The sequence below is a fragment of the Zingiber officinale genome, chromosome 7B (assembly GCF_018446385.1).
Source record: "Zingiber officinale cultivar Zhangliang chromosome 7B, Zo_v1.1, whole genome shotgun sequence".
NCBI lineage: Eukaryota > Viridiplantae > Streptophyta > Magnoliopsida > Zingiberales > Zingiberaceae > Zingiber > Zingiber officinale.
Genome location: NC_055999.1, coordinates 107,514,549 through 107,583,578, shown reverse-complemented (window position 1 = coordinate 107,583,578; position 69,030 = coordinate 107,514,549). Strand labels below are relative to the sequence as shown.

Here is a 69,030-nt window from a genome sequence, read left to right as displayed (position 1 = left end):
AAGGATACAAGAAATACAAGCTTACAAGCTTACAATGAGTACAAACCCTAACCCTAGCTTCTCTTCTTGGCTTTGATCCGCCTCTTGACTTGGAAACCTTCCAAGATCCTTCAAGAACTGGCGATATGAGCTTTGTGAGTGCTGTGGAGAAGCTGGCGAGAGATCTGAGATGAATCTGCGAAGAGATCCCGAAGGAATCGTGCGCCTGCGACCTTTATCGACGCCAACGGTCGGATCCCGATCGATTCGAATGTTCCCAATCGATCCACGGATCGATCCAGAGCGCCTCTGTGCTCTGGAAAAACGCCTGGATCGATCCACGGATCGATCCAGCGCTTATCGCGCGAAGCAGCAGCGTCCCAATCGATTCACTGATCGATTGGGACATCTGGATCGATCCACTGATCAATCCAGAGGCTTTCTGTTCGCTGGGAAAGGTCTGGATCGATCCACTGATCGATCCAGCACTTGGTATTTGCCCAAAACCAAGTCCCAAACCTCCCAAACCAACATCCGGTCAACCTTAACCTGTTGGTACGTCATGCCTAGCATCTAGTCATTCCCTTGACCTGCTAGGACTCCTCACCAAGTGTCCGGTAAATCCCTTTGACCCACTTGGACTTTTATCTTCGTGCCAAGTATCTGGTCACTCCCTTGACCTACTTGGACTTCCACCAGATGTCTGACCCATCTGAATTTCCTCGTGCCAAGTATCCAGTCAATCCTTTGACTTACTTGGACTTCCCAACACCAGATGTCCGATCATCCTTGATCCATCTGGATTTTCCCTTGCCTGGCTTCACTCACCAGGGTTTTCCTTCTGCCTGGCTTCACTCACCAGGACTTTCACAGTCAAGTATCCAGTCAACCTTGACCTACTTGACTCTTCTGCAATCAATATCTTATTGTCAAACATCGAAATCCAAACCAAGACTCAAACTTGATCAACCAGGTCAACCTTGACCTAAGGGATATTGCACCAACAATCTCCCCCTTTTTGATGTTTGACAATACCTTTAAGTTTGGTCCATTCTGAGTTAAGCTAATCCCATAGCCTTAACTCCATTCATGCCAAAGTATGAATGTTGGTTCCCTTCATTTTCCCCCTATGACCTCCCCCATAGGTAATGAAGGCCTAACTTAAACCACACATTCTCCCCCTATTGGCACACATCAACCCATTTTGAGCTCACATTAACCCGTGCCTCAATTTTGGGCACACTTCAACAAATGCCCCATTTTTGGGTACACATCAACAAATCCATTTGTTGACGACTCTCCCCCTGAAGAGTTGCTCATCGTTGTTCACAACATCACTCGTTGTGATCAACACGATAATGAAGGTCCCATACCCTTCATTTATCCTTAACTTCTCCCTCAATGTAGACAAATACCCAACCTTGAGCATTTTCTAACCACTTGAGTTCCCACTTGAAATAATGAGGATATCCACTCCCCATTTCAAGTTCAAAAGCTCATACATGAGCATTTTCTTTAAAGAAGGTTAACCACCTTCCAAGGTTCATGAAAAATAATTTTTCATTTCTTTAAAGAGCCCCTCCCCCTAAATACATGGTGGTGACTTCTGTCATTGCACCAACAATGACTTGGAATCCCTAAACCTTTAGGAAACCCAAATTTAGAAGTTTTGAGGTTCAAATACCCAAAATTTGGAACAAACCTCAACCTAAACTTCAATGAAGCCTTCCTTAACCAATCCATCCTTGTTTTCACATGAAAACACCCTTTGTATGTATACAAATGTATTTTAGGGGTTTTGGAATGGTTACCTAGACTCAAAGAGGTTCAAAGATGCTGAAATCAGGCCTTCCCAGCCAAAATCAGCAACTTGGATCGATTGGAGTTGGGTTCCAATCGATTGAACCTTTCTGAATCGATCCACTGATCGATTCAGACTACCTGGATCGATCGGCTGATTGATCCAGCGAGCTTCTGCTCTCGGGAGACTTGCCTTCTGAATCGATCCACGGATCGATTCAGGCACTCCAATCGATCCATGGATCGATCGGAGCTCTAATAGTTGCTGAAATTCCATTTCAGTCAACTTCAGAGACCCCTAGAAAATTCTACAAAAATCCAAAAATCATGAAATTTTGTGTAGACATTATTTAGAGCATACTTAATCATGGAAAAATAGTTTTCTATGAAAATACATCATATTTTCAAAGATTTGACACAAGCTTGAAAACTTGCTAAAACTTTAGCGTTTTCTACAAGTTTGTGTTTAACTATTCAATGGTGATTACTATCAAAAGATAGCCTTCACCATGGTTTTCCAAAAGCATTTTTTAAAAACATTTTCAAAACCAATATCCCATCATGTTCCTTGGGCATAATGCACATGACTTGTACATTAGCTTTCCCAATGATGGGAAAACACATAACTATGTGTTTTGATGAACCTAAAAGCTCAAAAGAATGCACTGAATCAACATCTTGAGGTTTGTTCATCATCCTAACATCTCACTTGTATCTAATGTGCACTAAAACACATACAAGTCACCTTATAGTCTTTGTGAGATGTAGATTTTGGTTTTGCCCTAATCTAGGGATCATGCATATCTATCTAGGCATTTTAGAGATATTAGACATCCACCTACGATGTCACTTGTTAATAAGTGTTGTTAAATGTCATTTGTCCTTAATGACAAGGAATTAAACTAATGCATGATAATGTTATGGCATACATCAAAATAAAATAACTTTCAAAAGAAAGATTCCCATAACTACATGATGTATGAATATCATGACATGATATTTTTGGATTTTTCATAATAAAACATGAATGCAAAAATAGACATGATGTCATGGCATATGATGGGCAAACAATCATGGCAAGATTTAGCATAAATAAAATATACCTAGATTAACTATCTAAGTATCCTTAAAATCTTAGCTAAACTTACAACTTAAACCTAGATTGCCCTAAAGTGCTTCAAGAAAATGTCAAAGCCTAAATTGGCATTTCTAATTCCCTTAATTAATGTATGCCAATTGAAAATAAGCATATCCTCAAATGTTGGCATATTTCATTTTTCCACAAGAGTAGCACCTTTAAATTAAGGCCCGGATCGCCTTAAATTTCCTAAGAACATACCAAAATCCCAACTTGGTAGTTCTTATGAATTTCCCAATATGTGCCATTTAAGATTAAAATCAATTCTTCCATCATTAGGCACATTTTACTCTTTCAATGAGTAAATAATAATTCCATTTCATTTTCAAAGGTTAACAAAACCTTGAAAATGCTCCTTGAGTATCAATTTCCTCAAAGTTGGGTTAACTACCCTTCTAATCGGAGTTGACACTCTCTAACCCATTTATGGGGTAGAGAAAATGCTTCTAGGAACCCAACACTTATTGGTGCTCCTTGGATGCTCTAGGTACTCACTGGGGATAACTTCCCTAGATACCTTCCTAGTGACCTTGTTGGGCTTCTTAGAAGCCTTGGTCACATTTTCTAGGTCAACTCTAGGGATAGCCTCCCTTGTGACCTTGTTAGTGACTTTCTTAGACTTCTTAGAAGTCTTAGTCACTTTGGTTACAAAGATACTTCTAGGGATATCTTCCCTTGTATCTTTGACTTGACCTCTAGACTTAGGGTTTGTTCCATAGCTATATGGAACCCTATGATAACTAGGCACATCTCTTTTAGCTTTGGGTTTGTATCCCAAACCTCTATGGCCATTGGATGGCTTTTGTGCTCCTAGACCTAGGCTATGCTCGTTTTGCCCTTTTAGGATATTTTCCATTCGTTTTAGGGTCTTTTCTAATTTGTCAAGTCTTGACCTCAAGACTTGATTTTCCATCACTAAGTCCTTAGTTTTTGTTTTTCCATTTGATCCATGAGCATTTTTGTTTCTAGGCTTGTAACTAGAATCCTTAGAGTTCTTGCCTAGACTTTTACCCACATTCCTAGCCCTAGGTGTAGTGCTTTTAGCATGAAAAGCTATATGTTTTTCCTTAACGCTATCATGCTTCCTATTTTCATGGTAAATAGCATTAAAATGATATAAGTTAGAACTATCATGCTTTTTACCATAATTTAAAGGGGTAGACTCAATGAAAGTTACCTTTCTTTTTACCTTGGAGGCTCCCCCTTGAATTGAGCTTCCTCCATGAGCCTTAACCACCTTCTTCCCCTTAGGGCATTGACTTCGGTAATGTCCCTTTTGGTTGCACAAGAAGCACACAATGTGCTCCTTGCTCTTCTTTGTTCCGGGGATGGTCTCCTTGAGCTTCTCCTTGCCTTTTTGTGCCATTTGACCCTTTTTCTTGGCCAATTTGGGGCACTTGCTCTTGTAGTGCCCATATTCCCTACATTCAAAGCATATAATATGATTTTTATTATTAATTGAAATATTTATACTTTTGCTTGTAGGGGTGGCATCTTTTCCTTTGGATCCGGAGGTGGAAGCTTCCTCTTGATCGGACCTTGATTTCCCTCCATTTGATTTTTCTTGACTTGTGGAGGTAGAATCTTCTTCCTCCTCTTCGTCTCTTGACCCGGATGTAGAGGCTTCTCCTTCTTCTTGATCCGGCGTTACCAAAGATCGCTCCCCCTCAATCCTAGAGGTGGAGGCTTCATCATCTTGAATATGAAACAAGGAGTATGCTCCCTCCTTGTTCCCTTCGATGCATTCCCTTGAGGATGAAGCTTCTTCTTGGACTTCTTCTTCGGAGGTTGAGCATCTCTCAACCTTGGAGTCCTTCTCTTGGTCTTGCTCCAAAGAGTCACCCTCTCTGGATACTTCTTGCTCTTGTACAGTGGAGGGGATCTCTTCATGAAGCTTGGCCAATTTGCTCCATAATTCATTTGCATCTTCAAATTCTCCAATTTTGCAAAGGATGGTGCTTGGCAATAAATTGACCAAAAGCTTGGTCACTTTGTCATTTGCCTCGCACCTTTGGACTTGCTCCGAGCTCCATTTGCTTTTCTTGAGAAGCTTGCCCTTGGAGTTTGTTGGAGCTTTGAAGCCTTCCATTAGAGCAAACCATTGCTCTATCTCCATCATAAGAAAATTTTTGATTCTTGATCTCCAAGAATCGAAGCTTGCCGATGTGTATGGTGGAGCCACCCTTGTGTCAAATCCAAGCCCATCTTGGAATTGCATCTTGAAGTTGAGCTTCTTGAATTTCTTTGACTTTGACAATTTTGCTTCAACTTCTTCACCCTCTAGCTCTTCTTGTTTTGCTTGACCCTTCCGGCGATGATTCCGGTGAAGAGCGGCCTCGCTCTGATACCACTTGTTAGGACCGAAAGTAGCTAGAGGGGGGGGTGAATAGCTCGTCGCGTTCGCTCGTTGCTCGGCGTTGCTTGTTTCTTCAAAGATGTGCAGCGGAAATACAAAGAAACAATCACACAACGCTAACACGGTTGGTTTACTTGGTATCCACCTCACAAGAGGTGACTAATCCAAGGATCCACACCAACACACACACCCTCCACTAAGTAAAACTCTCCTTTATGGTAACTACCAAGGGCGGAGAAGCTCTACAAGACTCAACACAAGAAGAGAGGGAAAGGATACAAGAAATACAAGCTTACAAGCTTACAATGAGTACAAACCCTAACCCTAGCTTCTCTTCTTGGCTTTGATCCGCCTCTTGACTTGGAAACCTTCCAAGATCCTTCAAGAACTGGCGATATGAGCTTTGTGAGTGTTGTGGAGAAGCTGGCGAGAGATCTGAGATGAATCTGCGAAGAGATCCCGAAGGAATCGTGCGCCTGCGACCTTTATCGACGCCAACGGTCGGATCCCGATCGATTCGAATGTTCCCAATCGATCGGGGAGGCTTTGGATCGATCCACGGATCGATCCAGGCGCCTAACGCCTGGATCGATCCACGGATCGATCCAGCTCTTATCGCGCGAAGCAGCAGCGTCCCAATCGATTCACTGATCGATTGGGACATCTGGATCGATCCACTGATCAATCCAGAGGCTTTCTGTTCGCTGGGAAAGGTCTGGATCGATCCACTGATCGATCCAGAGCCTGGATCGATCCACTGATCGATCCAGCACTTGGTATTTGCCCAAAACCAAGTCCCAAACCTCCCAAACCAACATCCGGTCAACCTTAACCTGTTGGTACGTCATGCCTAGCATCTAGTCATTCCCTTGACCTGCTAGGACTCCTCACCAAGTGTCCGGTTAATCCCTTTGACCCACTTGGACTTTTATCTTCGTGCCAAGTATCTGGTCACTCCCTTGACCTACTTGGACTTCCACCAGATGTCTGACCCATCTGAATTTCCTCGTGCCAAGTATCCAGTCAATCCTTTGACTTACTTGGACTTCCCAACACCAGATGTCCGATCATCCTTGATCCATCTGGATTTTCCCTTGCCTGGCTTCACTCACCAGGACTTTCACCTGGCTTCACTCACCAGGATTTTCCTTCTGCCTGGCTTCACTCACCAGGACTTTCACAGTCAAGTATCCAGTCAACCTTGACCTACTTGACTCTTCTGCAATCAATATCTTATTGTCAAACATCGAAATCCAAACCAAGACTCAAGCTTGATCAACCAGGTCAACTTTGACCTAAGGGATATTGCACCAACACCATTGAGCTTCTCACTGAAGTAGGCAATTGACCTCTTTTCTTGCATAAGAACAGCACCTATACCAATACCAGAAGCATCACATTCGATTTCAAAAACCTTAGAAAAATCTGGTAGAAGTAGTAAAGGAGCAGTACTTAGCTTTTCTTTTAATGTGTTGAAGGGTTTCTCTTGTGCCTCTCCCCACTTAAATCCAATATTCTTCTTGATGATTTCCGTTAAAGGGGCAGCGATGGTGCTGAAATTTGGCACAAACCTCCTATAGAACCCGGCTAAACCATGAAAACTCCTTACTTCAGTGATGGTGCTAGGGGTAGGTCATTCCCTGATAGCTTTCACCTTCTCCTCATCAACTTCCACGCCTCTGGAACTAACAACAAATCCAAGGAAAACAACCCTATCTACTCAAAAGCTGCATTTCTTAAGGTTAGCAAATAATTTTTCACGCCTCAAAGCTTCAAGCACACATTTCAAATTATCAATATGGTCATGCAAACTCTTGCTATAGATCAGAATGTCATCAAAATAAACAACAACAAATTTTCCAATAAATGCACGTAGGACATGGTTCATGAGACGCATAAATGTGCTAGGAGCATTCGTCAATCCAAATGACATCACTAACCATTTATATAGCCCCTGTTTTGTCTTAAAAGCTATTTTCCACTCATCTCCTTCCTTAATTCAAATTTGATGATACCCACTCTTCAAATCAATCTTAAAAAATATAGTGGATCCATGTAATTCATCAAGCATGTCATCTAAGCGAGGAATAGGGTGACGACACTTTACCATTATCTTGTTTACAGCTCTACAATCCACGCACATCCTCCAAGTCCCGTCTTTCTTTGGAACCAGCAGCATAGGCACAGCACAGGGACTCATGCTTTCACGAACATGTCCTTTGGTCATAAGTTCTTCGACTTGCCTTTGAAGCTCTTTGGTCTCTTCCGGACTACTTCGATAAGCTGGTCGGTTTGGAATGGAAGCTCTCGGAATGAGATGAATCTGATACTCGATTCCTCTTTTGGGTGGTAACCCAGGTGGCGTATCCTCAGAAAAGACATCCTTAAAATCCTGCAAAATAGACATCACAACACTAGACAAAGAAACATTATGGTCAGCCAAAGAAAGATAGGCCTCCTTGTATAAAAACAAGATCATCGGTCTATCGGAGTTAAAAGCACTTTTGATCTCTCTTTCTTTTGCATAGAAGCTCATTTTTCTTTCTTCTTTCTTTTTCAAGGCCGAACTCTCAATCTTTTCTTTTTTCCACTCTTTTTTTTTATTCTTAGTCCACCATCTTTTTTTTTTCATTTTCAATATCATTTTCTTTTTCTATCTCAGCCACACTTTTTCCTCTTGTTACAACGGACTTTTTGATCTGGAGTTGGTCCTCAAATACTTGACGAGGTGTCAAAGGTGCAAGTGTAATGTTCCTACCATCCTTGCTGAAGCTGTAGCAGTTCTTATACCCATCATGTGTGGTCCGTCTGTCAAATTGCCACGGTCTTCCAAGAAGTAAATGACTAGCTTGCATGGGTACAACATCACACAGAACCTCATCCGTGTACCTTCCAATCGTAAATGAAATAAGGACATGTTTGGTTACCTTCATTTCTCCACTGTCATTGAGTCATTGGAGTTTTTATGGCTTTGGATGCTTCAAGGTAGGTAGACCAAGCTTGTCCACCATTAACTTGCTTGCCACATTAACACAGCTGCCACCATCAATAATCAAACCGCATACCCGATCTTTCACATGACAGCGGGTGTAGAAGATGTTCTCCCTTTGCAGCCCGTCATCGTCTTCTTTGGCTTGCATATGGAGAGCTCTTAGCACAACAAGAGCTTGGTCATCAACAGCAAGCTCAACATCACTAGTATCTTCAACTGATGGAGTGGACTCATTTCCTTCATCTTCCTCTTCAGTTTCGATCTCCCCATTATCCAATATGATCATTGATCGCTTGTTTGGGCATTGAGAAGCAATATGACTTGATCCTAAACAACGAAAACATTTGATGTCACGATTTCTTTGAGGTTGGGAAGATGAGTTACCCCTATCCTTGTTGCTAGGTTGTGTCTTGGCCACATTCGTCTCTCCCTTTGATTTTGAAACTGCTTTCTCAGTTGATTTTGATGATTCCCACTTCTGCTTCCAAGGGGATGAACTCGCAGCCTCATACTTGGAAGATGATCGCACTCCTTTCTTGAGTTGTCTTTCAACTTTCATTGCCATGTGTACCACATCGTCAAGCTCCACGTAGTGATGCAGCTCAACAATATTGGTGACCATTCTTGCAAAGAGCATAGTGTGCTTCCCAATCGATCAGCCGATCGATTGGGCTACTCCAACCAATCAGGCAATCGATTAGAACTAGTTTTCTCGTGCTGGTTTGCTCACAATAGCGCGAGGAAGCCAGAATCGATTGGTCAATCGATTTCAAGGCCTTCTATGAGAACACAGAAGCGCACTGGATCGATCAGCCGATCGATCCAGATGCTCCCAATCGATCAGTCGATCGATTGGGAGATGATCGTTACACAGGTTGCGTTTTTTGGATGGCTAGGATTGCTCAAATCTTACATGACAATCAATTGGGAGTAAATCGATTGGGAACCCTAGATCACGGAGTATAAAGACGATGATAAGGTTCAAACGTAACAGCACTTACACGATTCTCTTCACCACTTCTTGGATGATTCAAGGTGAAATGTTGCTGCACTTCCGAATCAACAAGGAGCGACTCCAAGCAACAAGAAGATAGCAAGCTAAGCAAAAATTTCATTATAAAGTGTTTTTACTTTCATTTGTGTTTGTATGCTTGTTATATTTCTCCATGTGAGATTGTACGAGATTTCCCCACCTCCGGTTGTTTCTAGAAGGAGTATTTTGGTAGTGGATGTGTGTGAGAGTGTAGATCCTGAGATTAGTCACATCTTCTTAAGGTGGATACTAAGTAAATCTTTGTGTTAGCATTGGGAGGGTTGCTTCGAGTTTTTTCGCTGGATCATTATCATCAAAGTGAAGCGAGCGAGCCCCCCTAGCTCTGAAGTATCCCAACATTTCACATGGCTTGACCGTGTATTTTTCACATGATCGTGCCATATCTACCAGAGTTCCCAGAATTCCACATGACCTGGCCATGTGTTTTCATACGGTCGTGTACCGTCTTCTGCCGAAGCCCAAATTTACACAACTCAGCTATGTGTTTTTCACACTACTGTGTCGCCCCACCGCAGATTTTTAGTATTTTTGGAAGTTTCTTCCTTTTCTGAATGCTAGGGAGGTTTTAAAAGGATCCCCAAGGCCCATGGGAGAGGGAGAAGAGTTTCTTGGTAATGAATATATTTTGTGAACATTGTTTATGAATGTTGTTCACGAACATTGTTCACGAATGTTAACGAGCTGAACACATATGTGTTTAAGCTTATTTATTTAGCTTAATGAGTTGTTCAAACTTGTTTGTTTAATTAATCTTATGTATATTGAACGAACATAAATAAACTCTTATCAAGCCGAACACCAAATTTATTCATAAACGCTTGATTCATTTATAACCCTAAATGAACGAGCATAATTTCTCTTATATTTTTAACTTATTTTAATTAACATATATCTTTGCTGAGTAATCAGAGAAAAGAGTGCTTAACTTACAGGTATGCTATTCACCCTTTCCTAAGGGATCCAATTGCTTCCGCAGCCCCTACAATTTATGTAACTTATTAATCATTCCCTCCCAACTTAATTGTATACGAGTTTCTTAATAAAAACATTCTAAAACTAGATTTCTTAATTTCAAATATCTTAAAAATAACTCTCAACTCGGAGTCATAATTAACTAATCATCATTGCATTACTTTTTTTCTATCCCATAAAATGATTTCGATCTAGATAAAGACGAGACAACCATAATATGAACCCCTTGCTTCATAAATAATCCTTCCTATCATAAATACTTATTAATTAAGCATCATACTTCATTAAACAAACAAAAAAAAAAGTGAAGAGAAAATTGATTAAACATGAAGAGTATACATCAAGAAGCAAAGAATTGCAACTGGTTCTCAAAATTAACTAATATGAACACTGATTAACTTCGGATTTATCTTCATATTAACTATAAATTAATTAATTAATTAATCTCCTTTCATTATTTACAGGCAGGACTGCCACATGGCTCCTTCCAAGGAGATGATGATGATGGAAACATCATCATGGTATTTTCTCCTGTCTCCTTGTGGCACGTCAAGCAATTGATCGAGCTCCATCCCTGAAAACTATCACTATTTTTTGAGAAATTAATTATCACAAAAAACTAAGAAATTAAGTTTAATTATGATTTAAGGTTTATTAAATTCTAATTGAGCATGTTTTAGAATACCGGCTTTGTCGGCGGCCCGATACAACGCTTCTTGGGCCAAATACTGGGCCGGATCACCGTCTGGATTCGCCGCAAGGAACGTTTCAAGTTGGGCTACCACTTCCTTGTTGGTGAAGTACTGGTAGAGGCCGTCGGAGGAGAGGATGAGGTACTTATCCTTGGGCCCCACTTTGTGGTAGCAGAGGAAGGGATTGCAAGTGATGTAAGGCGAGTTGCCTTTGTAGTCGATCCTGAATGGCTCCAGCAGCGCAATGTTCCATTTTGGCTGGGTTAATTAATAATGATGACAATTATTTTTCTTCTCCAATAATAAAATAAAATTAGTTTGCTAAAAAAAAGATATTTTAAGAATAATTTTCATTTCGATGATAATAAAAATGACGGAGGATCTTTTAATTTTTGTGGAAATTATATACAACCTGTTTGAGATATCCTGCTCCAAAAGCCCGGGTAACCTTCAACGATCCCTTCACTCTGCCGTTGAAAATGGCGGCTGGGTCATCAGGGTGCTCACTTCTGATTCTTCTCAGTTCCTGGTTTACATCGAGAAGCGAGAGATAGGTCGATATATCCGTCGAATTGTTAGTAGTTTGGTGAAATTAAGTTCGATCTCGATGCTTACTTCGGCGTTGGAGGTGCTGTGATCCGTGGTGAGCTGCAGCGCCACCAGCTCCTCGTCGTCGTAGGACTCGAGGTACTTCAGCGTCTCCTCCCTCAGTCCCTGCGTGGCCTTCCCGACCAAGCTCCAGAGGTCGGGGTCCGCCCGCCGGGCGAGCACGGCGCGGCTGTCGCCGACGTTCATCAGGTACACGCCCTCGCCCTTCATCAGCATCACCAGCGCGCAGGAGCCCATCAGTGCCAGCTCCGGGTTGGTTGCCGCTCTCTCGTCGGCCATCTGCAGGAACGCCTCTTCCGTCCTCCTCAGCCCCCGCGAGAGCGCCTTCAGCACCGCCCTGTGGTCCACCGCGCCACCGCGGGAGGTGGGCTTGTTGTTTGGATGCGAAATTTCTGGGTCGGGCATTTCGTCGAGCACCTGGTGGGCGCCGGCGGTTTGGGGCTTGTCGTCCCAGAGCAGCCCCTTGAGCTCCTTCTGGATGGATCTGTAGAGGTTGGCGAGCAGGTATTCAGTAGCGTCGGGGCCGTTGAAGCCGTCGTAGATGCCGACGAACACCCACCCGTGCTGCTCCGACACGATCACGTGCGTCCTGTCCTCGCCGGCCTTCCCCTGCGCCCAATGCGCGTGGGCGTTCGCGCCGTCGTACGAGTCGGATTCGTCGCCAATGGAGTCGAAGTTGATGTGCTCGTTGCCGCTGCTGCGGATGGTGGTCGAATTGCTGCTGAGTTCGGTGGTGGAGTCCGGATAGGCCGCTCCTTTGGCGGCGATTGTGGTCCGAGGCGGTTCCTTCGAGGGACTATAACCGGGATTGGCTTCGGGCGTTTGTGCGATGCAGATGAACTTGGAGGCGGCGCGGGCTATGCGTTCGGTGATGCAGCGGAGGAAATTGCGCCGCTGGAGGTCGGCGACGCGCTGGGACAGAGTGCGGTAGTTGTGGCCAGAGGAGGAGGAGGTAGAGGGACGGCGATCGAGGTGGCCGGAGTGGAAATCGCGATCGAGGGGCCCGGAGTTGAAGTTGTGGATAGCGCCGGAGAACGATCCCGACAACCGTGGCTGCAGGGGAATCGAGGCGAACGAGGAGGAGCTCTCGAAGGAAGCGGAGGAGGGGCAAGCGAGGTCGCTGCGTTGGAAGGGCTGCGCCGTCGATAGCGGCGTGGTCACGTTGGCGCTGACCGCTGCGCCGGATATCAACCGGATGGAAGCGCTTCCCCCGCCATCGTCGCTGTGGTTGATTCGGAAGGAGTCGGAGACGGGCCGGGAAAGCTGGGGCACGTCGGAGCCAACGAAGACGAAAGAGTGGCCGAGCCCCTCGTAGAAGGCCTCAGATGCGACGGCGGCCGCGCCACCTCCATCTGGGCGACCACTGCCGAATTCTTCCTTGCGTTTACCCATCGAAGTGGAAAGAGAGATCACGGCGGCCGGCGGGAGGAGCATCGGACTCTGGAGAGAGCGGCAGAGAAAAATGGAGATGGAGAAGAATGGAGAGTTGACATTAAAATAGTTTAATGAAAACTCTCCTTCCTGTCGTTGACATTAAGATGGCTATCTCCATAGCTTTTATCATTAAAATTAATATTAATTTATAGAGGAAAAACTAATTTATTAATCTAAGCCACACGATAATTGATTTTTATTTATTTTTTAAATAGTTTAATTATCAAGGTCAAACCGCATTCGATGCGATTGCGAGGGTGGTGCAAAATCCAGGGCTATTGGGACGCGTATCGCGGTGGGACCCACAGGCCGGAGGGTGTGTTGCGGTTGGGATTGCACAGGGGATCGAAGCCTGCTTCCAGTGGGTTAAGGGGATCTTGATTGGATGGAATGGGAATAGAAAATGTGAAAGAAATGAAAAGTTGGTACTTTGATGGTGGATCCTATATATTCAAATTCTTTAAATATTAAAATAAGTTATTACTCAGCCTATTAGGGTATGAAAGTTTTTCTATTTTCATTCCCTATTTTTATCATTTTCATTCTCATTCTTATCTAGTCATTCTATCATTTACCTCACTAAGCTTGTCTTATCTATCTAATTATGTTTGATATGGGTATGACAGTATGTCTGAAGTCAACCTAGCTCATTCCAATTGCTTGACTTTACTGTGTTGCCTAGTTCAATTAGTGTTTTTTTTCCTCATTTGATCCTTTGGTTGACCTAATCCACCTATTTCATTTGGCATATTCAAATTTATTCCCTCGTCTTTATCTGATTTGCTATATTTTTATTTGATTTACACTCAAAGTTCATTCACATCAATCACAATGATTTTATTGTTTGCTTGTTTAGCAACGCATCCGAACCTACTTATGCCTAATTACAACCAAAATCTCTAAACCGTAAATTTTAAATCATAACTTAAGACTATTACAAACCATCGAATTGTTGCGTCTCCCATCAAACCGAAAACCTTTAACACCCTAAAACTTCAAACCTATTATAGCGATGGTAGATTGGAAGCATGATCACTGCACGAAACAAAATTTGAATCACACGAAATTGATGGTTGAAGGGCAACACTTTTATTCAACAATGTCTTGATGTCACTTGAAACATAATGGGCCATCGGCCCATCATGGAGGCCTACCCTCTTACGAGACCATTTTGAATGGGCGGGTACAATTGTCGGGTGAGTGAACTAGGGGACGTAAAAGGACGCGACGAATTCCGGTTTTGAAGATCTGCCGAGTCAGATCTCAAGAGTCGTGCAGATGTTCTGATCGGATCGGTCGACCGAAAAATAAGGGGCAAAATCGTAATTTAGTTACTCGGTTTTGCCCTTTATAGATCAGCATTCGCTGCTAGCGCGAGTGTTGACAAATATCTCGATTAGGTTTCATCGTCAAAGCTTCTGGTTGCGGAAAATGGCCCGGAAGTTCTTCGTCGGCGGCAACTGGAAATGCGTAATCCTCGAAATTTTCATGCTCTTTTGTCCTTCTAGTTGATGGATCGGGATCGAATCCTTCCCGCACTTGTATCTCAGTTTTGATTTTGGCTAATAGTTTCTGAGTCCCGAAACGTGGTACGATTTTTATGGCCCTTATCGATCTCCATGTCCTTCTCGGCGGAACCTAGAAATGCAATTTTCATGCACTTTTGTCCTTCTAGTTGATGGATCGGGATCGAATCCTTCACGCACTTATATCTCAGTTTTGATTTTGGCTAATAGTTTCTGAGTTCCGAAGCGTGGTACGATTTTTATGGCCCTTATCGATCTCCATGTCCTTCTCGGCGGAAACTAGAAATGCGTAATCCTCAGAATTTTTCCGCTCTTTGTTATTATTTTTGATAGATCGGGATCGTATCTTTGCTGCACTTGTATCTCTGTTTTGATTTGGGCTAATAGTTTGTGAATTTTGTGGTACGATCTGTATGTTCCATGCTCTTCGTTGGCAGGAACTGGAAATGCGAAAGCTCTGAATTTTGCCTCTCCTTGTTCTTATTTTTAATAGGTCGGGATCGTATCTTTGCTGCACTGGTACCTCAGTTTTGATTCTGGCTAATAGTTTGTGGATTCGGTGCACGGTCCAAAATTTGTGTTTATTATCAATCTCCTTATATAATCTGTTTGGTTTATTGACTGGTTGATTTTGTTTGAATCTATCTCGATTTTAGTTAGTTTTGTCTCTCGATCCTCTAACCCCGTGTGCTCTTTACTGCACGATTTGAAAAAAAAAAAACTTTTTTGACGGGATAATGTGAAAATTTGTGGTGTTTGACCTTTTTGTCTGCAGAATGGGACGGGTGAGGAAGTGACGAAACTTGTCACCACACTGAACGATGGCAAAGTTACATCACCTGATGCTGTTGGTATGATTATGAATCTTTCTGTCGATCTTAGAGTTTGTTTGGAAACAACACCATACTTGTTCGCTATTTGGATGGTAATGGAGTGCATGCGTTCCTGATTTGATTTACTAAAGGAAGAGAGGCTGTCTTGTTGACAATTAAATTTGACCATTGTAACCATAGATTGGACCTATTTCGTGGTTGTGGTGGTATTGACGATGAAAATCAAGTGTGCAATTAGTCTGTAAGCAACATTGCATGTATAATTTACTGTATATTCAACGTTGTAGTTCCCCTAAGTTTACATGCTATTACAATCGTTATCTTCAATTGACTGTATATTCTGAAGCCAAAGCATCTCCATTCTTAGACAAATATAATGACTTGGTGTTGTTGTAGAATGTTCGTCTTGATGCTTTCTATTTTGTAAGTGAATATAGTATACAGACAACCTTTATAAATATATGAAACCTTGTATTTTTATCACGTATGCAGAGGTTGTGGTCAGCCCACCATTTGTATTTCTTCCTCTTGTGAAAAGTTCATTGCGATCTGATTTTCATGTTGCGGCACAAAATTGTTGGGTGAAGAAAGGTGGTGCTTACACTGGTGAGATCAGGTAAGATTATGTTTTTCTTTGTTGAGTACAATTGTTAATCTCACTGTTTGAAGGAAGAGATAAACTGTTGTTTGTTATTCATGATCTATGATTGGAAAAATAAAACAAGGTTCCTTATTTTGTGAGACAAGTCCTTTCTGATTTCTATTTCTAAATTTGTTTGGATTTCCTTGTGCAGTGCTGAGATGCTTGTAAATCTTGACATTCCTTGGGTCATTCTTGGACATTCTGAACGAAGGGCTTTGTTGGGTGAATCAAATGAGGTAATTTTCCTTTGGAGTGTGGACTAGTGGAGAGTATCTATATCATAAAAGAGCTGTGAAATACTTCAAATGCTGGATTAAATTTTATTTGTAAGTTCAATTTATGACTTACGAATTGGTTTTCTTGACATCAACATATAGAGTCATTTGACTGAATACTGTTGAAGATTTTGATTTGCAATGCCAGAATTGGAACTGATATAGAAGGATTATGTTTCTTGTAATCTTTTTTCTTATTACTATCATCACTTAGATGCAATTGGTTCAACTCTTAGGAAGTCTATAAATTTGATACAGTAGTTTTCTGCTAATGTGATTCATTGTTTTCTTGGCTTAGTTTGTTGGAGACAAGGTTGCATACGCAGTCTCTAAAGGTTTAAAGGTCATTGCTTGTGTTGGTGAGACACTTGAGCAGCGTGAGTCAGGAGCCACCACGGAGGTTGTTTCTGCACAAACGAAAGCTATTGCAGGTACTCTGCATGAGCTATTCAGACTTGCTGGTTGTGTTTTTAGTAAATGTCCAAACTAAGATAGTTATACTATTTTTAATAAAAAATTTTGCATAGTTGTTCTCATTGGGTAGTGTGATTTATCCCTTAGCTATTTTAAAACAAGTTTCCATATTTTCTCTGTGGCGGTCATTCACCAGTTTTGTGACACTACTTGACAAAGGTTAGACAGATATAGGTTGAAAAGCCCCTTACCCTTTGTCTACATTTTTTTCTTTACAACATGTTTGATCAGTTCAAACTCAACGACCCTGATGAGTCCTATCAAGAAGAGGATATGTTAAGTTTATTTGAAACAGTATTGTGTTAGGTCTTGTTTTTCAAGTATGACTTGTTGATTACTGATGGAGAAGAAAGGTCTTCAATTAAGTTATGGACATGAACCAAGACCATAAAAGGATTATAGAACTGCAGAATAAAATCTATGTGATTCAAATGATAAATTCTGGCATCAGCTCTAATCAACAATGCACCCTTAGATTATAATGCACTAAAAGTTGTAGGTATCTAATCTGAATCTCATGAATTAGCAATCTGTGTTCTTCTGTGATTTGGAGTATAGTGAGTTTCTCATCCTCGTTTAATTAAAAGAAAAAGTTGAAAACTAAGGTAAGACATCCTTTGTAGAGGACAATTCAGGTATACAGTGAACCTTTCTACTCCTAGTTGCAGCTTCAGCTGCTTATGTAGTATCATATGTTGAATTGAAGAAAACTAGGATTATCCTCCAAAATTGAAAATGTCATATACCTTGGAAACCAAGCTTCATTTTCAAGTGATGCCAAACAAATTCCTTTAATTGTGCATCTCAGAAAAAAAAGAAGAGAATCCTTTTATTGTTCTTGCTTTAACTACTAGTGAAGTATGGACCTCTCATCCAGAATGCACTTGTATTTCTAATTTACCTCTATTGCTCACAATCTTACAGACCGGATTTCTGACTGGACCAATGTAGTCGTGGCATATGAGCCAGTTTGGGCAATCGGAACTGGAAAGGTTGCTACTCCAGCTCAGGCTCAGGAGGTACTTTCTGTGGCCATGCTAATAAGTTTCCTGTTAAGTTCTCTAGATAACAGATTGACAGCCAATAGCTTGTGCACTATTTGTCCTCTCCAAATGTTGGATGCCGAAATGTCTCACCAATAACTTTTCCTGCCGAGCTATGTTCAATTTTTCTTTTCTTTTTCTTTTTTAATAAAAAAAGTAGTTTCTAAATGGATCCTTTGTATAATGAACTCCCTTGATGCTTAGGTCCACTCTGAATTACGAAAGTGGCTTCAGAAAAACGTAAGCGCCGAAGTTGCAGAATCAACTAGGATCATTTATGGAGGTAAACAATACATTATTAACACGATTTCCCCTGTTTCTTTCCAGCAAATTTTTTATGATTTGCATTCATCAAAGTGAATTAAAACCATTCCCAGCATTTTCTTCTTCTTTTGCTTCTGTTTTAGGTTAAATAATTGTTTCAATTAGCTTTCCCACCCTTGTCTGTGTTCTATGTGTAAGATTGATAGCACACATGAAATCCCGCAGGTTCTGTAAATGGAGCTAATTCCAAGGAACTTGCAGCACAGCCTGATGTTGACGGGTTTCTCGTCGGAGGGGCTTCTTTGAAGGTTTGTATCTTTCTTTGATTGTTAGCATGTACCTATGGTTTAAGCTTTAGTTTCGGTAAATAGTCATATGGCTTTTGCAATAGTTACCAGTAATCGTATAGATTACAAGTTGGCTCACTAACTAAATCCATACAGCTAGAAGTGGGTGCAGTTTGGGTTACTGGTTTGATGAGAAAAATCAACACCAAATCAAAATATTTGGTTTGAAAAATTCAAATCGAAACCATTTTGGTTTGGTTTTGATGTTGTTCTGTTTGCAACCGTAAATTGCAAAATAAATACATACTAACCAATCAAAAACTACTTTCAAGCACGATTTCTTATGAGAATAACACTATTAATACTATTGTAATTTAATGATTATATTGATTACTGAATATACCAAATAATAAGAAACTGCACTAATTAACATACTAATACTAATTCATCTATATTCATATACATATTATAAAAGCCTTTGATTTTACAATTTGCATAACCTCAAATCAAAACCAAACCGAAACCCATAATTAGCTAGTTAAATTGAAACCAAACCAATAAACTGTCAAATTGAAATTTTCATTTGGCTTGTTTTATGGATTTTGGATTGCAGATGCTTACCCTTAATATTCAGCCAAACGCTGCACGTAATTCCATTGCTGTCTAAAATTGATCAACCCGTGTTTGACCTCATAATAATCCTGTCTGTTTCTTGATTGATACTATTGACTTGATTGAATTAGACGAGGCCATGCGACGACTTAGTGAATTCTGTTGATTTGGTTGGATTAACATTCATTCTCTAAATCTAAACTGAAATTTGCTGCTTGTTGCTGTTAAATCTGATCATTTTCTTCTGCTTTTTCACAGCCTGAGTTTGTGGACATCATCAATGCCGCTACTGTCTAGTCCTCTGCTTGAGAAATTGTTGCCTCTTTTTCCAGTTGAAGTCTCATGACATTAATATTTTGGATTCGGAGCTTTTCTTGTGACTGGGATAAGCTAACGATATGAATAAGCCTTGATGTAATCCTTCTTATTAAGGCCCGAGCATGTTGGGGTACATCACATGCAATTTTTGGTATAATATCAGAATTCAATCCAATTGAGTGCTTGTTAGCTGATGTTAAATATTCCGTCTCTTATCTCAAGTATTCATGTCTTTAACTCTTTGCTTGGATACTTTCCTCGCCATCCACCTAAGGTCACTTTTTTTTTTTGCATTCTCCAATAATTTGAAGTGACCTGAGACCAGACCATTGCCCCTACCTAATTTCTCAATCAAATTTATCTACAAATAAGTCCTAAAAATCTCGAGAGAAAAAAACAGAAGTTAAAAATAGAAAAAAAAAAAAAGTTTAGACTTCAAGTTATATCTCCAATGTTCTTGCAGCAGGAGGCTGCCATTCCAAAATACATTTATTGAAATATTTGTGCAACAGTATTGAAATGATTAATCTACCAGTCCAGTGTGGTTTTTCTCTAATGCAGTTTGTTGTGTTTAATTTTGTACAATTCCTTGCACAATCTCCCCGTTGACCGATGATGACCCCATCTTCCTCCGCTACTGTTTTTTTGCTTGGAGGCATCCTTGCTCGTGTTGTCGTTGTCTCAAAAACCTCGAACAAATTTATTGTAGTTTGTTGGTTCGACTGACTTGAATGGGCATTCTCCGAGAACCCGGATTAAGTCCTCTTGGTGCAGCACCTCCTTCACCAGAAGCAGCTGCGCAATCTGGGCAACCTAATCCTTATGTTCCTTGATCAATTCCACCGTCTTTGTATGCTTCCGAGACCCATTCCCTGACCTCTTTTCCAATGATGGCTCATGTCTTCTTGTTGTCAGGCTTCCCTCTGGGGAAAAGAGAGAAGACCAACCTTGTCGCTGAAACCATAGACTGCAACTCGGGCATATGTCATCTTGGTCATTTTCTCGAGGTCGTTCTGAGCTCCAGTAGAGATCTTGCCCAACAGTACCTGAAATCAAGAACTTCAAGCAGGTCAGATTCAGAACAAGCAAAATGGCAAATTAACATTTGGGAAAACCATATAGAACATCGAATCACCATGACAGAATCTAGTTATCAGAACGAGATGAGAGAACAAAGGAAAACAAAAGAACTCAATCGCTTCAGAAGCGTTTATATATATAGATGTATGTGTTCTTAATTATGAAACTCCCTTCAAGAAATGCATCTTTTATTTTACTAGCAACAAAAACTAGCAGACTCCAACCCCCTCAAAAACCTCTAGCAATCGCCACTCCTCTGACGGACATTTTTCTCACTTGTTGGAGGGATTTATCTGATAAATGCTACCTGAGTACGTATGATGTTTGTTCCAAGCAAACCCACAAAGAGAGGAATTTTTATCAAATGAGAAAGTAAAAGAAAAACATTGTAGCAAGTCAGAAATAGTAGTAAGATTGGTTCTCAATAACACCAAAAACATCCAATTTTAAGTGCATCCAAATTAGTTGTGAGCTTGCTCAAATCATGTGAATAGACATAGAGCAATCAACCGCTAACACTTGTAATTAGTATAACATGATACTTGCATTTATTTGCATTAAAAAGGCATGGTTTCAGTCACTCAAAAAAAGGCCCAAAAATGCATAAGCTAGAGAAACACTTTAGTAGCACAAACTTGTAAACACAAAATTTTAGATGCCAACTGGGCAGCTACTTGGTATTTTTGTAGCTGAAACACTGAAAAAAAAAAGTTGTGACTTGTAAATTTAAACCAGGTTCCAACAGCTTGTTCTTGAACTCCTAAAAACTAATCTGCAAAAAATAACATTCAAAATATAAAGAAAATAAAACTGAACTATTAAAAAAATTAATGCATATCCAGATTATAGAGTCCACGACTAATTATGTTAAAACAATAAAGCTTGTGTGTGCGCTAAGAAATATATACTTGATATTTCGAAGAGTAAAACTTTAAGCAAACCGCACTATCAGCCTTGTGTAATTTAAGCAAGTCGAAGTTTTGTTATCACGTATTACTATCATTGCTCTAAATTTGATGGAGTGCTCCTACCAAAACGTTAAGATCCTATATGCTTTGATAGAAAGAAATCACAGATTAAATTGGTTGACGCCGAGAAAAGATTAGGTCAATCCAAGCAATCATCTTCCTCTAGCCTCTAGTAACAAATATGAAAATTATTTGCTCTAGCAACTCTTGACATTGCTAAAAAGAGTGTTGAGATAAATTAACTCTGAAAATAGCTGCATAATCAACTATAGGTCCATGCTAAGTCTAATACCACTCAACTTATACATATCCTAGAGCCGGAGAAACAATAATCTCAAGATCGAACTTGATTGTTTTTCAGAACTAAAATCAAAGGGGAATTAAATACATAAAAGGAAATTTTTTTAATGAAACAAACAATACAGTTATTCTAGCTTAATATTCCTGATAAACTGTATTAGACTTTATTTCTTGGCATTCTTCTGCCACGGTGTTAATACATGTAAAGATCTTGGGTGACAGATACACTAATAAAACAATAGATAATATGATTTATTTTCCATTGATTTATAAATCTTATAAGTTATTACAATGAACAAAATAATATACTAATAGATCCCTACGAACCTCTCTTTGGTTAGAGGAACCAAAATAATTTGAAAAAAGCATCAATACCAGTATAAGTAAGGGACCGAGGACACTGCGAATTCTTCGATAGGTTTTCCTGAAATCCTTCAAAATCATCTGTGTTTGAATCCTATATAAACAAACAAACATAGGTAAATAAATTGAAATAGAAAAATTTAACTGAATATTTGCTATTAAATAATTTGAACAACTGTAACATCATAATCATAAAAAAAGAACAGACAGGCTTATTTTGGATACAACAATACTGCCTCAAATGAAGGGCTTCAGCAGTAGCAATTAGCTGAAAGACATTTTCACATTAGTTACAGAATATCCAAAAGGTGATGCATGTAACGGCTCTAAGTTGAATTTTTTTACCCTACCTATAGCAAGGATACACTGTCTTCCAAAGAGATTGCGAAATTTAATTTTATGAAATATTGTCTGATTATTTAAACAACTTTGAAGCAAACTCCTAAACTAATACTTCAAATGATTATTAGGAAATGAGGAAGGGATCTCTAGAGCGACCTCGTACTTGTGAACTAGAACTACTAGGTGAAATGGCTTTAGTTGTGTTGATTCAGCAATACAATTTTTACTTCAAATGAATAACTAAATAAATAAGAACTAAAATTTTCACAAGTTCTGTTGCAAACTATATGAGCATCAAGATATACCTCACAATCACTAAAGGTACATGACTGATCTCAACATAAGCCTGTGCCCGTCGGCGATGCTTGCTTGTGACTTTTGAAGACATAAATTTGCCAACTCTAGCCCACAACTTTCGGTATTTTGACCTGGTCCACTGCTACACTGGGTATCATAGTAGGACCCTAAAAGGCCTATTTTTATGCTACTTATCTAAGAAAGAGTTGTTTGACCTAGAAAAGCAGAAATTCAAAGATAGCGAAGGCAGTGTTCAGTATTCACTAGTAAAGCTTGGTTCAATCTGTCCGAAGCACTAATGTTATTTAGTGACAACAAAGTTGAACTTTCTTTTTGGCCACTGGAAATTCTAGGTATAGAGCTTCAGATGGCATTTCATGGCAACCACAATCATGGGATGATGGATGACAAATTTGAGTTTCTCGGTAACAGTAGAATTTGCAAAATATTTTTAAAAGACATTCGTCTGCTTATCCTATTTAAAAGAAAGCTTATCAAGACATGCTTCAATACATTTGGTAAATTTGAGTGGTAAACGAGAAACAAATTTCCAATTGGCTAAATTAGTGTTTTGATTCTTACTAAGAAAATGTTCCAAAGACACGCATGTTGTACTTGACTGAAATTGTATGACTGTACAGTCTTGTCGGCTAACTAGAGGGAAGTGAATAACTCTGTAAAGAAAAATAAATCTTTCTCAAACTCTATAGCTTTATAAGATTCAATACTTGTATAAAAAAAAAAAAGAAACTAAATAAAGAAAGGAAGAGACATAAAATATTTACTTGGTTACAGCCGGAGAGGTTGTTAATCCAAAGAAGATGAAAAGCTTACTAATGTCTCCTTCAGCCAGAGAAGCTTCTTACAGTAGTTAAAACACTCAATTACAGAACAAGACTGAAAAGAAAATCAATTACAACTGTTGTTCTCAACCATTGGGACCAGAGCTGTATTTATAGTCTTTGTCTGGGTGCTTGGAAGGGTTCCAGGCGCCTCTAGGGGGATAAAATTTATCTTCGTCGCAACGCAGCGCGACAAGTTGCGTTTGGATAAAATTCAATTCCGGACGCCTAGACCAGAAAGTCAACTTCTAGTTGACTTTTTAGTCCGGGTCTTCCGCTCACATTGGTCCGGGTCTTCTGCTTCGGCTCTACTCACTTGAGTGATCTCAGCCATCCGGAATAGGGCTCACCCGAACTCAACTTCCGACCTTCTAATAATCTTCCGCTCCGGCTTCTCATCCCTCGGAAACGCCACGCGCCTCCTTTTCGTCCACCCGCGTACTCTTCCGCAGCATCTCATCCCTCGGACGCACCGAACCCGTCGGCTCTCTCCCGTGTCGTCCTTCTCCTAGCTGCGTTTTTCGCTCGACTTCCTGTGCTCCTAAGTTCCGACACACTTAGACACAGGGTTAAATACCAACAGGACCTAACCTGACTTAGTTGATCACATCAAAACTACCTTGGGGCATTAACAATCTCCCCCTTTTTGATGTGTGCAATCTCAAGTTAAGTTAGGGTAATAACAAAAACAAATAATAACAAAGTAATCAAATTAGTAATTTAATAATGTGTAAAAAATTAAATAAGTTACATTACCCTCCCCCTAGACTTAATCTTCACTTCTCCCCTTTGATCACATTATAATGGGATAAATTCTACAAAATCTAAGGAATAAAATCAAGAAGTTTTTTTAAAAAAGGTTTAAGTTCTAAAAAATGTGAGAGTTTTAAGCTTAAAAAAAACTCTATTTTTGCATTTGGATAACTAATTCATAAAAAAAATTTGAAAAATTATTTAGATAAAGTTTCATAGAAAAATAAATTTACTAAAAGTAACTCTGTGAGATATTTTTTAAAAAAACATGAAAATAAATTTTATTGATAAGTGAAGAAATTTTCTTTATCGGAGAAATTAAGTTCTGAATAATTTCTAACAGAAATTTTGACAATCAATTTAAAGTATTAGTTAATTAAATGCTTCACAGTTAGTCAATTAAATATTTTATTTCAATAATTGACTTCTAGGTTGTGGCAAGATACTATACTTTCTTGGTTATTGGAACAACAACCACTTCTAGACAAAGTCTTTTAAAGAAATCAAATATTTAATTTGCTCTCTGAAAGCCTTGGATAAAAAAAAATCAATCTAAATATGATTTTGGAACCCAAAATAGATTCCTTCCTACAGGATTAATCAAAAATTTCTTAGGAATATATTTTTATGATATTTTTCTAATTTGACCCTTGTGGTATTTAAAATACCAATTTAATGCATTGTATTTTCTAACATGTTGAATATGTGAGCTTGCTTGATTTTTTAAATTTTCTATTTCCTTTTTTAATTTTTTATTTTCAATTTTTACTTTATCGAAATCTTCTAATCGACAGGAACCAGCTAAGGTTGATTTTAATTCCTTATTTTCTTTTTTTAACTTACAGTAATTTTTCGATAATATTTTTACAAACTGAAATAACTTGTCAGGAGGAAGAGACCGTATCTGACTTACCTTGTCGATCCCGTAATCAGAAGCTTCCCCTGAAGTGTTGTTTTCTTCTGATATCGCTCCCCCTTCATCAATGCTCTTGATACTCATTTTACACGAGCTTGCTTCGTCTTCATCTTCTTGGTGACTTGCCACTAGCGCAAGTCCGACGATTGCTTTGATCTCTTATTTGGACGATGTTTTGTCTCATGTCGCCTTTAGACTTGTATACTTGTTCTAGGCTGCCTGCTTGTTCTTTTCCTTGTCCTTGTCCTTGCTCTTCAATTTTGGGCAATTATCGTTCACATGTCCTTTTTCATTACAGTGGTAGCATCTTACTTTTCTTTTTCTTTTTGTACCCTGTATTTGATTAAATCTTTTAGAATTAAATAATTTTTAAAATCTACTTACCATGAATGTCATTTCATTGTCATCGAGAGAATATTCAAAATCTCGTTTGTCCATCTTTGCCTTTAAGGTAATGTTGTGCTTTGGCTCCTTCTTCAGATCTGCATATCTCGTTTCATGGACTTCAAAAGTTAAAAATATTTCTTCTAAAGTACTTGATTCTAGATCCTTAGATATATAATAAGCATCTACTAATGATACCCATTCAGTAGTCCTAGAAAATGCGTTAAGCGCGTACCTTAGCGAATCTCAGTTGTTTACCTTTTTCCTGAGATTCGTGAGTCCGGTGATGAGTTCCTTTATTCTTGAGCGAATCTCAGTTTCTCCTTCTTCTAACTTGATGTTGCTGATCTAGTTCCTGAGCAGATCCCATCTCGCGAGTTTTGCCTCCGAAATCCCTTCGTGTAGTTCTAGGAATTTTTCCCAGACCTCCTTCACTAACTTGTAGACTCTGATTCGGTTGACTTCTTGAGGTGGTAAAACGCTAAACAGGTGAAACTCCGCTTTGCCGTTTTCTACGAAATCGGCTTGCTTCTTCTTCATCCATTGGTATTCTTCTTTACCCTCAGGTGCTATAAAACTGAATTTTATTATTAAAAGTAAATCGAAATCTGTCTTAAAAAATACCTCCATCTTTTTCTTCCAGCTCACGAATTCCCCCTCGAACTTCGGTAGGTAGATGTTCGGTCTGATCATCTCGTGTGCTTCGTTCGGCGGTTAGTTCTCCTAAAGTGAACCCTCTCTGATACCACTTGTATGACCATTGGCGGCTGGTTAGAAGGGGTGAATAGTCCTGCTGAATAGTCTTGCAAAGAAAAATGAACTTTCCTCGAACTTTATAGCTTTATAAGAATCAACACTTGTATAAAAAAATAAGAAGCTAAATAAAGAAAGGAAGAGCTACAAAAGGTTTATTTGGTTACAATCGGGGAGGTTGTTAATCCAATGAAGATAAAAATCTCACTAATTCTCCTTTAGGCGGAGAATCCTCTTACAGCAGTTAAAGCACTCAATTACAGAACAAGACTGAAAAGAAATCATTACAAGTGTTGTTTTGAATCATTGGGACCAGGGTTGTATTTATAGCCCCGGTTGGGGCACCTGAAAGGGTTTCAGGCACCTCTAGGGGGATAAAATTTTATCCCTATCACAACGCAATGCGACAAGTTGTATTTGGATAAAATTCGGCCCTTCCGGGCGCTCGGAAGGGTTCCGGGGGCCAGGATTAGAAAGTAAACTAGCTGACTTTCTAATTCAGATTTTTCGCTTTGGTTCCGCTCGTATTGGTCCGGGTTTTCCGCTTCGACTCCGCTCGCTTGGATGATCTCGACCATCAGGAATATGGCTCACCTGAACCCAACTTCCGACCTTCAAGCAGTCTTCCATTCCGGCTTCTCATCCCTTGGAAACGCGGCAAGCCTCCATTTTGTTCGCCCACGTACTCTTCCATAGCACCCCATCTCTCGAACGCACCGAGTCCGTCGGCTTTCTCCTGTGACATCCTTCTCTCTAGTTGCATCTTTCGCTCGACTTTCTATGCTCCTAAGTTTCTGCACACTTAGATACAGGAGTTAAATGCTAATAAGACCTAACCTGACTTGGTTGATCATATCAAAACTATCTTGGGGTACTAACAAATTATCGTTACTTGCATGTTAGGAAAGACAACCTCACGCTTCTTAGGTTTAATTTTCAGCTGAAAGGTAACTTTTTTCTGTGCTGCTATTGAATCAATTATTGGCAAAACAAACATAAGAGTAATACCTTTCCCATCTGATTGTTTGTTCTCATCGCCTTTCGGAATTTCCTTCCAGTCTAGTAGTTCTCGTAATCTAGAAATGACGAATCAAAGCATAATACAAATGGTAACAAAATGATGCATTTACATCGAAACCGCATAAGACTAGAAATATAAAATTTTCTCAGTCTTTCCGTCGGGTGATTCACTCGAAAAGAATTGCCCAAAAGTTGGACTTGCCAAGAGGAATCTACAATCTCCCGAGCGATTCCCTTTTCCAAAATTCCGACTAGCTTCTGTTGAGGTGACGTAGCCCCGTAGAGACCGCAATCCTCCATTGTCCCCATGCAAGATCGGATTTTGCAAAGGGACTTCTGTCCAGCATCCAGACCTCGCATTGGCACCACCAAAAATCCTCCCTAAAAAAATATTTGTTTACATAATAAAATTTATTTATACAATAAGTAAGATATATATACCTAGCCTCACATTCCGGACGGTGGGATCATTTCCTCCTAGTGCTCGAAATAATATATATAATGGGATTATATTTGTTTATATCTGATCGATAATAATTCTAATTGCAGCTGATCTATGTTATCCAAAAATAATATGTCATCGGAGATTTTTAGGACTTAGTTGAATTTAAAATTATATAAAATTTAAATTCACTTAACTGTTGAAATGACCTGAGTTGATAATCTCAAGTTGTCAGCAGAAGTTAGTGTCTGCCAAGTGCTTACCATAGACTTCACAGTGGCTGACCAGACGAATTAGCTGTCGACCAAGTGAAATAGGCTAAGGCCGACCAAGCAAATTAAAGGCTTCTCCGATCGAAAGTAGAGGCTTAGGTCGACCGAGCAAAGAGGCTAAGGCCAACCAAACGAAGAGTTAGACTGAGCGAAGAGGTCGACCGAGCAAAGCTTAAGGCCGACCGAGCGAAACTTAAAGTCGACCGAGAGGAGCTTAAGACCGACCGAGCGAAGAGGCTGACCGAGCGAAGCTTAAGACCGACCGAGCGAAGCTTAAGGCCAACCGAGCGAAGCTTAAGGCCGATCGAGTGAAGAGTCCGACCGAGTGAGTTGAAGGCTTCTGCCGAGTGAGTTGTTGTCGAGAGAATTGAAGGCTTCTGCCGAGCGAGTTGCTGCTGAGCGAGTCGAAGGCTTCCACCGAGCGAATGGGCAAGCGAACAACTGAGCGAAACGATCAACAAGGCGAATGCTAGAAAGCAGTTGGACGAGTGAACTGAGCGAATCTCACTTCGAACCACCTTAATCTTTTTATTAAGTTGATTTTCAACCTCATTTTTATAGAGAACAAATTTCTCTATAGCTTCATCCTTACTTTTGAGAAGATACACATAACAGTATTTTGTGTTATCATCTACAAAAGTGATGAAGTATTTATTCCCATCACGTGTTGGTGTACCTTTGAGGTCACACACGTCAGTGTGAATTAGCCCAAGTGGTTCGTTGCTTCTTTCAATATGTTGAAAGGATGACCTTGTCATTTTCGCTTCAACACAAATCTCACATTTGTGTTTTGGGTCAAGGTGGAATGTAGGTATGTTTTGCACGGTTATTAATCAACCCAACACATCGTAGTTAACATATTCTAGTCTACCATTCCACAAACACGAAGACTCAAGTATATAAGTGGAAGAGCTTTCATTTGTATTTATATTAGGCTTAATCGTCATTACATTAAGCTTAAACAGTCCATCAGATACATAGCCCCTTCCTACAAACATTCTATTCTTGGACAATACAACTCTGTCCGACTAAAAAATAATGCGAAAGTCATGCATACTTAACAATGATCTGGACACTAGATTCTTCTGAATCTCCGGAACATACAACATATAGTTCAGAGTGAGGTCCTTGCTCGATGTCATCTTCAGCACTACTTTTCCTTGGCCCATGATATCCGAGGTTGCTGAGTTCCCCATGAACAGTTTGTCTCCAGTGACTTCTTCGAAGTTATGGAGCAACTTCTTGTTGCAGTACACATGTCTAGTGGCTCTAGTATCGATCCACCATTGTTGCGGGTTTGAACCGACCAGGTTCGGTTCTGAGACCATTGCACAAAGGTCATGCATTTCTATTCCCTCGTTCAGGTTGGCCTTCTGTTTCTTCTTCGGTTTCCTGCACTACGAAGATTTGTGACCCACTCGGTCACAGTTGAAGTACTTTCTAGAGAACTTCTTCTTGCTGATGCCTCCTCTGGGTCCCATCTTGGGAGATTTGGGATTCTTTCGTTTTGAGTTTTGACCATGCTCGACCACGTTGGCTTTCACAGTAGCCTAAGAGAACATCTTTATCTCTGAACTCTTGTTGTCTTCTTCGATGCGAAGTCTAACAATGAATTTCTCTACATTCATCTCCTTCCGCTTATGCTTCAGGTAATTCTTGAAGTCCTTCCAGCTGGGAGGCAGCTTCTCAATGATAGCAGTCACCTAGAAGGTTTCACTCAGAACCATCCCTTTTGAATGAATCTCATGCAAGATCACCTGAAGCTCTTGGACTTAGTTGATCACCGTTTTGGAGTCAACCATTTTGTAATCCAAGAATCAGCCCACGATGAACTTCTTGGCCCCTGCATCCTCCGTCTTATACTTCTTTTCCAAGGACTCCCATAACTCCTTAGCTGTTCTCTTCATGTTATACACAGTGTACAACGAGTCGGCAAGATAGTTGAGGATGTAGTTTCAACAAAGGAACTCATAATAAATCCATGCCTCCACTGCACTGATGGTATGCACATCAACATCCTCAGCATGCTTGGGAGGGTCCTAGATCAAGAAACGAGCCAGGTTGAGTGTGGTCAAGTAGAAGAGCATCTTCTGCTACCACCCCTTGAAGTTCAGTCCACTAAACTTCTCTGGCTTTTCGCCATGATTGATTGACACAGTTCAAATCGGGGCGGAGGGAGCCATCAGATGTTGGGTCTATTACACCTCAACATTCTGTTCTGTAGTCATCTCAATAGAACCAAAAGGCCAACCGAGTGAAGAGTCCGACCGAGCGAGTCGAAGGCTTCTACTAAGCGAGTTGCTGCCGAGCGAGCCGAAGGCTTCTGCCGAGCGAATTGCTATCAAGTGAGTCGAAAGCTTCCACCGAGCGAATGGGTAAGCGAACAACTAAGCGATTCGATTAGCGGGGCGAAGGCTAGAAAGCGGTTGGATGAGTGAACTGAGTGAACCGAGGCCGGCGACGAATGCAGTTTCCTTGAAACAGATTTGCCCCACCATCAATTGTGCTTTGAGGTTTTCTCGAAACTTCTGTTTTCCAAGATACAACTGTAAACCGTGATTCCCCCAAATACTGGTGGTCACGGTGAACTGAGTGGTACCCGAACTACCACGGGGGCTCCGTCGAGCAAAAGTTGCACCACAGAGGAGGAGGGAACATAAGTGGAGAGTTTCTACTGCTTTTCTATTTGCGTAACCTTTTGCTTGTGGTCGCAGTTTCCTTATATAAGAGCTCAGACCAATGATAGTGTTAATGATTATTATTTGTCAGCTGTATAACGCCAACGTTTCACTCAGCTGCATTAATATTTCTTTAATGCATCCGTTTACCTTGGCTGTATTAATCTTTCTTTAATGCATCCGCTACACAAGCAGTAAAAAAATTTACGTGGTAAAATGTTGGTTGTTCTATTTGAACAAATTTTATCCCGACCGATCCGACATTCGGCATGTTCCACACACGTCAACATGATTCAATACAATCCAGATCTTGAATTTGCACCCTCTGTGTACCTATGTGTGAGAGAGAGTCTATCCACATATATTTATTCACATTTTCAATACATGTAAATCAATATAAATCAACTTATTTATCTTAGAGCTCCTAATGTTAAATTAAAATCTCATTCATATTAAAATTTCATATCTCTTCCCTCTCTTCTCCATTAAAGAATCTCCAACCATCTATTTATATAGATGGGGCAGAAATCTGATTTAATCATGCAACAGGCATCTGCTGCGCAACAGCAGGAGCGGCTATTTTGAGCTCTCAAGTCGTTTTCCTGCCTCCCTTTCTTTTGTTCTCATGTTCTCCTTCTTCGCTTCCTGATTTGTCTATTTTTCTTTTCGGATTTAGAAGAGAAATAGCTTTTTTAATTGTCGGTTATCGTGTTTAATAAAGATGTTGAATTTGTACTGATGTAAGAGACAGTCAGCAGAGAGGGTTATGCTCTCTTTCTCCTCTTTTATGAACTCCATCATTGAGATTCTTACTTAGCAGAACGGCCCTGTGTTGCTCTGTTCTGTGTTCCCACACGAGCATTTCATCGGACAGGTGAGCGGCATGGAGCTGTGCATGGACGGGAAGTGGAGGCTCTCAAAGAAGGACGGGCGGAGCGCGAGCAGGACCGCGTGCGAAGGAGGTCCCGGAGGCGCGTTCCTGAAACCGAAGGAGGTGGCGGGGCGGCGGAGGCACGCGCTGGCGGCGACGACGAGGTCGTTCTCCAACCGCTGCGCGGGGATGGTGAAGGAGCAGCGCGCGAGGTTCTACATCGTGCGCCGGTGCGTCACCATGCTCATCTGCTGGCGGGACTACTCTTGATCGATCGAACGATCGGAGCGAGACAATAGGATAGATGATGATATATTAGATCTGTTCGTTTTTTGTGCATACCTTCGATTTTGCCCCCTTTTTTTTCTTCCGCTTTAGGGAAAAACGCAGCGATCTGTCGAGTTCAAATGGGGGGCAAGGAGCGGAAAGACAAAGCGAGTGTGTTTCGTAAAAAAGGCACCTTTTTAAGTTGATTAATTTTGGTTCTTCTTCTTCAACCTCTGTTTTTTTATTGTGCATGCTGGTTGAATGATTCGATTTCTGCTCAAAAAGGTCACTTTTTTAGGTGCTCCTCCTCCTCCGCCTCCTCCTCTTCGCGCCGATACGAGTTGACAGATTTTACCGATGGATTAGCTGGCGGTGGCGGTGATGGCGTCGACTGACACGGTGAGTTGTTGGTTTCCGCGACGAATTATTTGTTTATTTCTCGCATTGAATGGGTTGCGTCAGTGGAGCGTATGGGAACGGAGGAGCTGCTGGAATCATAAATTAAGGGCGTCGGGAATTCTGAGAAGGAATCAAACAACGTGTGGCGGAAGAAGGGGGGCCTCGCGATGCTGCTCGCAGTCGTCCTCTTCCCCCCTGTTCCTCCCCAATCTGACACGCCATTCCATCGATTAATCAAAAAATAACGCACCTAAACGAGATCACAATCGACGCTTTGGGCGGCTCGAGAACCGATGGCGCTGTCTGCGACTGCAATGCGTCCCCTCCCTCGCCTCGGATTCTTCCTGTGCATTGGTACTGCCATCGTCTCCTGGTGCGCTTTTGGAGATCGAACTCGAGGAAATCATTGATTTTGAACGGTGAAATGGTGGGATTAAGTTGATGAAGATGCTTGGTGGGGGACAGGGACAGGAACAGGAACAGGGCGAGACGGAGAGAGGGAAGCGAGAAGTTCTTGAGGCTGCCGTTGGGAGATTTTGTCGAAACGATAACAACGTCACGTGATCGGCACATGATTGGTCGAGTACGGTTTGGCAGTTGAGGGCACGTGGGATGCATGTGTTCGTGTTTGCTTCTGCCACCGGTGATGACTGCTAAAACGAAGGATCCTAAATTTTATTTATTTTAATTGTTGGGTCCTATATAATTTCATAATTTAATAGAAAGAAAAATCAAATGAATTTTTTTTTTCAAAAAAAAAAATGGATCAGAGGAACGGACCGGAAATTGGTGGCGAATTGGACCGGCACCCGCACCACCGAGCACGCAGGCCCCACGCGATTGTAAAGGCGGGTGCCGATTCCATTGGGCCACGAGGAACGGTCGCTCTAACGTACGTACGGAGGAGGGGAACACCGGGGTGCCGTCACGTGGACGTGGCGAATTAGAGAGATGACGTCTGGCCTCTGGGAGGCCAATCTTTCCGTTAATAAATGATTTCTACACCTTTGCGCGATTCGACTTGCTAATGGAGTTAAACAACATTGAACCGAGTCGACATTGATCCGGATCCAAACAGTTTGGATTTTGATGCAATTATTTCAGTTTCTTTACTGCAAATTAAAACACGAGTAGTTCTTCTTCATCGTCGATGGTTCTTAACTTCGCGCGATTGCCTACATAATTATCTCCGATATTATGCTTAACAATATTGATTAGCTACTGCACTACAGGCTGGCTTAGTTGAGATACGGCGGCGATGGTGGATGCTGGTATGGCGACGACGGAGTTGGAACTCGTCGCGGCGGAGGCGGCAGGTAGTAGGACGTCGGAGGTGGCGGCGGATTGCCACCGTAGGCCGGGGGCGGATAAGCATGGTGAGGTGGCGGTTGTCTTTGCGGCGGTGGGGACGGCGGGCATGGCTGTGGCTTTGTTGGCGCGCGGCCATGATGCGGCGGGGGGCGTGCATGGTGCGGTGGCGGGTGCTTCCGGGGAGGAGATGGCAGTGTCGGTTTGCCGTACGGCGGTGGTAGGGATGGAGAAGGATTCTTGTGCGGCGGAGGCGGTGGAGGCACCGGCCGTTGAGCACAGAGCGGAGGCGCAGGCGGTTGTCCACACTGTGGCGGCGGGTTACCGTACGGCGGCCCGCCGCCTGCCGGGGGCGGCTTCTTCAGAGCGCGTCCGTGGTGGGGCGGCGACGGAGGTGGCTTGCCGTACGGAGGCGGTTGCACCGGCCGTCCACATGAAGGAGTTGGCGGAGGCGGCGCCGGTTTTTTCTTCTCTGCGCCTCCGTGTTGTGGCGGTGGGGCGGATGGCCTGTCATGCTCGGCCGGCGGTTGGCCGGAGTTCGGAGGAGAAGTATAATAGTAACCCAAGGTAGCATGAAGCTTTTCTTGTCCTCGATCACTAGAAGCGACGATGCCTTCGGTTAAAGTGCTCGAACATAACAATAGTAACAGTGGCGCTACCACAAACCATGCCATGGCTTCCAAAGTTCCAATCCTTCTTCTCCCCCCTCCTTACTTTGCAGGCTTAAATTTATATATAGCAGGCAAGCACAGAGCTAAAGCAGGGTTAAGTGTGAGCTGTAAAATATGATGTGCGATGTGAAGGGCTGATGAGGACACGCAAGGGGAGGGAGCAGTCGACAGAGGCGATGTGTGGAAGAGTACCGAGGCAGGCAGGCAATGGAGTCTTGCGCTGCCCTGACTTCCACTTGTGACTCAGGCTCTGCCATGGCACTGACTACCATCTTGACCAAAGAGAGTGGACTTGGTGGGTTGTGTCTCGGATAACATAAACAACATTTACATAAAGCTAGTTCATCTTTAAGAAAGCACACTAAGGTTAACACAAATTGAACTATTACGTCTCAATGAAGAAAAATTCAAGTGGCGATCTAAACTCAGCTATTTGCACAGTGCTATGACACTGATTCATGATGAGGAATTTCTTTACCCAAAGAGATCTAATTTTTTAAGCTCTAAACCACACACAGTGCAAACAAAAATAATACAATCTACAAATATTTCTCATTCTCCAGACCCTTCAGTGTGACTGAGTTGTGCTTACCAGGTGAGAGGGGCATGCCTAGCTTGAACAGCAATAACTCTTTGAGCTGCCAGCAGCGGAAGAATCGGTCACGTTGATGGTCGTGCCTTGACCAGGGAGGCCGGCATTCCTCGCTGCCTCTTGTGCTGCAAGGGCCTTCTTGTTCATGATGTGATAGATCTCTGTGAGGACCACTTGGAAGGCCTTCTCGACGTTGAGTGACCCCAAAGCTGAGGTTTCCAGGAAAGAGAGCCCCTCCTTTTCGGCAAATTCCTGGCCTTCGCTTTCGGAGACGGCTCTTAGGTGCGTCAAGTCGGACTTGTTGCCGGCCATCATGACGACAATGTTGGAATCGGCGTGGTCCCTGAGTTCCCGGAGCCACCTTTGCACATTGTCGAAGGTTTGCTTCTTCGTTATGTCGTAGACGAGAAGAGCTCCCACAGCGCCCCGGTAGTATGCGCTGGTTATGGCACGGTACCTTTCTTGACCGGCAGTGTCCCAAATCTGTGCTTTCACTGTTCTCCCTTCTATCTGTTAATTTCCAATAATTGGCGTTCAGAAATCAATTGAATCAGAAAGAGTACTCTTAATTCGCATATAAAGTAGCAGCTTTGCCAAACATACACCAACCATAAACTTTTCACAAATTATCTTTGGATTTCAAGTTTTCTCTAAAATCAAAATGCAAACTGATTTGCAACTTGATAACTAAACAAACTATATATTTAAGTTCCTTCCCACGTAAGATGGCTATCAGGGCGTCAGAGCTTGTTTTGATAAGCTTAGGGTTTACACTCGTAGGCTGATTTTTTACTGGGAGAAAAATGACATATACAAGATCCAGAAAATTGATTTGCAAACCAACTTACGCAATGATTTCTAGATAAAAATTAGATATTTAAATTCTTTCCAACTTAAGATGGTCAACAATAGCTACCTTACATCTTAATTTTGCATAAACTCGGGATTTTAATCATGCAATTGATTTGCAAATCAACTTACATATAAAAAATTGCATGTCTGAGGTTAATTCAAATCAACTTAGGCCATAATTTATCAAAAACAACTGGATATTTAAGTTCCTTCTCACTTAAGATGGTCAACAAGAGCTCTCTCACGCCTTAGTTCTGTATAAAGTGAGGTCTTGACTTTGCAGGCAAATAAGTTTAGATGGTGAAAAATAGCACAAAATGGCCCAAAAGCTAAGTTGCAAATCATCTTGTGGCGTGAATTCTGGAAAAAAAAAAATCTCGATCGAAGACTTTGTTAAGGGAGAGAGAAAGGAAGTCATTAGGAATGCGCAGAAATAATTCGTTGGATTTTAAAGTAGATAGTGTCTTGCACTCTTTACCCATGAAGCCCTGTAGCTTTCTTTTAAAGTGGTTCCTCCAAGATCCAGTTAATTCAGATAAAATATATTGCTTTTTGAGGAGATAGATATACTTTATACCTCGCCTAAAATTCATTGACAATGAATGAGCAGATAATTGTCTGGCCACATTTAGAGTAATGATTAATTTATGTAATTTCAGATGAACTATTAAATTTTCCTTACTTTTTTTTATCTCAATGATCTAGAGTATTACTCCATTCCATTTTTGAACTTTGTGAAATTTTAAAGATAAGCATAACTGGAGATGTTTTGAACATTTACGTTCATTTCCCATTTGAAATGTTTTTTATGGAAGAAATGCTAACCTATACTATTTTGTGTTGTCCATTTTACCAGATTACGCCCTTTTTATTAGTTTTTTCTTTGCCAAATTACATCCCAGTGTTTATTTTAAACCTAATTAAGCCCCAATTTTTTTTTCTTATATTAATCTTGATTTTCAAGTTCTCTCTGAAATCCAAATGCAAGCGAATTGCAAATCAGCTTATGAAATGAATTAGATATCTAATACCTTCCTAAGTTCCAACCTAAGTGAGTCTTAAAAGGGATCCCTCACACTTTAATCTCTCATGAACTTGTAGTTTTGACCCCGCCAGCTGATTTTAACGCATTCATGGTGAAAAATGACAATTTTGTATCAACTAGCAGCGTGTGTGGAAGAATCCACAATGACATCTAAACATAAAATATCAAAGAACACAGACATCTTGAGACCATTTAGAGGGTCAATAGATTGTCCACGAATGGCCAGAATCATGATAAATCAATTTGAAGTCATACACAAAGAACCAAGGAACATGGACATTGTTCAAAGTAATTGAAAGGCAGGATAAGCAAAAGAATGGATATGCAATAACAGAGATGCAACACAACTATCACAATTTAGGTATATACCTGAAACTACACCTACTAGGATGTTTGACAGTGTTTATCCTTGAAGATTAATTGCCCAATTACCACACATGGATGCATAAAACGTCTACCCCCACAATCAGCAGCTCTATATCTGCTGCAGACTTTAGCAGCAATGTTTGCATTTAATAAAAACATAAATATTATTTTTAAGACTAAATTGTAAATAAGATAATCCCGAACAACAGGAGAACTTAAGATAATTCTGACCAATTGAAGAATTAAACTTCATATTTGGTTAAGTCGATCCTGAATGCTGTCATGCATACCCAGAAATCTACCAACGCCAAGCTAAGTGATTGAGCAGAGGACAAAAAAAGATAACATCTAAAAGGGTATTTGTCAAGTTGCTTTCATTTAGTTGCCTATGGCCAATATTGCTCATTCCATCAACATTTAGTCATTAATTGGAGGACAGCTTAAGTTTGGGATTGAACTAGGAATTTCGCATGTAGCTAAAGACAAGCAGATCTTTTTAACAATTGGCAGTTGCAATCTCAAGCCATCGCAATAACATAACTAAAAAAAGGCAATATAAATCTACATATTCTCCTTAACGTTGCTACAAGTATATATCTGAAAATCATGCATGGTGAAGATTGAAGAGTAAGAAATAACACAAAGCATCAAAGGAATAATTTTTTCCCAATGAACAAAAAGGCAATAGATCGTGTACAGAAAGAGGCACACACAAAGAGCTTACAGTCGTGAAATAGATTCAGTGGGCGCATAATAGACCAGCAAACAAGGATGGCAGGGTTCACAGATCATTACGTTCGGATCTAACTCCAAGAGCGCAAACAGAGATTCGGAGATCGGAGGCATCTCACCTGAAGAGTCTTGGTGGCGAACTCGACGCCGATGGTTGACTTTGAATCCAAGGCGAACTCGTTGCGTGTAAATCTGGAAAGGATGTTGGATTTTCCCACGCCGGAGTCCCCGATGAGGACGATCTTGAAGAGGTAATCGTACTCGTGGTCGACTCGGTGCGCCATCTCCACCGCCTCCTCCTCCCTGTCCCAGGATCCGCATCAGATCCGACCAGAAAGATCCCCGAACAAAGGAACGGGCGCGCGAAGAGATCAGAAATGGAATCGAACATGGAAACCAACGAATTACGACGGAAATCGAACGGGAGACGCAAGTAACGGGAAGGGATTGGTAGATGAGAACGTTACCTAAATCGGAGATCGGATCGAAGGAAGCGAAGGGGAAGGGCGAGATTTGAAGATTCGAGGAGGAGGAGGAGGAGGAAACCGTGAGGACGTCAACGGCGAGGAGAACGGAAATGAATCTTCTGCGATGATAAATAAGGGAATTAATTAATAAAAATGGTGCCTAATTTGTTAATAATTCTGAAACTTTCTTTTCCAAAAATATGCAAAAGTTTCACACGCTTTGAATTGATTCCTATTTTTTAAAAAAATAAATACTAAAAAAATAATAATTCGGATTAAGTAATTTAAAGATTCCAATTGCATTGCTAGTTGTCAGGAGTAGACTCACTTAATAATCATTAATTTAAATACTTGTTTTCCGGTGTTGAAATGCAAATGACAAATTTGTTTGGTAGTGTGTTGAGGTTGGCTCAACTAATATGCTTGGTAGTGTTTTGGTTTATATATAATTAGGTTACAATTTGAGCAATCTTGATTATAATTAGGGCACGTTTGGTTCGAGTTATCATATATAACTTTAATTATGTGATTATGTAATCACATAATCAAGTTTATGGGAGAATACAACATAATCTTAATCTTGTTTGGTTCAACTAGATAATGGTATAATCTAACTTGACATTTCCTATATTACCCCTTGTTTAATTATATGATTAATTTTGTAGAATAAATTAAATTAAATTAATAATAATAAGTATTATTATAATAATATTAATGAATAAGTTGATAATATATATAATAAATAAATAAAATTAATTTATAAATTTTAAAGTAAATTTATATATTTGTAAAATATAATTAGATATGTAATTAACTTATTATATATATTTTAAATTTATATACATTTGGATATGTGATTAAAATTTTTAATTATTTTAATATATTTTATTTTCCTTTTAATCCTCCTCAATTTTTTTACGCATCTTCTCCCCGCTTCTCCCTGCAGCAACGCTGCCTCCTTCGCAAGCCGCCGGCGCCGCCTCCTCCGCAAGCAACGGTGTCGCCTCCTCCGCAAGCAATCGTGCTGCCTCCTCTGCAAGCCGCCGACGCCGCCTCCTTCGCAAGCAACCAGCACCGCGCGCCGCCTCCTCCGCAAGTCGCCGGTGCGCCATCTCCACGAAGAACGAACAGGTACAGAGCCTCTTCTTGTAGATGATCACTGCTATGAGGAGCCATCTCCCACATTCATTCGACGAAATCCCTAGGGAACCTCTTCTTGTAAGTGAGGAGTCATCCGCTGCCGTGATCGGAGCTTCAGCGCACACGAGAAACTCCGGGAGGGCGAGGCGGAAGATCTCATGGACATCCCTGCTCATCTCCTACTCTTTGAAGGGTAATTTTGGAAAAATATATTGAAACCATAAGATTTCCAAGGTTTTCTGATTCTTGGATCTATTCCCTAATTGCTGATGTGGCGGGAATATTGCATTATCAGGATTCACCAATTACTTAAACCAAATAAGATTATCGTTGATAACCAACTAAGGTTATCAGCGATAACCCCGAACCAAACATGCCCCTTAGGGTTATGATGCAAGTAAATTTAATTGATATTGGAGTATTCACATCAGTTCTTTTATCTAAAATATATAATTTAGAATAAAAATATTACTTTATTAAATTTAGATATCCATTTTTTACTACATTATGATATAAAGATATTTTAGCTACCCTATTCAAAATTTAGAGTAAAATTTTTAAATAGGTTAACTAATATGGATGTTCTAATACAAGACCATTTAATATGATATTAGCATAGATCAAATGAATATAAGATAAATTTTTAGATCTAAGAGAATCTTAATCATGGTTTGCAAAATAACAATCCAGATCGTAAGATTTTATGATCCTAAGATTTAGAAGTACCAAAACGATTTAGGAGCACTTGGAATTATTTTTTTTTTAGCGAAGTTAGAACAGAATTAATAGAATCGATACGATCTTACGTTATAATTATTCTACATATTAAGATGTTATAATTTTTTACTTAGATTAAATCACGAGATCCATATATAATATTTCAAATCGAAGCTCTTTCATATCGCAACATTTGCTATCGAGTGTAACCCATAACTACCCTATTTTGAACTCAAAGAACATTGTTTAATTCCTTTTCATAGACTCATGCTTTATATTCTTTGAGGTTATTTTTATTGTCTCCAGGACGTAGCGCAGACGGTGGACGCATGATATCTTTGGCATAATGGTTAGGGGTTTATTCTCAGGAACTGACGACCTGGGGTTTACCCCACCATGCGTCTATGGCCTGTGTACTTGCATGAACCTCCCTTTATATCTGTGGGGCCGACACTAGGGGCAGCTAAGGTAGCGGATCTATTTTTTTTTTAAGTTATTTTTATTTTTGTAGAGTTAGGATTTTGTTTTTTTTTATAGAGTTAAAGTTTTGAGAGTATTTAAAACATTTGTTTAGTTGATATTTGATAGTTTTGATCCTAAAAATATTTTCTCTCATTCTTCTTTTTTCAAAATTATAAGTTTTGGATACTTATTTCCTTATATGTATTTTATTGAATCAACATGTTTTTATTGATTAATTTTTTATATTCATGTTTAAATCAATGGAATCAATAATTTTCACTGTTGATCTTGACTTAACTTGACTGATTCAACTCTAATCAATTTGATCCTGATCTCAAATCAATCTTGTGTAGTATGGTGCTAATTATCATTTCAAATAATTTTACTATATCATCAAATTCTAATTTACTAACAAAACTTAATATCAACAAGCGAGAATTCTAATCACATGGTATTTGAGTGCCCCTTTAGACCAAAAGAACACATGTAAGGATCTCGTTGTTTGTGGGCTCGATGTGCTAATTTTGTTCTTAATTGACATTCGATCTCATGTGATAAAAAATATTTTGCTCACTCCTATTATCCCCATCAATTTATCCTTAGGCTAATATGGAGAAAAAATAAATCACTTATTAGTACAAATGATCAAGATATGAGGAAAGATATACTCAAATGTATCAAATTTCGATCTCAAAATTTTATATGATAATATTTTATATCTCAATTATCGTATCATCCGGGGGAACTAATTGACATTCGACGTCGATTCATTTTTAGCTAAGTCTGATTGATTTTGTGAACGCTAAGTAGGCAAATTTTTTTTTTAATACAGCACTACTTTCCTCTCATGGCCTATTTCTAGTCTATCTCTTCACTTTAAATACTGGTGGGCATTTGAGGTGGGCCTCCCACTATGGCCCACACGAATATAATATCCATGGCGCCACTAATTTTGATTTGTTTAATTTCAATTATATGATGTCTCAAATTTGTGCTCTATAGCAATCCCAAGTTATGATATTTTTCCTTCATTATGGCTTCAATGAATAACCACAATCATTGAGTTCTCGAGCTCCCGAACTAAGGATCACTCGATTTTTCAGATATTGACGAGGTTAAACTTAAACTAATGAACGAACTAAAGTGATCATTGGGGATATAGAAGAAGATAAAGAGTTTTGATGGAACCTTATTGTTGCCTATCCACTTGCTTGGCCTCATCATGCCGGGACCAGCATGAATCTTATCCATTTGAGCATGGATCGTTAAAAGATTATGAATTATATTGAAGCCCAAGATGCCATTGAATTGATCAGTTTTAGGATAAAGATTTAGGGGAATCTTGGAATAAATCTCAAAAGATTATGAATTGTAGATTTGGTGGCTTTCAAAGGTCTATAAAAGGAGTGACTAGCTATAGCAAAGCAACAAGGGGGAAGAGATGGAAGGAGAGAAAACTTCACTATCGGCCGGTGCCGGTGCCACCTCCAAGCTTCCTGCGGTATCGGTTCTCTCTCTCTATGTGTTAATATGTTCACTCTTAATTACATGTTACGTGATGCTTTTATGGTTTCATTAGGTGAAGGGGAGTAAATATAATCCGACCTCTGAGAATCATATAAAGAAAGTGGTTTCAGGTTCCTATTTGAATCCTTTTGTTGCTTTACTTCATGTGGTCTTACCTTTGATAGAGCTGCCACTTTACATAAAATGCATACTTGCAGTGAAAGATGGCAAATCTCAGGGTTGTGCAAGCCGAAGGCATGGGAGCAAAGATGCGAGACCAGCACAGCCGGCTGAACCGATCGAATCAGCTTATTTCGGCTCGTCGGTGAATTACGGTGCCAGGGATTTCTACACAAGCTCCCTGATCATGAACACTTCTGAAACTCCTAGCACTGTAAGTCATCAGTGTGCTATACATTTGATTGCGATTTTGCTAAACCAAGTCTCCTACATCATAATATAGGTTTTGCATGTTTTTTGTTGTGTTTTTACAGTATAGGAAAGATGGAGGGAATGATTTGGGGAGTTCAGACTTTGCCACAAGAGGTGAATGGTGGCAAGGTATGTAGGAGTTTATGCTAAGTATTAAGCTTTAGATTTGGAGGGTCTCTTATTTATTTTTATTTTTTATTCCTCCAGGTTCGCTTTACTATTGAAGGTGAGCAAGTTTATTCTACTTCATGTCGATAGAAGGTCTAGTATTATTTTTATTTTTGAAAAAATATTTTATAATCAAAGAAATTATTGGTGATCACAGGTTTTATCAGGGGTGACGGATGTGACCTAAAGATTGTTTTCTTGGCTTGTGTTGTTAAGTAAAATAGGATGCTTATGAGCAACCAACTGTATCAATTGGTCTTTTATTTGCAAGAATCTGTTCCAGTAATTTCATGTGTTTGCTTCACAAGTAGAGAATAATAATAACAATACTACTGCAATAAGACTACCGGCATAGTTCAAGAAACACACAATGAGTTCAAGCTCGCAAGATTTAGTTTTACACTAGTATATAATGTTCGCGTACTTCGTGTAAAGTTATTTAGAACGAAGGATGTTCTTCAGGGATGCTGTTCTTCGCTCATGAATTTTCTGCTTACTCTGTGAAGTATGTCAAGGACATAGGATCTGCTAATGCTTGAAGTAGGGTTTATTTGACGACGGTAACAGGGCATGCTGCATGCATCACTACATGGCTCGATACGCTGCCCAGAAGAATCCTGGAACATCGAAGGAGTGGGAAGACTAATAGTAGTTAGAAATTGCAGCAAATTTCCTACTACAGTTTGTACCATTCTTTTTTCTAAATGTTGCATTCAGACAGCCATCAAAAGATAAGATTTGTTAAAGCAATCAACAGTTAGTAGAGGCGATACATGACTTCACAATTGAAACAAGAAAAAAGCAAGTAGAAAGATCGAAGGAATAATATATAGATGCTAACTAATGGGGGGGTTTTATAGTAAAAAATATGGCATAGACACCAAGCTCCCTCCCAAAGCTAACAATAAACCAATCAGTTCATATGCCATTTGTATAGACAACTATGCATCAGATTAAACAAACTTAAGATCAATAGTTATTTAGAAATTCCCTCTCTAATTCAAGCTAGCATAAAAACATATGAATAAACTCCTTCAATCACTTCCACAAGGCTAGACGGAGAACCCTATATCCAACATGTCATTTTTCTTTCATTACAAATTATACCATCACAAAGTATGATATCTGTGAAACAATAAACATTAGCTATTTGTAGTAAAAAGTTCCATATCAACATCATGCTGAAAGTAATCAGCAACTCCACTCAGGCATTAAGTGGAGCAGGAATATTTGATCATAAGAAATTGAAGATTCAATCTGGACTTTGTTTAATTGCAAACCTTTGATCTTATTCTCCTAATAGATGAGGGGCCAAGTGATCTGCTAAAGTTGTGGGATGTAAAAACACCCGCTCAAGTATTGGACGAAGCGAAAGAAATAATCTACGATCTCAGCAATACAAACATTGGTGAAATCCAATCCAATGACTTGAGAATGTAAGTGCTCCTCCACATGGGCAACCTCGATCACTTCCTCATAGATACTAAATCAAGAAACTGTAGGAGAGCTGATGACTCCAACTATTATCCAAGTACGAAACATAGAAGATCTAACCAACTAAACATCCAACCTTTAGTCTCTTGACAACCTATATTTTTGCCTCATTAGAGTCTAAATGGCGACGACAGTACTCTTCCTCTCTAGACAGGTAAAGTCATATATTTATGAGAAGCACTAGAGCCATTCTATTATCCGCAACTTCCATAAACTCAACGTGCATGGATAAGCAGACTGAAACTATAAGTGGATTTGGAACATCTCTTTCAACAAAAATTTGGAAGCTAACTAGAAATTAGAAGAACTAAGCGTAAATACTAGCAAAAGATTATTCGATGAACCTACGCAGAAAACAACTGATGATCCGGATAGAATTCAAGATGATACACCAATCAACAGATTTGATTATCGAGTAGCAAATATCGACAAGCAATTCACCAAAAGGAGATCAAAGACTATAATAATGGAAAGAAAGAAACAGGGTTTCCACAAGTATGATATCAACGTTACTTGTTACCTCTGGATCATGCCGAGTCCCCTGCAGCCTATTACCAGCGAGTCCAGCTTCAGTTCCTCCACGGCCTCGCAGAGCTTCTCCCTCGCATCCCCCGTGTACAATTTCAGTACAATTTTGGCCTGATTCATCCATTAATTTCATCTCAATCTAAAGAAGGTGATGGGAAGGAAATCAATGCAGTGAGACCCTAGTGACGAGATAGCCGACCTCCTTTTGCCTGGCCGCTGTGTCGAGCGCGTCAAGGACTTCAATGTCCGTCTCCAAATGGTAGCGTTTCAACACCTCCGGCTCACGGAACTCCGCCAGAGGAATCAGAGCTGCAGATCGGCCACAAATGCAGTCCGGTCATCAGGGGATAAGCAAAGTTGAATGGAGAAAGAGAGCGCGTAGAATGATACAAAAGCGTACCAGAGTCGGAAGAGAGATCGGCGGTGGAGGATGACTTGGGATGTCGGACGTGGAGGACAACGAAAGTCTCCCCCTGGCCGAGCAGGTTGTCGATGGCCCATTCGAGAGCACGCTTGCTGCTCTTGGAGAAGTCCAGCGCCACCCCTATCTTCCGATCGCCTGCCATTGTCTTCACCTGCTTCTTCCGCTACGGTCGCTCGGCCTTGCCCTCTTCAACTGCCCAGAGAAGAAATGAGGAGAAAAAGGAGATCCCATTGCATCATAATGCCCTTGCTTTCATGTGGAGTTGGTCGAACCCATCACTAGCAAAGATGAGACAGGCGTCGACAGAGATGCGGAAGATATGATATGCTTGACTTCTTTTCGGGCGCACTTCCAGATGCCAGCAAGAAAGAACGACATTTACAAAAAAAGAATTTAATAAATAGAAAGAAACGCATATGATTAAAATGATTATGCATTTATGAAAAAAATTATATATATACCAAAAAAGGAGAGAGATTCATTCATAGAAATTAGAAAAAATTATTCTGAGCTGGTCTTTAATTCATTTATTAGTGCAAATTGAATGTCTGAAAAAATGGATGATGATATGTAGTAAAACAAGAGTGATTTTATTTTCTTTATAAAATAAATGAATATTATAAAAAAATAATTTGAGAAATAATGTCGTTTTAGTTCCAATTTAGGAGGTAGAATGCTTAGTTCATGCCTCTGAAATGTTGGAACAACTTAGTAGTTCTTGCCTCCCTACAAACAACAACAACCCGTCTCTATCATATTTCAGAGGCATGAACAATATTTTTCACGATGTAAATAGACCCTAAAGTACATTAAAGAATTCCTAATAGAAAGAATAAAAAGTGTAAATATAAAGAGGAAAAGAGAAGCTTAATTGTTCAATTTTCCTTCTAATAATTGTCAGTTTTGTTATCCGGTCAATTAAACAGACAAATGGTTAACATCTTAAAGAAAAACAGGAAATGATCAAGATACAAATATTGGATCAACATTCTCTCTCAAAATACATTCCTCGCGTTCTTAAAATTACCTTGGAATTTCATTGTTTCCCACATGGGGCAACATAAATTGATTTGCCAATAGCTATTAAAAAAATTTATAAATCTCAATCAAAATTAATTCACAAATGTGATCCAAGTTGAAAAAGAAAATCTCATCTTGTCATCAGCTCTGGTGTTATGATGAGTTTAGTAACAAATCTTCAAGAAGATGGTTTCTGAGAAGCCAGAATTTGCCCAATCATATTTGATGCCTGAAATTTCGATCAAGTAAAAAAAAAATGTTAATATTTTAAAGCAGAATTTATGACCCACAGAAATGTTAATTTTGGAAAAGGCAACAGAAATATTAAGTCTGGAAGGCATGCTTTTGAACAGATGATGAAAAAACAAAAGTAAAAAATTTCAACTATTGTAAATTGTAAATCTTTTTAAATGTTTGATACATCAGTTTTGATACATTGAGGAAACTTTGGCAATTTTTCTGTACTTCACTCTTTCAAATCTTTCATTTATGAAAATGGAAACTAATTCTTTTAATAATATACACAGTCAAAAGGATAAGCAATTCCATTCCCTTTCTAAGAAAATACATTGTTTTTCCATCGAGTAAATAGGCAATCGAAGAAATGAACTTACTTGAACATATTTTGCGGTACAGCGATCAATGCAACTGTTTTCACCAATATATAGTTCAGTTTCTTTATACCTGAGAAAAAAATATTGATCGTATTTAAAAGTTTGGAAAATAATAAAGAAAAAAAAATACATTGAATTTACTTAGATGTTATTGATAGCAAGCATAATCACTTTATGCATGCTAATATCTGATGTTGTCAAGACTGTAATCCCCATCCAACTACAATTCGAAAATTACAGCTTTTTGGCTAACTTGCTGGAACTTTCCTGGGTCTCCTTCAAACAGGAAAATTGCCAGTAAATGCTTCATATTAACCTTAAAGTTTTGCCAGGCATTAGTAATTTGATTCATGATTTTTCATTGCTAGCCTTGCCTTTGCTCGTTATCATGAGAATAAATCAATATGAAAAGCTCTCAATGCTGTGGTGACAGAAACCTCAATGCTCATTGAGCCCACAATGCTGAGGTAAGAGGCAAGAGTGCTGGAAAGTGATGATCTTGGGCAAGATTACACATAGGAGGGAGCTTCATGTAGAAAAAAAATTGGCACTAGATAGTTGTTACAGTTCAAGTGAAGGGGAATGCGGAGGAAAGTTACTAAATAGCAACAACTATCCAGAAGATGGAGACAATGAGATACTAAACAGTGATGGAGCATCTTCCATGGGAGGTGTACAAGGGAGAAAATGGGAAAGGTCTTTGCTCATCAGTAAGATGGGTTCTGTGCAGCAAGAGGCAGTAAAGTAAAGCATTGTCAGAAGAAGAAGAAACTGTCTTTTCTGTTATCAGCACGTTGTATACCATCAACAGAAAGTCAATATAACCTCTTGACTCATATTCAATATTAAAGTCTTATTATATTTTTTATACACGACCCTAAAATAATGTTTCTTAGATGAGAGCAGAGAGCAGCTAAAATATGCAATCACAAATGCTGATGATAATAAATTAGTCATATGGGTGAGACTTTAGAGAATGCATTGGTGATAAATTTCTAAACTTTGGATATGTTTCTTTTTCTAGAAATACTGGTTGTAGTTTCTAATAATTTAATGTATCTATCTTAATGAAAGTGCAGCGGGTAATTCTGATAGCCACAATTCATGTTTGCTTGATATGTATTGCAGCTGCATTAGTTGGTGTGGACACAGGCAACAACACTCTCATTAGCACCTGGTGTCGACACATTCCTTCCAACTATTTCAATGACTTTATGATCCTTGACCAAGTTCTATAAGTCATCTCTCCTCTACCACCAAGGATTTGAACACAGGTTTTATTGTAATTGGATCGGAGGCGATTTGCTTAGATATTAATCCTTTTTATTGTTAAATGATCCATATAGCCGACCCCACCTAGTGGGATAAAACAAGGTTGTTGTTGTTGACCGGAGGCGATTTGCTTAGATATTAACCCTTCTATCTATGAAAAAAAATTTGTTGTTCTTGTATCAATTATCAAAAAAGATAGCCATGGACAAGACACCAAAGCAGAAAATCTTATACTAAAAAGAATGGTTGTAATTGAAGGAGAACATAGTATACCTTCTATCAATGCACTTATTGAAGCATGTCTTAACAAGTCTGCATAATCAAAAAATAAAGAAGGCTGTGAAATGATTTTGCCTGAAAATAGAAAGGTATGTGATTTGTTCAAGGAAAATATAACTCGACATTAAACATCAATAGAATAACAAAAAAAAAAATGGACAGATACCAAGCAACAAACCAAAATAAGAAACAAAATGTGAAACAAAGGATCCAGAATCCAGAAGAATAAGTTGTAATTTTAATGTTGGATCATGATATTTTAATTCACAAGTGAATGAATTTAGAAAACATTGAAAGTCATTACCCGCTGAAAAGATCTATCCTGAACTCTAGCTCTCGCTCCAGTTTCACAAGGTTCTGCAATGTTCAACAAAAAACGAGATAAAATAGTAAGAAAATAACAAATTAACAATTCTCATATAATGGCATTGACAGCACTGTGAAATGGAGGAAATAAAATACAGTTTAAAACAAATCAGATGACACCTAAAAATGAAGCCTGGCTGAAAGATTACTTGAAGGATTTGGTCAAGAAAGCTGGTGACTCAAATTTTCCAACCTGTATGCATCATATAACTTCCAAATATCTTCAGAGAGATTATTGATCCTTTTTATTTACGCAGCCCATTCCTTAATTCAGCATATCATAAATGATAGGCACAGCGTCAGTTTAGTAAAATTCAGAAGTGTAACGCTAAAAAGAACTCTATTTTCTATGTCTCCAAAAACAAAGTTAGAGTTTTCTGTCTTGAAAAAAATAATTTTTAACAACCAAAAAACTCATTTCTTGTTAACAGTTGTTCCAAACAAACTATTCGGACCTGTGTTACCACTTGTCAGATATAAACATTAAAACAATACAAAGATTCAACTACCCTGAAATCCTGAATCCTGATCGAGATATGATATTTAGTCCAGCTGGGGACTGAAGGACTGGCACAGAGTGCAAAAGCATGAAATGGAATGAACAAAGAGTGGAGGAACGAGAGCACTCTTTCTATTAAACTGGTAATAAGATCGGTTGCCTTGACAGAGATCACCGCATGAAATTGTTTAGACGAATTGAAGAAGAGAAGAAAGGGCACCTGTTCCTTCAGTAGATTAGCCGACGAACTTGCGTCGCCCATCGTACGGGCACCACCAGAGCGATCCGGTGCAGAAAGATTGCAAGAGATTAATCTTCCAGGTTTTAGGGTTTATGTTGGGCTCCAGTGCACAGAAACCGACCATAGCGGCCGAAGAATAGTCTGTATTTTGAAACACGAAATAGGTTGAAATTCAAAATACCATTTTGACCCCAACATCCTACCACCTATTTAAAGTTACAATTAATAAAATAACCCTTAATTATTTTACCTCCGGATCAATTTTAGATAAATACATACTCCAAAAAAACCCGACGGATTAATAAAATCATCTTTTACTACTATTAACATTATTAATTTATCTAATAAAATAAATATAATTGATACGGTGATGAGTAGTTGACACAAGTCAATTATCATGATGTAGGTCAAACTCAAGGCAATCAACACTAAGACGAAAGTAGGGCTCGTCCGCACGACCTGAGTAGGAAAAGGCTACACCGGCTGATCAGAGGAACCACTGTCCAAATGACCATCTGGGTGAACCAGTATCTGATCAGCCCGGTCGGTAGGAGAGCAGATCGAGCGAGCTACTCATCCGGCTCGGGGTATAGCATTGGCATCGTACATATTAGTAATAAACCGATAAAATTTAAAAAAAAAGGAAAAAAACTGAGATATTTAATAAGGGGAAGAGAAAATAAAGGAGAGCATTCCATCTATCATTGAATACGAAGAAATCAAAACAAAAATGTTTTCTGTCGGTGATTAATATCATTAAACAGGGGAAGATGGAATGTCGCTAAGAAAGGTATAAAAGAATATGCTAGGTATAAAGAAAGACACGATTCATCTCTGTCCCTATTATTTTCGATTTCTCTTTTGTTTCTAACTTGAGCGTCGAAGGGTCAACGTCAGGGACCCCTTCCCTGTTTGGTTTGTTTTGCAGATAGGAGCGAGGTCTTCATCCACTCAGCGAAACTATCACATCCCTAGTTTTCCAGCTTCACGGTCTCGGACAGAATCATTTTGGCGCTATTTGTGGGAATGTAACATGCATCCGAACGAGAAGATGAAAGACGTCGGACGATTCACAACGGTGACGCTGACACAAGAGGAGCTTGACACGCTGATATAGGTCCGAGCGACGAAGATAGTGGAACAACAGCAACAACAGGCGCTAGTCGAGCATCAAGCGCAAGAGCCTGCAATCTACGCGACGAGTCGTCAGGCTGAGCGAGGGGACCAAGCGGAATAACTTTCCGTTCGGGAACCAAACAAGAGGGCGATCGGCACCTATGGGGAAGCCCCTCATGCGCCGGTCCCATTCTAACAAGCGTCGTTATGGACTCCAGCAGAAGAGAGAGCCCGAGCGGATAGAGACTGGGGATCTTCCTCGGATGAGGCACCCACTTGAGACACAAGGAAAAGGAAAGCACCCAGAGAGGATAATTTGCCTAAGCTGGTCAATCAACAATTTTCGAAGGGGATTCTAAATGACCCTCTATCGAAGCATTACACTCCACTAACGATCGAGGAATATAATGAAGCAATCGACCCCGACGATCACTTGGCCAAGTTTGATAATGCGACAACACTTCACCAGTACATGGATGGGGTGAAATGTCGGGTCTTCCTCACCACGTTATCTGGATCGGCGCAACGTTGGTTCAAGCGGTTGCCGAGTAATTCGATCCGCAACTTCAAAGATTTCCAAGCGGCTTTCCTGCATCACTTCGCTAGCAATCGTTGTCATCAGAAGACGAGTGTGAATCTATTCTCACTGAAGCAGGAGCCCCGAGAGGAATTAAGGGCCTATATTTAGCGCTTCAATCAGGTGGCAATGGGCATCCCTGCAATTTCCTCGGAAGTGTTGGTGAACACCTTCACCCAAGGGCTCACAGAAGGAGAGTTCTTCGGGTCACTCATTTGGAGGCCACCGAGGGACTTTGGCCATCCATAAAAGAAGGTCAATGAATACATCGATGTGGAAGAAGCTCAGACGACAAGGAAGAAGGAGACGCCCACCAAGCCAACAGGAGTGTCTGAATGGCGACAGTCGAGTAGTCATCAACCCCCCAATGGGTCTCGATCAGGAGGAGCCCCACCGAATGAACCTAAGACACATACCGTGCAGCATGTAGCGACCGCTCGTCCAAAGGCTACAAAAGGCAAGATGTGAATGTCGATGTTTTGCTCCTTCCACCAGTCGACAATGCACAACACCCAAGACTGATATGACCTGGCAGCTAGCAGGCCGCCCCTGCGGGGATATCGACATCGATCCCCATCACCTGATGGGCGACAAAGGCGTCAATCAACCAGTCGATAGGAAGAAGACAAGACAACAGCTGAATCACACCACCATCGACCTCAGCGTGGGAGTAATCCAAGTCTCGCTCGAGTCTTTGCCAAGCAGAACAAACCGTCGGCACGGGAGGAAGAGAACCTGAGTAACGCCTCTCAAGGAGAGATAGGAATGATAACCGGTGGGTCGATCGACGGAGACTCTAACAGAGCAAGGAAGTCGCATGCTGGCGACTCGAGATCCACACTATTGGTTGTAGCAGGGAGAGAGCTGAAGGACCCGAGATCAGTTTTAGCCCTAGAGATTTAGAAGGAGTGGAAATTCCTCACGACGATGCACTAATCATCCGAGCGGTAATTGCCAATTATACAATCCATTGAATTTTTGTTGATATAGGGAGCTCGGTGAACATTATATACAAAAAGGCATTCGATCAGTTACAAATCGACCGAAGCGAACTGCTGCCGATGACGACCCCACTCTACGATTTCATAGGTAACGAAGTATTGCCGATCGGCCAGACCAAGTTGGCCATCTCACTCAGCGAAGAGCCCCTGAAGAGGACAAAGACCACAAACTTCATTGTGGTAGACGCACCGTCAGCCTACAACGTTATCTTAGGCCGACCAGCCCTCAACGAGTTCTGAGTGATAGTATCCACCTACTGCCAGAAAATTAAGTTTCCAGTGGACGATAAGGTGAGAGAAGTTAAAGGTGACCAATTGGTCGCTCGGCGATGCTACGTCGAGATGGTTAGATCAAAAGCGAGGATAGCTCGGAAAAACGTGCACCTAGAGGTAAACGCCATAATTGAGAAGCCCCCAATACTAGTTTATGAAGAAAAGGAGGAGGTCCAGATCTACCCGAGCCAGTTAGAAGCAACCACCTTCATTGCCGCCAATCTGGAGAATGAGAAAAAGGCAGAGTTGTCTGCCTTCCTTAGGTGGAACCATGATGTATTCGCCTGGCCGATCAACGAGTTCCTCAAAATCTCGCCGAGCGTCATCCAACACAAGCTTCATATCCGACTAAACGCCCGGCTCGTGAAGTAACGAAAAAGGAACTTCAGCACGGAGTAGAACTTGATCATCCGGGCGAAAATAGAGAAATTACTGGAGGCCGACCACATCTGGGAAGTCCAGTTCCCAAGCTGGCTTGCTAATGTCGTGCTAGTCTCCAAGCCAGGCAACAAATGGAGAGCTAGAAGTAACTTAGAGAATATATGTTGATGGTTCGCCCACCCAACAAGGTAGCAGTATCAGCATTCCGCTCATTTCACCACGGGAAGACCGGATGCAACTTTCCATCCGGCTGGATTATAGGGCCACCAACAACGAAGCTGAGTATGAAGCCTTGATAATCGGCTTATAGGCAGCGTGGTATGTCGGAGCCACAAAAGTCCTCATTCATTTGGATTCTCAATTGGCCACCCAACAGCTATTAGGGGCGTTCGATATTAGCAGCTCCCGACTCAAGTTATATGCAGAAGTTTTCGAGAAGCTGAAGATAAATTTTCAAGAGGTCACTATACAGAAGATCCCCTGATCGGACAATCAAGCAACGGACGAACTTGCTAAGTTAGCTAGTTCATTATCACCAGTTGTGATCAACCAGTCGATCGAATAGGTTTCATTGGTGGCACACATCGACCGGATGGAGGGAATGGTCTTCTCGAGCGACTGGAGAACACCGCTGATTGAATTCCTCCGATCGGGTACACTCCGGCCGACCACGAGGCAACGCAACTATTAAAGAAGAGGGTTGGACGATTCACCCTGATCAGAGACTAACTTTATAAGAGATCTTTCTCAAGGTCGCTGCTCAAATGTATGGGCCTGGAGGATATGAAGTATATACTTCAAGAAGTACATCTTGGTGCCTGTGGAAGTTATCCGGGCGACCGTTCGCTGGCTCGAAAGATCCTCCTAGCTCTTCAAGAGGATGTCGCTTAGACAATAGTCATATGTCTGTCCTGCCAAAGGTATCACAAGATCCCGCACCGACCAACCGAGGAGATGAAGACATCCACGGTGTCTTGCCCGTTCGACCATTCAACGAAGGTTTCTGCTCGTCGAGGTGGACTACTTCTCAGAGTGGGTGGAGGTCAATCCACTAGCAAGGATAAGTGAGCAGATGGTCATCAAATTCATATGGCAGAACATCATGTGTCAGTTCGGCATCCCTCACCTGTTGGAGCAATCCCAATGGTCCGTGGGACCATGTGTTTTGGTGTTTGGGCAAAGGGTTTAAGTTAGGTTTACCCTCGTTATTTGATATGTGTACTTGAGTTGTGCAGGACTGCAGGTGACACATGTGACTCAGGTTGACGGCTTCGGATCCGGTGAAGGATGGAGCATCCGAGGGACCGTGGACAAGGCAGCAAGGACAAGGGCCGAGGGAAGCGACTTCGAGGCATACGCGAAGGATGGCATTGGGGACGAGCCGCGGGCTTGGATGCATCCGAGGGACGAGAGCCAAAGGAAGTAGGCTTGAAGGCAAGAGGTCAAGGCTGCAAAGAAGAGTCAAATGAGTCGTGAGGGTACGAGTGCATGAGAGATTGTACTCGGAGTAAAATCCTAGTTTTAGGGGTTTACTGTAGCGCACTGTAGCAGTTACTGTAGCGTACTGTAGCAGTCGACTGGTGTATGGACCAGTCGACTGATGCACTGTAGCTGTAATGTCCTACACTAATTGTTTTAAATAAAAGAAATTATTTAATTGGTTCGGGTATAGTTAGAATGGAGTTTAAGTTAAGTGACTAGCTTTAATTATGTTTAATAAAATAGGTTACAGTATATCCGAACTTAAATAAATTGCATGACCTAAATATGCATAAAAGTTATATATATATAAAAAAAAAGAGGATTTGGTGAGATAACTTGTAACCTTTGTACGGCTTGGAGGAGTATAGAATAAATACATAAGGTTATTAAATACTAAAAATATGGATAAAGGTGTAAATAATTAAAATCTAATCTAATTAGATTATTTTTAGGAAAAATAGATATGTTTTTATGGATGATTTATCAGGAATTAAATTGATATGAATTTATGGAGTTTACTGAAATTTTTATGAATTTTTAGGGAATTATTTTAGGTTTTAAGGGGTATAATTGGGTATGAAAAAGCCTATTTAGGAATACCCAATTAAGTTAAGTTAGGAGTTAATTGAGCTCAATTACCTAAGTTGGGATTTAATGGACCTAGGTATTTAAACCTAACCTTACTGTTTCTCACGCACCATTTCTCACGCCCCTTCCTCAAATTCGTCGACTCCACGCTTCGCACGGGATCTGCGACGGAGCTCTCTACCGAGGATCGCAACTCCGGCCAAGCAGCTCCTCACGTCGATGAGCTTGAAGGGAACGGCGAGGAGACTATCGACCATCACATCGACGACGGGACAACGCAAAGGCGAGGAAGGCGACCCAAGGAAAGGGAGGCAAGTGAATCTAACTGTGACGCTATGAAATCTGTGAGGTATAGGAGTGGAACGTATGGAGATGATGAGGAACTGGTCCGCTTGTTCGATAGTATAGTATTTGGTTCTGAATGGGTTTTCTTACTCCGCGATTTGTGTTGAACAGTTCTTTACGGTATGGATTCCTGGATTTCTGGTGGAGTTTGGTTTTAGTAGATGTTTTCATGATGTTGGTTAATGTGCGGTGAAGTGGACTCAATGCGGATTTGTTTTCAGTGCAGGATTACTTTCCTACCATGGGATGTTGCGATAGTATGCTTTGGATGGGTTTTTCTTTTCCTCTACGGAGTACAGTTTGATTTATTTGTTACTTTGATGTATTACTTAGTTGCATAGGTTCTTTTCGATTCTTACACTTCATTATGTTGTCAATCGAGTTTTTTTTTGAGGTATGTGGATTGCTTTGTTCAGGAATCTTGTGGAGTTGCTTGGCATCGAAAAGGTAAGAAATTTGTTTGTATAAATGTCTGGCTGGGGTGCTAGATTGTTGGAGTGTGTGGTGTTTTGAGGTTTTTGCGACGTTTTAGCTCGGTTACTTCCGGTTGATTTACCTCGTGGATTCATGAGTGTTTTCAAAGGTGAAATGACGTTGAATTTCATGAAGAATTAAGCTTTAGTTTGTGATGTTCTATTCTGTTGTTTTTTTAAAGGGGATTTGTGCAGAATTCTCGTTGTAAAGACCTTGATCGGAGGCATCGTGGAGTTCTGTTCTTTACTGTTTTCAAATCTAAGGGTTATCTGGAGACGTTTGGGTTTCTACTTAAGAGATCTTTCTGCGGGTTTCCTTTCACCAGTGATGTTTTCTTTGGTTGTTATTTAAGTGTTCTGTTTGGTGGATTTGCTTCTACTTGTGTTGTTTTACTCATTTCATTAATTGAGGGATCAATTAGATCGGATTATAGATGCTATACCTGTAGGCGGAGGAATTCTTGTGTGTTCTTGTAGTCAATGAATATAATCAGGGAGCTTAGTTGTATAGAGAATTCTTAAATTTCTTAGAGTAAATGGTGACTATTTTGCCAGTTCAAATATGAATGCTAATTCTGCTTTATTTGTGGTTATGCTATTATGTGTTCATTATGCTATCAAATTGTTAAAAGTTGACAGTATAAAGGAAATATGCAACTGGTATGGAAATGGTATGGATAGTTTATGTTTGTTTATGTAGCTAATAGGATGAGTATGGACATATGTGGTGACAGTACAGGATGGGTGACCCGGGATGACCTCCGGGGAGGGCCCATCCAAACTTGACTGGTAATTTATTGTTAGCTTCGGCTATATGACTGGATGCATGTTCTCTAGTAGGGACGCCTCTAGGTTCATGGGACTGTTGACTGGCTCTAAATGTGGTTACCGGATATGTATCATATTCACCTTTATTAGCTACATAGGAATTTTCACTTGTTGCACATTTCTTTACTATATCACATTTCCTATTATGCTATTGCCTCTCAGCTCTTACTTCTGCTATATATATATCATGGATATCGTATTGGTCACATAAGATTATACTTGCTGGGCTGTAGACTCATGATGCCTACATTACAGGTGAGGATGTGACTCTGGATACGACGGAAGACCTACGGACGGAGTAGACGAGGAGGCGGGATGGACGCATGGCGCTGTCCGGACATTAGGAGTGCAGAGCTTATTTCTTTCATTGGAAGGATTATTTGTTCTAGTGATGTTGAGGGTTCATGGATAGTTTCATTGTTAAGTTTTCGTTGTGAGTCGTTGCCTTCTATTTTTGATACGATGAAACGCTTGAGTGGGAGTCATTTTCTGAGTAAATGTTTAGCTTATGTCTAGTGAGTTGATGTCCTTTGATATTCTTCAAAAAAAAAAAAATGAGGGTCGGTCACGGGATGTTTCAGTAGCAGAGCCGTTGAGATAGCCGTTGGGCTGGCACCAGTCGACTGGTGCAAGGACCAGTCGACTGGTAACAGGCAAATCAGGTTCTGATTTGTTCCAAGCTCTATAAGAAGGAGCTTGGTATGGCCGGCCAAGGCGACGAAATTAGACTTGGTTAAAGCCTAATTAGTAGTCACCAAAGTGCTCAAGGATCTCTTGTGTCCAAGTGTTCTTGGTTGAAGTTGTGGTGAGGTTTCTCCACCCACAAGGAGCGGTTTGAGCTAGCCGGAGTTTCCGGGGACTAATCCACCGACGGATTGAGGGATCGTCCACCTTACGGACAGTCGTGGAGTAGGAGCATCATCTCCGAACCACGTAAATCGGCGCGTGTTGGTTTGCTTGCTCTTTCTTGTTCTTTGTATTTGTATTTAGCTTTCGTATTTGTGTTTGTATTATTTGTATTCCGCTGCGCAACTAACAAATACGTAGAAAGTGAGCGATTTGGGGGTGCCGTCTATCCAACCCCCCTTCAAGCCGGCCACCGATCCTCCAACATCACCGACTCGTCTCAGATAACGGGAGGCAGTTCATGTTGGAACCTCAAGGTTGTTTTGATGTGATCAAACAAGTTAAGTTAGGTCCGGTTGGTTTTGATCTCTGTGTCTAAGTGTACAGGAGCTTCGGAGCACAGGAAGTCGAGCGAAAGATGCGGCTAGCGAGAATGACGACATAGGAGAGAGCTGACAGGATCGGTGTGTCTGAGGGATGAGGTACTGCGGAAGAGTACATCAGTGGACGAGAAGAACGTACATGACGTTCGAGGGACGAGAAGCTAGAGCGGAAGTCTGCTCAAGGAGAAGGCCGAAATTGGATTCGGGTGAGCCTTATTTCGGTTGACCGAAATCACCCAAGCGAGCGGAATTGGAGTGTAAGATCCGGACCGAGGCGAGCAGCACCGGAGCAAAAGGCCTGGACTGAAAAAGTCAACGTGGTTGACTTTGAGGATCCGAGCGCCCGGAACCCAACTTTTGTTATCATCGACGTGGATGTTGACTGTTGCGTCAGGGATATAAATCTATCCCACTCCAGGCGCTTGGAATCCTTCCAGGCGCCCCGACCAATGTTATAAATATAACCTTAGTCCAGAAGCTGAACAACAACAAGCAATTTGAGTTCCAACACTTGTGCGCTTCACTTTGTTAGTTTAGCTTCATCTTTTTGTACTTTCACTGCTGTAAGAGGCTTTTCTGCCTAAAGGAGATACTTAGTGCGATTCATTTTCTTGGATTAACAACCTCCTTGGTTGTAACCAAGTAAAAACTGTGAGCCTCGTCTTTTAGTTTATTTCTTTATTTTATTTTATGCAAGTGTTCCTTTAAGTCCGAGAAGGATTTATTTTTGATTTTGTGCAGAGCTACTTAACCCCCCTTCTAGCCGGCCAACGGTCCCAACAGTTCACGGGTCGGAAGCTTAGGGAGTGGTGTGAAGGCTATGACATCCAGCAGACATTCATCTCAATGGCCTACCCCTAAAGCAACGGCCAGGCGGAAGTCACAAATCGAGAGATCCTTAGAGGCTTACGAGCTCGACTCGACCACGTCGAGGGCAGCTGGGTTGACGAGCTCTCGAGTATCTTGTGGGAACTTCGCACGACTCCAAAGGAGGTGATCGATGTAACATCATTCCAACTGGTGTATGGAGGAGAAGCGGTGATCCCCGTGGAGGTTGGGATAGAATCCGACCGAGGCGACTCTACGACGAGGGAAAGGCCGAGCGGAGGTTAATAGAGCTCGACTTGGTGGATGAAGTACGGGATAAAGCTGTCATTCGACTAATGGCATACCAATAGCTAATGAGGTAGAACTATAATCGAAGGGTGATCTTGAGGTCTTTCCAAGTCGGCGATCTGGCCTGGAAGAGAATCAAGCCAGTCGGGGACGTCACCAAGCTCGAGGCGTCATGGGTGGGACCTTACACGGTCATATAGAAACTTCGCTCGGGGGTCTACTGCTTGGAGGACGAAGACAGAGACAGCTTGAGAGGCCATGAAGTGCGAATCATCTCCAATCCTATAGGCCGGGGTGAGAGGTGCGTGAGCAAATATAGATGTACTTAGTATGTGCCTTCTAGATATAGGACAGACATGAATAAAAACCAAAGTTTTCCAGACTCTTGAGCCGATCGACCAAGTTAAAAGTTGAGCGGCGACCTTAAACCCTTGTCATCATCAACGGTCGAGCAGCGACCTTAAACCCTTATCGTCATCAATCGTTGAGCGGCGACCTTAAACCCTTGTCTACATCAACAGCCAAGCGGCAACTATTAACTCAAGATTGACCTTGTCTTCGCGGACTTGCTTGATCTTGAGCGATGGTGCAGTGAAATAAAGTCAAAAATTTGAAAAGAAAAAGCCGAATGGCGCAAAATAAAGGATCGATATTAAATAAAAGGGTACGTCGAACGGGCGACCATCCATTGATACTCACATTAAACTTACAAGTGCATGAAGGGCAACATTCACTCAAGCAATCTCACTCCAGATAATCCAAAGCATCGTCAGGCAATGACTCAGTCAGCTTGTCCCGACTGATGACCTTACTTGTCAGATCGGTTGGGATGTAGCCGCCTTTATTCAGTTGGTCGAGCGTCCCGTTGATAATAAGGTTGAATAGACGGAGTGCCCAATCAGTGACCTTGTCATTAAAGATGTCCGAGCGGATGTAGGCCCGCTTCATGAGCTTGAACCTACTAGACTCGGTCCCTTGATACGTCATCAGCGTCGATCGGGAGGGTTCTAGCTCTGCCTTCAACGCCGCCAGATCCTTATCTTTCGAGGCAAGCTCTCCATCTTTCACCGTGAGTTGAGTCTTCGCGGTGGTCTGCTTGGCCTTCAGTGCGACCTCAGCCTCCTTCAAGTTTTGAGCCAACACCCGAAATTTCTTATTTTTGATCTCCAATTCCTCGATGATCTGTAGCTTCCTGGTGTTGGCCAAGTTGAGCTTGGACTCGAAAGAGCTGATCTGTTTATCAAACCGAGCCAATTGTGTAACCTGCTCGGCGCCTCTACTTTTCTCCACCTCCAGCTGCTCGGGGCTCTTACTCAGATCGGCTCTTAATTGAGTCATCTCTGCGCTCATCTACTCCATCTGCACCTGCAAAGCCGCTGCTTGGCCACTCGGGGCGCGCAACCGTTTAACTTCTTGCTTCAAAAAGACGAGCCTTTGGCATATGGCTAGGTTTTCTACCAAATACTGCGAGGAAGCATAAATTTATTAGGGTCGAACGCCGATAAATAGGAACATCCAAGTACAAATACTTACCCCAGTAGACATCTGAGCATGACTGTCGACGAGCGCCCCTAGATGCATGATCGCAGCTCAGGCCCGGGCATCGACCCATATATGTGCGAGTTTCTCCTGAATAATTATTTGGTGCTCAGGAGCTCGAGATTCAATGATGTCAGAATCATGCCACTCATCCATAGGCAAATGGATAACTGCTATTATATGACGCCGACCACTCGGAGCGGACGGGGCTGAAGTTGCTCTACTAGTTGACCGAGATGTTGACGCCGGTCGGATACAAGACTACTGAGGCTTCGGCAGTGGAGGCAGTATGAAAGTGACCGGCGGCGCGCAGATGGTTCCTTGTGGCAGCCCGGACAGGGAAGGCATCCGATCAGATGACAAGGACGTATGGGAAATAGTCGCCATTTGAGCAGCAGGCATCGAGGTTTCACCCCACTCGGAAGGAAGGCGCGGGCTGCTTCTGGTTGGGGAGTGCATCACGGAGGAAGCGGATCGGGAGGCAGCCTCCATGTGGCGCCTCTTTCGGCTTATCAGTGGCTCCCCGAAAGAAGCTGATTTCGAGGCAACCTTGACCGGAATCACCATAAGTCGTTCTGGTGGAGGAGTCGTTGCACCAATCGGTTCACTGGTAAGCTCTCAGTGTCACCTCCGTTAAACCTAGACTCGATGGACATGTACCAGAGCCCAGGGACGGAGATGAGAGGTTGCGAGGAGCTTGCCATTGGAAACAAGGTCGACAGGAAACAACGAGAAAGTTTGATTGACAGAGAGGACGCTAAGAACAATGACAAAATTCGAGTGAGGAAACGGAAGCTTACAGAAACAATCGCCGGAGAGGAAGAAGAAGCAAGGCGTCTACGGGAAGCTCGAAGATGAAGGCACACAAAATGAACACGACGACGATACATGTGAGACTTATAAATCTCGCGGTCAATCGACTCGACCGTCCGATCCAGACTTACAAAAACCTAAAAGCAGATCCAACCATTGAATTTGAAAAAGCGCACATCGCGTCGCAAGCAGATATCTGCTTATCACATCGAGTGTGTGGTGGCAGTGTGGGGCACGTGTCCTTCGATCATCGAATAGCATTTAATGCACTTAATTAAAAGGTATGACTGTGTACTCGACCATAAGTATCAAGGATTTGCACGGGCTTCGAGAAATTTGGATGACGTCAGCCAAGACTGCACTCGCCTAAGGAAGCGTAAGGAAAGGATGCCAAATTTGTCAAGTGTTGCATCTCATCGCCTCGATCGATGCAAAGCATGGGTCACAAGGCTGAACTTGGCAATGACAAAATGAAGTCGAGCGGTGTTGTTTTATGGGTCGATCGACAATTAAGGATCGAGCCTACTTGGAAATCACCTAAGGCACCACCTATTCAGTGAGTCGGACTTGCAGTCTCCTTTGACTTGTAACACCCACAAAAAGAAATTATAAGATAAGTATATGAGTGTTATTTGCTTTAGAACATAAAAGAAGAAGAATCAAAGAAAAGAAGAAATAAGAGAAATAAAAAGAAGAGGTGAAGGTTTGAACCTTGAACCTCCCACCAAGGATAGAAATAAAATTTATGTATGTTAACCACTAGGATAATGAATAATATGTGAAAGGGAAATGATGGGAATTGTAGTTGAAAGTAAAGTTAAAATTTAGTGAAGGAATAAAGGGAAAATCAAGTGGCTTTCTTCCCTTGTTTACCTCTTGGTTAAGAAAGAAAAGTAGCAAAAGACAAGTTGTCTTTCTCCCTTTTCTTCTCTATTTTCGTGGGGTTTAAGAGGGAAGTAAAGAGATGAATTTAGGGAAAGGAATGAAGACATATTCTCATTAAGAAAATACATGCATGAATTAAGGAGGAAGGGAAGCAAAGTTCATTTTGGTAACTTCCACCTACTTAGCATAAAAGGGAAAGGAACTAAAGGATTTCATTTTTTTCCCTTCTCCCTCACCCTTGCCGAGACTAGCATCCTCCTCCCTCATCTCCACAAGCCAAGTTTAGGTTTCTCCCTAAGAGAAAACTAAACTACAAGAAGGAGCCTTCAAGGTGTGCCTTTCCAAGCAAGAGAAATCGAAAGGAGTGCTAGAAGAAGAGGCTCCCTACTTCCTCTTCACCAAGGGTACCATTTCTTAAAGATTAACAAGTGATTTCTAGGTAAGCTTCCCCTCACCTGTGGTACAATAGTTTGTATGGTTTTTCATGGAGTTAGATCGCTTAAGAACCTAGGACTTGCCTTAAGAAAATTCGGCCAAAAGAAGAAGAGGAGTTTAAGAAAATTGTAACTAGATATGCTTACTATTTTTCTTGTGATATGTATTTTATGTAAAAGGTTAATCTAAGGTTTCCATGCTAGAATAAATGATGAAAACTTAGATCCATAAGCTTTAAACTTTCGGCCAAGCATGAACAAGAAGATTTGGTAAGTTTAAGACTCAAACTAAGCATGTTCCTTATTCTTGAATTATGTAACCTATGATAATGATGTTGTTAACTTTTTCTCTTACTTGTATATTATTGAAACTCCATTTTCATGCCCATGACTATTCGGCCATGTAAGAAGAAAAGGCATAAGAGAGTTTTAAATTTAGGGCTAAGCATGCTAAGATTTTTCCTAAGACAAGGTATGAAGTTTTATGCCATAATTGTATGTTAGTTATAAATCCTACTTCATGCTTATAAGGATTCGGTCATGATGGGATTTGAAGTCTAGGAAAAATTTAAACTAAGGCTAGGAAGCTCATGACTTTCTTGATAAAATAATATGAAACTAGTGGATGTTTTTATGGTTGTTTGTTGCATAGAATTTTGAGTACATGTAAATTTCAGCCACACTAAGTTTTAAAGCTAGTAGGTGTAGATTTTTAACTAAATTTATTCATGTTGCTCCTTGTTATGATGTCATGAAAATTGTGTAAGGTTTTTCCATGCTTTTAGGCCATATGAAAAGTAAAAACCTAACTCACATGTTTCGGCCACCTTGGAATTTAAGGACTAGGAAAACTTAGAACCTAACTTATATATGTTCATGATGCTTCTTGTGGTAAGTACTATGATATATAGTTATGGTTCCATGCTCTTATGCCACTAGAAATGTAGTACATATTTATTAGGGTTCGGCCAATAATAGTACAAAGGCCTAGAGAAAAATGTGAAACCAACTTATATATGCTTATGATGCCTTGTGATATATGCTATGAAATGTAGTTGTGGTTACCATGCTCTTATGCCATTATAAACCTAATTCCATGAGTTGTAGGTTTCGGCCACCTTGAGTTAAGGGGTCTAGGAAGCTTGGAATTTAAAACTAATAGGCTTATGTTGTTTCTCATGAAAATGTATAAGATATTGGCTTAAGGTTCAACACTTCCATGCTACTTGTAACCTAGAAGGAGACATGTTAGGGTTCGGCCATGATAGGTTTGGGAGCTTAAGGAACTTAGAAACCAAACTAAATATGCTTAAGTGGTTCCTTATGAAATATGATATGATATGAGTTTAGGGTTTACATGTTTGCATGTTACTTAGAACTTGTTTGCTCTACATGTAAGGTTTCGGGCATGAAGAAATAGAAACCTAGGAGGGCTTAAAAATTTAGGTTAACATGCTTATGACCTTTCATATGCTAGTATGTGAAGATATCATGAGATTTTTATATTTGTATGTTGTTTAGAGATCATGCCTCTATTCATGACTTTCGGCCATATAAGTTTAGTGACCTAGATGTACCTCACATGCTATGAATGAATTATGAAATGGTATTTAACGATTCCATGAATGGTTATGTCTTTTTTATGATAAGTGATATGCTCCTTTATATATGCTTATGATCCATGTATGTGCTATGTGCTCAATCATGCATACTTTAGTATATGATAAAAATGATATGTTCATTATGCAAGCTTATGTTTCATGCATGTGTTGTGTGCCCAAATATGCATGCTTTATGATATGCTAAGTGATAAGTTCATGATGTATGCTATGATTCATGCATGTGCTGTGTGCCAAAAAAAATGCATGTTTTATGATATGTCAAGAAACATGATATGCATGTAAGAATAAGAACTACGATATGTATGACATGCTACTTTACTTTATGTATGGCTTGTACCAAGGGTGGACTCCATAAGCGCCCCGGGGTCGATGGACTAAGAAACGGGCCTCGTTAGGGATGGGCTCCTAAGTGCCCCTAGGTCGATGGACTAAGAAACGTGCCTAGTATGTATGCCTTGTAGGGTTCAAGACTTGCTACCTTGGACCTACATAGGACGCGCACATTTATGTATGTGGTACAAGTCGGGATCCCAATCATGTTGAGATTATGTTTAAGTATGTATTGTATAAGTTTTCAAAGACATGTTGCATATGTTGCATGATATATGTTTAGGACTTTACCTTGCTTATGCTTTATGATTATGCCATGATTTTTATGATGATGTTATGCTATGACAGGATACACTTGATGATCACGTTTATTATGCCATGATACTTTATGTTATGTATGATATGCCATGATATGTTGCTTGATATGTTGAAATTGTCTTTATACCTTATGACTTGTGATCATATATGCTTTACGGTTTTTGTGAGTAGGAAAGGAACTTACTGAGCCATGAGTGCTCATAGCTTACTTTCTTGTACCACAGATAAAGGCAAGGAATGGATGTACTAGGGGAGCAGCAGGAGGGCTTGAAGGATGTGTGCGATAGTGGACTGGCTAAAAGAAATGACCTGCTTTCATTTAATAAGAAATTTGCCATGTTGATGTTTTTTACTTTATGACTCCATGACTTTAAGTATGTGTTTGGTATTAAGACCCAAAATTTATGATAAGTATGCTATGTGGACCTTTTATGTCTATTGTGATTTTTAAGTAAGAAAAAGGTTTTTAAATTCTCTAAGTAAGACTTCCGCTGTGTTAAGTATGTATGTGTCGCAAAGTAACCCCCGTCGCCTTAGCAGGAGGGGCGGGACGTTACATGACTAGACTTGAGGGGGAGGCTTGTGATACTGTGATGAAGAGCCTACCTGACACGAGTCAATTGCCACAGTGTAGGTCAAAGTCAAGGCGGTCAACACTAGGGCGTAAGCAGGGCTCGTCTGCACGACCCGAGCGGGAAAAGGCTACATCGACCGATCAGAGAAACCACTGTCCGACCATCCATCTGGGTGAACCAGCGTCTGATCAGCCTGGTCGGCAAGAGAGCAGGCCGAGCATGCCACTCGTCCGACTCAGGGTATGGCATTGGCATCATACATATTACTGATAAACAGATAAAATAATAAAAGAGAAAAAGACTGAGATATTTAATAAGGGGAAGAGAAAACAAAGGAGAACACTCCATTTATCATTGAATACGAAGAAGTCAAGACAAAGATACTTTCTGTCGGTAATTAATATCATTAAACAGGTAAAAATGAAATGTCACTAAGAAAGATATAAAAGAGTATGCTAGGTACGAAGAAAGGCAAAATTCATCTTTGCCCCTATTATTTTCGATTCCTCTTCTGTTTCTAACTTGAGCGTCGGAGGGTCAACGCTAGGAACCCTTTCTTGGTTTGATTTATTGTACAGATAGGAACGAGGTCTTTATCCACTCAGTAAAATTGTCACATCTCCGATTTTCTAGTTTCACGATCTCGGATAAGATCAATAATAATAACAATTATTGTCATTATTTTAGCATCTAAAGATATTTTAATAACTTTAAAACTAATATTTAAAAAAAATAATAATAAATAAACTAAAAGGTGATTGAATTATCTTTTGAATTTATTTATTTTTATCAAATTTGATAAATAAATGGAATTTATTTTATTTGAACATGATTTGTTTAATAAATGAATTGATCCTTCCTAATTTATCAAAGGTTTTGATAATTCTTTGATAAATTAATGTAACAAATATTAAAATAAATTCACCAATTTATAAAGATAAGAGTCATTAATTTTTTTTAGTTTTTTATAATTTAGGTATTCAAGTTTTAATTTTAAAAGTAATTAATCTAATTATATGAAAAAATTTCTACTGACTAGTAAATAAATGAAAAAGTGCTGGACACAGCTGGGACCGTTACTCGGAGGCAAGAGTCGCGAATTTAAACATATGGATGGATCGTGTACAATAACTAATAAATAGGTTAAAGCATTAAGGAGAAATTAGGGTTAATGATTAACTTATGCCAGTAACATTATTTATTAACCCTCATTATATATATATATATATATATATATATATATATATATATATATATATATATATATATATATATATTGTATTTGATAGTGCACAATAATGTTTTCATTTCAGTCCCTAAAACAATATTTAATTTCATTAACTCTCCTGTAAATTTAATTTGATCAGTCTTCCACAGGGAGCATAACTTCATTGGTCCGGAGTGGGGGCAGCGTCCACGGCGGGTTGTACCTCGCCAGCACGTACTCCCCCACCACTCTCCGCCCGTCCCGCTCCAAGCTCATCCGCAGCCGCTCCACTCTCTCCGCCACCGCCGCCTCCGTCGCCACCCCGCTGAACCTCGCCACCGCGTACTTCCCCGCGGCCTCGTCTCGCACCGCCACCCGCTCGTCCAGGGGCGCCGGCGCCTCATCCGCCCGCGCGTACTCGGACGACGGCAGTACGAACCGCATCGTCACCTCCCCTCCGCCTTTTCCACCGGCGGTGAGAACAGGGGCGGTCATGGCGATCTTCTCGCCGGCTGTGATGACGGGGGCGGTCATGGGGATCTTCTCGATCCGGCGGTTCTGGGGCGGGCCTAGCGCCCCTATGTAGTCGGCGAGGATCTTGAAGCCGGCGTCGCGGTCGTGGCCGGCGGGGTAGGTGACCTCGGCTACGACGCAGGGGGAGTAGCTCCGGATCTCGTAATCGGGGCAGGTGTGGAGGACTTCGTATTTGGGCGTCTCCACCGTGATCTTCCCCAGCAACAAGCCCATCTCGTCCTCTCAGCTTCGGTCGAATGGAACTGAGCGCGGCGTCTATTAAGGTTAGGGTTTCTTGCGGAGAAAGTTTGATCTTTTTTGATCGATTTCATGATTTGTGGTTTGGGACGATGTGTGTGGTGGGAAGTGAAGGACTAGACGTGGAGTAGGCTACGCCATGATTAGAGCAACCTTTCTTCGAGTTCATTCGATACTACATCATATGTCAACATTAAAAAAAAAAAAATCGACAATTTACTAAATTTTTAAATTTATTAAAAAACTTAATGTACTTTTTATTATTTATCAAAAGAGTGCATTTTTTTTCAAATGTAATTATTATTTTATCCTTCTGATAATCTAATTTTTTTATTATTTTTCTTTTCTCCACTATTTTTCTTTCTGTTCTCTTTTTAACTTGCCTACAGAATATATGAATAACATTACATAAGATTTAGTTAATTTTTAATAACATTTTAATACATTTGAAAAGTCAAAATAAACAATATATAGTATATTTGAACTCCTTGTAATCTCAGAAATCCACTAGAATTGAAATAAGTGTAATCGGATCTCTCTAGGTCCATCAATGAGTTTCGATCAAAACTCACTAATGGACCTAGAGAGCTCCGATTGCATTCATTTCAATTCCTATGAATTTTTGATGTTGTAAGGAGTTCAAATATGGTGTCCATTATTTATTTCAACTTTTCGTAGATGTTAATATATAAAATCAAAAAAGCGTCAAAAAGATCCACATTAGGACTGATATGATTCCATATCAGGCCCAACATGAGTTTTTTTGACGATTCTTTCATTTTACATGTTAACATCTATGAAAAGCCAAAATAAATAATGAACACCATATTTGAACTCCTTGCAATATCATAAATCTATAAGAACTGAAATGCGTGCAATCGGAGCTCTTATGGATTTCTAAGATTGCAAGAAATTTAAATATGGTGTCTGATCCTGTCCGAGAGTCGAGGCGATGGATGCTGGGGACTTGGCGCTCCTGTTGACCGTTGGTGGACTTCTCGCCAAAAAAACCTGCAACCACAGCAACGTTAGTGCCGAGCCAGGGAGGGGTTCCCTGGCGATGACCCTCTGACGCTCAAGTCAACCACCGGTGATGTAGAAGAAATGAGGGAGCAAAATGACAGGGTAACTATAACTACAGTAGAGATTATGCATACCTCCATCGAAGCTTAGGGGTCCTTATATAGGACTCCCGGGGAGCGCATGTACGTTCCTCGAAGCGTGCACGCTTCTCAAAGCATAGCATGAAGAGACGTGTCAGAAAAGTGTCCTTGACACCATACCTTAACGATCTGAACATATCTCTGACAAGATAGCGGAAACTTCTGTCATACGATCTTCTGCCTAACCATGTCGCCAAGCATGCCGTCTGTCGGTGGCACAGGTTCCTAGAAGGATATCCTCTAATCCTCCTTTTGTCTGTTACAGGCCGAGCGGAAGAGCCGCTCGGCTAGCTATCGACCGTCCGGGCGATCTTGTCCTCGGGTCGAGTGGAATGGTCGCTAGGCCAACATCCCACTGTCCAGGCTCCGCTGCTATGCAGAACAGAGAAGTTGTGTCTAAATGTAGTCTACTCGGTCGTCACTGTTTTGCCGATGTGAGTCCGAGCGGGTTGAGCGCTCGGACCATACTTTGTCTGTTTGAGCGATGGAAGCTCGGTACATGACCGAGCTATGCTAACATC

General features: G+C 40.8%; 9 protein-coding genes across 11 annotated transcripts; 3 read left to right on the top strand and 6 right to left on the bottom strand.

Annotated features, from left to right (window-relative positions):
• Positions 1 to 10,639: 10,639 nt before the first annotated feature.
• Positions 10,640 to 13,115, bottom strand: LOC122006778 (probable protein phosphatase 2C 23). Of its 2 annotated transcripts, none has more exons than XM_042562396.1 (4): positions 11,599 to 13,115; positions 11,396 to 11,509; positions 10,977 to 11,241; positions 10,640 to 10,865 (listed from the first exon to the last, which is right to left on the bottom strand). In XM_042562396.1, exons 1-4 carry the CDS (start codon positions 13,024 to 13,026, stop codon positions 10,750 to 10,752), a joined length of 1,923 nt encoding a protein of 640 aa, XP_042418330.1. In that variant the 5' UTR covers positions 13,027 to 13,115; the 3' UTR covers positions 10,640 to 10,749. The 2 variants fall into 2 exon arrangements, with proteins under 2 accessions (XP_042418330.1, XP_042418331.1); XM_042562397.1 differs by having other exon boundaries at positions 10,702 to 10,872.
• A 1,285-nt stretch (positions 13,116 to 14,400) lies between these two features.
• Positions 14,401 to 19,502, top strand: LOC122006777 (triosephosphate isomerase, cytosolic-like). 2 transcript variants are annotated; one of them, XM_042562394.1, is made up of 9 exons: positions 14,401 to 14,496; positions 15,328 to 15,403; positions 15,878 to 16,001; positions 16,180 to 16,264; positions 16,602 to 16,734; positions 17,702 to 17,796; positions 18,025 to 18,103; positions 18,310 to 18,392; positions 19,242 to 19,502. In XM_042562394.1, exons 1-9 carry the CDS (start codon positions 14,458 to 14,460, stop codon positions 19,278 to 19,280), a joined length of 753 nt encoding a protein of 250 aa, XP_042418328.1. In that variant the 5' UTR covers positions 14,401 to 14,457; the 3' UTR covers positions 19,281 to 19,502. The 2 variants fall into 2 exon arrangements, with proteins under 2 accessions (XP_042418328.1, XP_042418329.1); XM_042562395.1 differs by lacking the exons at positions 18,310 to 18,392; positions 19,242 to 19,502 and having other exon boundaries at positions 17,865 to 18,045.
• Positions 19,503 to 31,206: 11,704 nt separating this feature from the next.
• Positions 31,207 to 32,079, top strand: LOC122006776 (small polypeptide DEVIL 11-like). Its single transcript, XM_042562393.1, has one exon. The coding sequence runs from the start codon at positions 31,595 to 31,597 to the stop codon at positions 31,850 to 31,852; it is 258 nt and encodes an 85-aa protein (XP_042418327.1). The 5' UTR covers positions 31,207 to 31,594; the 3' UTR covers positions 31,853 to 32,079.
• Positions 32,080 to 33,248: 1,169 nt separating this feature from the next.
• Positions 33,249 to 34,230, bottom strand: LOC122004653 (predicted GPI-anchored protein 58). Its single transcript, XM_042559506.1, has 2 exons — positions 33,960 to 34,230; positions 33,249 to 33,879 (listed from the first exon to the last, which is right to left on the bottom strand). Exons 1-2 carry the CDS (start codon positions 34,228 to 34,230, stop codon positions 33,467 to 33,469), a joined length of 684 nt encoding a protein of 227 aa, XP_042415440.1. The 3' UTR covers positions 33,249 to 33,466.
• Positions 34,231 to 34,673: 443 nt separating this feature from the next.
• On the bottom strand, positions 34,674 to 38,438 carry LOC122006775 (ras-related protein Rab2BV-like). The gene is made up of 3 exons (XM_042562392.1): positions 38,282 to 38,438; positions 37,934 to 38,117; positions 34,674 to 35,329 (listed from the first exon to the last, which is right to left on the bottom strand). The coding sequence occupies exons 2-3, from the start codon at positions 38,096 to 38,098 to the stop codon at positions 34,838 to 34,840; spliced, it is 657 nt and encodes a 218-aa protein (XP_042418326.1). The 5' UTR covers positions 38,099 to 38,117; positions 38,282 to 38,438; the 3' UTR covers positions 34,674 to 34,837.
• A 3,502-nt stretch (positions 38,439 to 41,940) lies between these two features.
• Positions 41,941 to 42,987, top strand: LOC122006773. Its single transcript, XM_042562390.1, has 6 exons — positions 41,941 to 42,101; positions 42,180 to 42,237; positions 42,325 to 42,500; positions 42,601 to 42,667; positions 42,746 to 42,764; positions 42,864 to 42,987. The coding sequence occupies exons 1-5, from the start codon at positions 42,042 to 42,044 to the stop codon at positions 42,760 to 42,762; spliced, it is 378 nt and encodes a 125-aa protein (XP_042418324.1). The 5' UTR covers positions 41,941 to 42,041; the 3' UTR covers positions 42,763 to 42,764; positions 42,864 to 42,987.
• A 34-nt stretch (positions 42,988 to 43,021) lies between these two features.
• On the bottom strand, positions 43,022 to 49,561 carry LOC122006774 (mitochondrial import inner membrane translocase subunit TIM10-like). The gene is made up of 8 exons (XM_042562391.1): positions 49,423 to 49,561; positions 48,642 to 48,694; positions 48,332 to 48,370; positions 46,787 to 46,856; positions 45,129 to 46,401; positions 44,928 to 45,037; positions 44,721 to 44,839; positions 43,022 to 43,323 (listed from the first exon to the last, which is right to left on the bottom strand). Exons 1-5 carry the CDS (start codon positions 49,462 to 49,464, stop codon positions 46,351 to 46,353), a joined length of 255 nt encoding a protein of 84 aa, XP_042418325.1. The 5' UTR covers positions 49,465 to 49,561; the 3' UTR covers positions 43,022 to 43,323; positions 44,721 to 44,839; positions 44,928 to 45,037; positions 45,129 to 46,350.
• LOC122004652 (universal stress protein PHOS32-like) lies at positions 43,816 to 45,294 on the bottom strand. Its single transcript, XM_042559504.1, has 4 exons — positions 45,129 to 45,294; positions 44,928 to 45,037; positions 44,721 to 44,839; positions 43,816 to 43,831 (listed from the first exon to the last, which is right to left on the bottom strand). The coding sequence occupies exons 1-4, from the start codon at positions 45,292 to 45,294 to the stop codon at positions 43,816 to 43,818; spliced, it is 411 nt and encodes a 136-aa protein (XP_042415438.1).
• Positions 49,562 to 66,675: 17,114 nt separating the features above from the next.
• LOC122004040 (heme-binding-like protein At3g10130, chloroplastic) lies at positions 66,676 to 67,510 on the bottom strand. Its single transcript, XM_042558987.1, has one exon. The coding sequence runs from the start codon at positions 67,320 to 67,322 to the stop codon at positions 66,732 to 66,734; it is 591 nt and encodes a 196-aa protein (XP_042414921.1). The 5' UTR covers positions 67,323 to 67,510; the 3' UTR covers positions 66,676 to 66,731.
• Between the last annotated feature and the right edge of the window lie 1,520 nt (positions 67,511 to 69,030).

Coding starts and splice junctions, on each gene's coding strand:
- LOC122004652 (XM_042559504.1), bottom strand. CDS start 45,294: ATGGCAGGCGATCGGAAGATAGGGGTGGCGCTGGACTTCTCCAAGAGC. Junction 45,038..45,128: donor CGATCTCTCTTCCGACTCTG/GTACGCTTTTGT, acceptor GCCGATCTGCAG/CTCTGATTCCTCTGGCGGAG. Junction 44,840..44,927: donor CAGCGGCCAGGCAAAAGGAG/GTCGGCTATCTC, acceptor TGGATGAATCAG/GCCAAAATTGTACTGAAATT.
- LOC122006776 (XM_042562393.1), top strand. CDS start 31,595: ATGGAGCTGTGCATGGACGGGAAGTGGAGGCTCTCAAAGAAGGACGGG.
- LOC122006778 (XM_042562396.1), bottom strand. CDS start 13,026: ATGCTCCTCCCGCCGGCCGCCGTGATCTCTCTTTCCACTTCGATGGGT. Junction 11,510..11,598: donor ACAGCACCTCCAACGCCGAA/GTAAGCATCGAG, acceptor GATGTAAACCAG/GAACTGAGAAGAATCAGAAG. Junction 11,242..11,395: donor GAGCAGGATATCTCAAACAG/GTTGTATATAAT, acceptor TAATTAACCCAG/CCAAAATGGAACATTGCGCT.
- LOC122004653 (XM_042559506.1), bottom strand. CDS start 34,230: ATGGCATGGTTTGTGGTAGCGCCACTGTTACTATTGTTATGTTCGAGC. Junction 33,880..33,959: donor GGTGCAACCGCCTCCGTACG/GCAAGCCACCTC, acceptor CCGCCGTACGGT/AACCCGCCGCCACAGTGTGG.
- LOC122004040 (XM_042558987.1), bottom strand. CDS start 67,322: ATGGGCTTGTTGCTGGGGAAGATCACGGTGGAGACGCCCAAATACGAA.
- LOC122006774 (XM_042562391.1), bottom strand. CDS start 49,464: ATGGGCGACGCAAGTTCGTCGGCTAATCTACTGAAGGAACAG. Junction 48,695..49,422: donor CTAATCTACTGAAGGAACAG/GTGCCCTTTCTT, acceptor TGAACATTGCAG/AACCTTGTGAAACTGGAGCG. Junction 46,857..48,331: donor AATAAGTGCATTGATAGAAG/GTATACTATGTT, acceptor TTTTTTTCTCAG/GTATAAAGAAACTGAACTAT.
- LOC122006773 (XM_042562390.1), top strand. CDS start 42,042: ATGGAAGGAGAGAAAACTTCACTATCGGCCGGTGCCGGTGCCACCTCC. Junction 42,102..42,179: donor CCACCTCCAAGCTTCCTGCG/GTATCGGTTCTC, acceptor TGGTTTCATTAG/GTGAAGGGGAGTAAATATAA. Junction 42,501..42,600: donor CTTCTGAAACTCCTAGCACT/GTAAGTCATCAG, acceptor GTGTTTTTACAG/TATAGGAAAGATGGAGGGAA.
- LOC122006775 (XM_042562392.1), bottom strand. CDS start 38,098: ATGGCGCACCGAGTCGACCACGAGTACGATTACCTCTTCAAGATCGTC. Junction 35,330..37,933: donor TCGCCACCAAGACTCTTCAG/GTGAGATGCCTC, acceptor GGAAATTAACAG/ATAGAAGGGAGAACAGTGAA.
- LOC122006777 (XM_042562394.1), top strand. CDS start 14,458: ATGGCCCGGAAGTTCTTCGTCGGCGGCAACTGGAAATGC. Junction 16,002..16,179: donor GCTTACACTGGTGAGATCAG/GTAAGATTATGT, acceptor TTCCTTGTGCAG/TGCTGAGATGCTTGTAAATC. Junction 16,265..16,601: donor TGTTGGGTGAATCAAATGAG/GTAATTTTCCTT, acceptor TTCTTGGCTTAG/TTTGTTGGAGACAAGGTTGC.